This window comes from Mustela lutreola, chromosome X, assembly GCF_030435805.1.
Source record: "Mustela lutreola isolate mMusLut2 chromosome X, mMusLut2.pri, whole genome shotgun sequence".
In the NCBI taxonomy this organism is placed as follows: Eukaryota; Metazoa; Chordata; class Mammalia; order Carnivora; family Mustelidae; genus Mustela; species Mustela lutreola.
The window spans coordinates 86,880,617-86,952,705 of NC_081308.1; the positions used below are offsets into that span (position 1 = coordinate 86,880,617).

Genomic DNA, 72,089 nt, shown 5'->3' on the forward strand with positions numbered 1-72,089 from the left:
TTTGTTTGTCAGCCCTCTATAAGGCTAGAAAAGGAAGAGATACCTGTTCTGAATTTCTGCAGGTCAGTGAAGGAAGGGGTGTCTGGACAGGGACTTAGAGTGGTGGGGAGTATGGACTGTACAGCATGGGCAGAATCTGGAGCCCCACTATCCATCTCCCAGCAGCTTTAGGCTTTACCACGCTGAGCAAACAAAGAGAAAATGGCAGGGCCTGACAGAGGAATGGTTGGCTCACCTCTGTGAGAGGAATGTGGCTGAAGACACACTTGGAGGACCAGGCCAACTTAAGGGAACTCAGAAAAGGGGAGGTATGTAAATACTTCCCAGACATGCATTCCATCCCCAAGCCCTCAGTTTCCCTTGTCTGCTCTTCCTAGGTCTCCCAGGACAGGAAAAGGAGGGGAATCTCAACATGGAAAAACTCTGCAATGGAGATGAAGGAATGCCTGAGAAACAAGGGAAGATGGAATACAAAGAACAGCCAGAGGATGTGGGAAGGCCAGAATTAGCTTGTACTCTGGAAGACAAGGAAAAGTTAGAAAACAAGGGAAAGACAGAAAATGAGGAAATACTGAAGGACAAGGAAAGGCCAGGGAGTGTGGAAAAGCCAAAAGAGGGAAAGCCAGAGAACCTGGAAAAACCAAAAGAAGAAGGAAAACCCATGAGTGAGGGGAAGCCAGAGAGCAAGGGACAGCCAAAAGAAGGAGAAGCAGGGATCAAGGGAGAACCAAAAGAAATAAAATCAGAGAGTGAGGGAAAAAAATCAGAGCCAATGAAAAGAGGGAAAGTCAGAGAGCCAGGGAAAGCCCAAAGAAGACGTAAAGTCATCCAGGGAACCAAAGGCTGTGCGAAAGCACCAGCTGGGAATGATGTACCCAGGCAGGCCAAAAGAAAAACCAGCAAGGGGTTGGCTCAGTGTCTCAGGGAATATGAGGAGACCATACACAATATGCATCTGAACAATGAGGAGATGGTAAGAGAATTTGATGAGATTGGCAGGGTGGAGGATTAGGTGAAGGAAACCAGACAGAAATTGCAGGGGGGGGGGGTTATGAGGTCAAAAAAAGGTTTACAGGACCCTTTCCACCCTGGGGGCCAAGGGAACTCAGGGGTGAATGCAGAGCCCCACAGAGGGGCAATGAAGACATTCCTTTTGTGTAGTGCCCCTGGCAAGCATTTGCCAGGTCCTGTGCCTTAACCTTATGCTAATAATTTGCTTTAGCTGTCACTCTCATTATCAGCAGCCTTTTGAGCCAACTAGAACACTCTGTCAGTAGGGGTTTCCACCCATGTGCTTTGCAAAGTCGTTTTAATTCTTGAAAAATAAAATAGCTTATAATATCATCTACAGAATCAGTCCACCTTTATAGAAAACATAAGTTTATATAGTACATCTATGCACAGGAAAAACAGAAACTTTCGTTCACCAAAAGGTTAACAGTGGTTCTCTGAATTATAAGACTGTTGGTGACTTATTTTCTTTGTTTTGTTTCTACTCATATTTTTTCCCTAAAGAACACAGACTACTTTTCTCATAAAGAAATACTAAAATATAAAAAGAAAAATAATACACAAAAGAAATACAAAGATCTGTTCAGTGAGTTTATGAAGGCAATGGAGACACTTAAATTTCTTATCAGAACTTAAAACGATGTGTAAAGCTCACATTATCTCTAGGACTCATATTTAGGGGAATCAACCTGGCAGTTACTACAGACCCATTGCTGTAAAAAACAGTTTTGTCATTTGTGAAATGGGAATAATACTTGCCTCATAGGATTGCCGAGTAGAATAGATGAGGTGCAGAGTATGTGAACTGTGCTTGTCTAGTTTCTACCTTTTCTCCTACACTGGCAGGGACCAAGATCCCCCCATCAGACACTTGGAAGAGGGATAAGGTACAGCTTACCTATGCTCAGAAATAAGGCCAAAAGGTGGGTGCCAGCCTCCCCTGGGTACTGCCATGTCTGCTGGATACTGTGCCTCTTCCCATGAGTTCTGCACACTCTTAAGGCTCCCACTGCTGCTGATGGGCTGGTGTCTGCAAGGTGACAAATCCCAGTCAATTTCCCTGGAGTCCCCAGCAAGCCCCAAACCTGTCTCACACCATTTCACCTATAGAGGTGAGGATAAAGCCCTTTTCCTCTCTAGAGTTATGTTTACCCAAGTGGGTTAACAACTCAGTGATACTTTGGCCCTTAATGGATTTCAGACTTTTTAAGCAAAACAATCTTTTCTGTGTTTGTTGCTTTGTAAGTATGTTTTTGCATATAACTATCTCTCTACAGAATTCAGATGTGGGAGGCTGGAATAAAATCTTAGTGGCACACACTGGTTTTCCCATCTGTCAGTGACTTGTCTACTTGATTCCTCTTTCCTTAGAGGAAATTGTCTCTTTGGAAACTCTTGCCAGGTGCAGCCTTACAAGATGAACACACCTTCCCACACTTAAGGTTTTTAGAGCATGACTACTCAAATAGTGGCCAATGGATGTATCGACATCACCTGAGGGAGAGTTAGACATGCAGAATCTCAAGTCTTCATCCAAGACTTACTGAATCAGAATCTTCATTTAACAAGATCTGTAGCTGATTTCTGTATGTATTAAAGTTTGAAAAGCACTTTTTTAAAGGAGACCTTTCCTAACCTCCTCACTTCCACCTTCACATGAAATATGTACCCAGAATAATAGATACATGTACTACATAAGATATACATCATATTATCTCTATTAAACTGTGTTAACTGTGTAAACAGTTTACACAGTTTACACATAGTATTAAACTTTGGTTCCACATTCCATGCATTAATAGACCCTAAAACAATTTTAGTGAGTAAAGACCTGCAATTTATTAAGGCAGTAGGGTAGAACAAAACTGATTAGAGCCAAACAGTAAATAATCAGGTTATATCACATCACAGAAAGGTAAGGTGAGAATTGTTATGTGGAATTTGTGTTTCAGTTATGCATATGTATGTTCGTACATCCTGATTTGTGATGAAAAATGTATTTATGATTGTGGACTGACACTTATTTAAAAAACTGAGAAACACTGCAGTGGACTCTGCTTCTCAGAGCACAATGTTTCCTTTCTATCCTAATACCTCTAATGCCTAGCACAGTGTCTGACAAGTCACAGGTTTTGATAAATTTATAAATAAAAATAGTTGTTCCCATCCCAGGTAATTTCTTGTCTAGATAAATAAATGTATACTTCTCTAGCAGGGTTTACTTGCAATTCCAAATGGAACACCATGTACAAGTATATTACTACAAATTTAACCCTATCTCATTTTATTAATGCTTGCATGTTTTTAAAGTGTGCTAGTCTGCCACATGTCAGAATCACTGGGGGATTCTGTTGAAAATGTGAATTCCTGACCCCTACTTCAGATCTACTGCTTCCCATGTGATGGTGATTCATCCTGAAGGCCAATGTCCACTGACTTATATATTCATTATGAACTCAGTCATATTAAGTGTGAACCATCAATAGGTAAGCAGAAGAAAATAATTGCAACATCTATTTCTGGAGAGGGATGGGAGATGAAGGTCTTTCTAAAGTATAAAACAAAGGGAATAAGAATACATAAAGGCAAGGATTAATATATCTACTGAAGAGAACCTGAAAGAGTCTTCAGAGCAAATCATATTTATCAACAAAAGGCAAATGGAAGGCATTGCATAGTATTGTGTAGTTCCTTCTTTAGATGCTATGATATTTATAGCAGTTAAACAGTTCCATTGCTAAAGAAGGCTCATGGGACTTCAAATGTCAATGCTTGCAAATCCATAGTTCAGTGAGGAAAAAAAGATGCAGTATAGCAACAGCATTAAGGATATGTGTCACAACTCAAGCCATTTCATAACGAGGGGTCTGGAGTGGCCAGCTCCAATTGTCCGCCCTCTCTATAGTAATCCTGGCAATACGTACTTCTTCTTTTGGGCCAGGAAACACTGATGTGTACACAGAATACCTCAGAACCAGAGAGCACAAATGGAATCTCTGCCCAGGATTCTCTTACACTGCTGGTTATGTAGGCATATCCTTGCTATGTAGCCAGCTTCAACAGCAGAGCTCTTGGTGGGAAGGTTCACCAAGACCAGGTGCAAAGAATGAACCTTGTTCTTACCCATAAACAACAAGCTGGTACAAAACATCCATAACTCCTCAGATTTGTGGTTACAAAACAATACTCTTAGTATCTTTAATGCTTTTACCATAGGACAGTATTACACAGGGTCATTTCTTATTTCAGTAGAATAGGTCAAAAAAATTCCAGTCTTATTTGGATTAACCCTCTAATAAAAATATGCCTTTTAGTTTCCTCCTTAAAATGTAAATAAAGCTGATGGTGTACCTTTTTTCACTGCAGACATAATTCCCAGTGACTACTACTAATATGATACTAATATGACCCTCACCCAGTTGCTGGATTTGTCTCCATCTCATCTGGATTCATTTTCCTCCCTTTCTGTATCCTGGGAAGTCTGACATGTATGAACTATATCAAAGGACTCCCTTGTCCTTTGGGAACCAGCAGTGAATAATGTGGTCAGGAAAATTTCCACCCAGTTTGTTTTCTGCACTGTCACCAGATGCTGAGCTCTTCTCCAAAGGTTTCTGTAAGATGGCCCTCTTAACATAAGTTATGTGTTTCCAGCTTTTAGTAAATCTACTATCCCTTTGTCTCTCAGGTGTAGGCCTGGTAATCCTACATTTACTAGCCTTGGAGTACTGCATTGTTCCTTGCAGCTCTCAAATACTCTTCCTACACCATTGTATATTGTCCTTAAAAAAAAAAAAAAAAAAAAAAAAAAAAAAAAAAAAAAACCTGGGGCACCTCGGTGGCTCAGTGGGTTAAAGCCTCTGTCTTCAGCTCAGGCCATGATCCCAGAGTCTTGGGATCGAGCCCTGCATCGGGCTCTCTGCTCGGTGGGGAGCCTGCCCCACCCCACCGCCTGCTTCTCTACCTGCTTGTGATCTCTGTCAAATAAATAAAATCTTTAAAAATTTTAAAAAAACCTCTCAAATTTTCTAATGTGAATGTGCCCCCTGTTTTCTGCCATGCACTTGTCAGATATAATAGTAAGTACCAAAAGTTACTACTGGAATTGGGTTGATCATGTGACAAGGGAAAAATAACCTCCTTACAATGGGGGTAAGGAGAGTGGAAAACAAGTGTTAGGAGAGATTCACTGGTACATGGCATGTATCAGTATCACAGTCAAATTAACATCCCTGGTGACATGGAATGAAGTATAGGAATCCAAAGTTCTGGGAAATCAGATGTGACTTTTAAATACTGTCTTGAAAATAAGTATCCAAAAGGTTGTGGAGGTATCTGATGGTTCTAAAAAGTGTGCATAGGGAAAAGAGGAAATTGAAAGCTGTGAAAATACAACAGAAAATACATGTTGAACACTAGAAAACCTGCATGATATATAAAGCTGAGGACCAAGTCAGGGTACTCATAGTGTCACAGAGTCATGCCATTGCCTATTAAGTGTTCTACCTGCTATGGCTTTTACAATAAAATAAGGATTCAAGTAGGGAAGGAGTGGAACCCTGATATATCAGATAGGGACATTTGTGTAGGCATGCTCTAAAATATAAGAAATGCAGTAGTGAGAGGGTCACCAAGCATCTTTGAATGTTTCTGTGTGTCTGTGCTCTGGAGGCTGGAGACAATGGTGGAGAATGCGGCAGTGGAACCGACTACTTGATCTTAAAGTGAATAAAGGGATCCCAGAGTGGTGGAGGTCAGGTGACAGTGCTTAATCATATAAGACAAGGTGAAAGCCACTAATACAATAAATCACAGGAATAAAATAATTAGAGGATGTTTGAGCCACAGGGATCTTTGGTGATGGCTAATCAGAGAATTCCGAAAAGTGAAATAATTGGGCATGCTATAGGATGATGCTCAATGTATTTCAGGCAGAAAAATTCTAGATCTGCTGGAGAGTCTAATTTGATTTGCTGTGGTGGGGTTTCTCAACTTCTTACCCAACTGAGGGGAAGGCAGGACCCTACAGCCACGGGTGTATACTATAAATCTTCCATTCAACCTTTCCCAATGGGACCTGCAGATATTTTTTAGGGTGACTGTGCATTAGGGAAAAAGAAATATCAAGGCCTTCTGGGAGCTATTAGCTAAAGACTCTGAATTGGTGCTAACCTCTAAACAGAAACAGAGAGGCAACAAGATAGACAGCACTGAAAAGGCTATGAGAGACTAATGGAGCATGGTTGGGAAAAAAAGTCTACTGTATATGTAAGCAGAGTTCCAGAAGAGGAGGACAAAGAGAATGGAGAAGAAACTATGAAGAAATAATGGAAAACTGACTTCTTTCATGACTTCCTGAGGAGCCCCACTACTGACATGATACGCAGTGAAAGTGATGACAATTATATTTAAAAAACCAACAACCAGGGACACCTGGGTGGCTCAGTCAGTTAAACCGCTGCCTTCAGCTCAGGTCATGATCCCAGGATCCTGGGATTGAGTCCCGCATCAGGCTCCTTGCTCAGTGGGGAGCCTGCTTCTCTCTCTGCCTCCTTGTGTGCACTATCTCTCTTCTTCTGATAAATAGATAAACAAATAAATAAATAAAATCTTAAAAACAACAATAACCATTAAAGGCTTTTGGAAATGATCCTAAAGACAAACACACACAAAGAAACATCTGTTCAAGAAAATCTACAGAAATTCAGTAATAAGAGATATTTGAACCAAGACAGTTCTTTCCACACTTTCCAAGCTCAATGAGGTGGATACTTCATTCCACACTGCAACACCCAAAAACACAGTGCTCCCTCTCCCCAAGAGTCCAGCCAGAGGTCCTACTTCACAAGGTAGGCAGGACTTCAGCATTCCTCATCCTTATCCCAACTGCCTGTTTCTGAGACTAAATCCTGGATGAGTTCAGCCGGGAGTGGTGTCTTCCTTCTTCTGCCCAAATTCCACTGTGGAACAGAGAATTTACCTTGGGCATAGCATGCCTAAAATATGTGCGGCCCCAGCTGTCCTTAACTTCAATAAGGAAAGGGTTAAGTTATAGGCAGGGAAAGATGGAGGCCCATGGCTAGGCTCTGAGACTATTCCTGGCAGGCAGAAGTGTTAAGACAGAGTGAGGAAGTGATAAGGAAACAGACCACCTGACCTTGGATGGTCCAGAGTATTTTTCTTTGAGGGCTACAATGTATCATAGAAAATGACCACATCTCAAAGAATTAAGTCATTAAGGGTGTTATCAGTAGTCCATGCTCAAACCAAGACTGCACAAGAAACTCAAGGCTGTAAGTTTCCCAGTCAGTGTTCAATAAAAGATCAGCTTACAAGCCCTGAGGGGCAACCCTGTGGGGACCCCTCTCACTCCTGAGAGTTTTCTCTGTATCCTTGCTAAATAAAACTCTGTCACTTTACTCACTCTCCTTTGTCTACAAGATTCATTCTTCGACTCTTTGAGACAAGAACCTAGTTCTCCTGCTTCAGCCTCACCTTATGAGGTAGTGGCATTATGCCAAAAATGCAAGCTGAGAGGATCTCCAGCTGCTGTCCCCTTCCACGGAGGGCTCAGATGATACAACAGTTGTGATATTCAGAAAGAAGCTATCCATGTTCCAGAGCCCTTGTTCAGAGATTTTACCAGTGGGATAAACAAGCCATAAAATAGCTCCTTACCTATTCCCAAAGGAACTGACTTCACCTACAGTAGAGCATAAAGAATCTTAAGCCTAAGGGCACTCTCAAGAAAAGTGATGATTTTGGTGAAAATAAATTGGAAGAATACTTGTGGGTCTAACAAACATAGACCCTCAACCATGGGTTGCTTGGTTTGCAGGAAAGAACTGAAAAATAAGACAGTTTAGAGGAGTCCTCCTGGAGTAAGGCATCAAACAAGTATCAAACACTGACCTCACAAAGTGTCCATCTGAATAATCCGCAGTTTGATTGGATTAATATGTAGAGAAATTTATGCCCAGGGCACTATTGAAAACAAGAGAGCAATCAGCTAAGAATTAGTGGAATTTAACAGCCAGATGTGTTGGGGAAACAGTGAAGGAAAACTCTACAAATACCATTGTGATTCCAGTATGTTTGTGTTCATACCCAAATTTAAATATCAGAAACTTAGCACTATGTGTGTGGGCTGTAGATTTTATTAAAATAGTGGAGCCAGACACTAAACAAATAAACAAGTAGATAACAAATTATGGTGGGGGTATCCAGAGTTGCTACAATATATAAAATGTCCAGTTTTCAGCAAAAATTATGTGACTTGCAAACAAACAAAAATGTGTAACTAATGCACTGAGAAGGAAAGCAGGCAACAAAAACTGGGAGAGTGACCAGATATCAGATCCAACAGAAAAATATTTCAAGAATATACAGATGTAGATATATCTAAATATCTATCTATCTAGAAAAGACATACATATATATTTCCACAGAAGTAAAGGAAAGCATGATTAAAGATATATATGAAGGTGTAATGACAATGTCATATCCAAAAGAGAATATCAATAAAAATATAGAAATTATAAAAAGAACTAAATGGAATTCTGGAGGTGAAAAGTAGAACAACTGAAGTAAAAATTTTTCACCAGAAGGATTCAACAGTAAATTTGAACTGGAAGAAAATAATTGGAAATCTTGAAGATAGATCAGTAGAGATTGTGCAAACAACAACAGAGAGAAACAAGCATGAAGAAAATGACCAGATTCTCAGAGAAATGTGGCATACCATTGGGTATGCCAGCATTATGTGTAAAAGTAGTACCAAAAAAGAGGAAAGAGATAGATTACTGGGACTAAAACATATAAAATTGTACTATATGTATAGTATATTTGCTAATAACAACACAAAAGAGGTGGGTGGGAGTAAAGCTGTAAAGCGCTGAGGAAATAACTACAGATGGTAAAGTAATAAATATAACAATGTATTGCTGGCTTTGCAACATTAATAAATATAAAATAAAATGATAATGGCATAAAAGGGGAGTTAAAGGAATAGAGCTATATAGTAATAACATTTTTATACATCATTAGAATTAAACAGGTATGACTCTGAAGCTGATTATATGTTAAGATATATATGGTAAACAGGAGCAACCACTAAAAGCATGAGTAAAATGTATTGTAAAAAGTATTAAAGTATACTACATTTTAAAATAACCAGGTAATGCAAAATAAAGCAATGAAAAAGGCATGGAGAAAAGACATGATCATAGAAAATAAAAAGTAAAATGACAGAAGTAAATCCAGCTATATCAACAATGACACTAAAAATTAATACATTAAAAAATACAATCAAAAGGCACACATTGTCAAACCAGGTAAAAAACATGATTCAACTATATATCGTCTATAGGAGACATACTTTAGATTTAAAGATACAAATAGATTGAAAATAAAAAGACAGAAAAAATACATCATCCAAACAGCAACCACAAGAAAGCTGGAGTGCCCATGCTAATATTGGACAAAAGTGATGCTAATACAAAAATTGTAACTGGCGGTAACGAGAGACATTTTATAATGATAAAAGGGCCAACCCATCAGGAAGATGTAAAAATTTAGTAACATGCATGCACATAATGATCACCAAAATACATGAAATGAAACTGATATAAATGAATGAAAAATAGACAAATCAAAAATAATACTTTGAGTCTTCACTACTGCATTTTCAATAATAGAGAAGAAAACTAGATAGAAAATCATCAAGGAAATAGAAGACTTGAACCACACCGTGGGACAGCCATGCCTCACATATCTATAGGACACTCCACTCCAAAACAACAGAGTATACATTCTTTTCAAATGCACATGGAACATTCTCCAGGTAGGTGATATTCTATACCATAAAAAAAAATCCTCAATACATTTAAAAGATGAAAATAATGCAAAGTATGTTCTCCAACCATAATGGAGTGAAATTAGAAATTTATAGCAGGAAAAACGTAGGAAAATTCACAAATGTGTGAAAATAAAACACCACACTCCTAAATAATCAATGGCTTAAAGAAGAAATCAAAAGGGAAATCACAACATACCAAAATTGTGGGATCCAACTGAAGAAGAAAGATCTCAAATTAATAACTTGTCCTTCCACCAAAGGCACAGCAAAAAGAAGAGCAAATTAAACCTGAAGCAAGCAAAAAGAAGGAAATAATAAAAATTAGAGTGGAAATAATGAAATGGAAAATAGAAAAAATAAATAAATAAATCAGTGAAACCCAAAGCTGTTTTTTGCAATTTTCTAGTATATTTTGTGTTTTTTTATTTACAATCAATTTATTAACATATAGTGTATTACTAGTTTCAGAAGTAGAGTTTAGTGGTTTATTTGCATATAACAACCAGAGCTCATTACATCAAGTGCTCTTCTTAATGTCCATCACCCAGTTACCCCATGCCCCCACCCACTCCTCTCCAGCAATCCTGTTTGTTTCCTATACTTAAGTATCTCTTATGGTTTGTCTTCCTCTCTGATTTCATCTTAATTTGTTTTTCCCTCCCTTTCCCCATGTTCATCTGTTTTGTTTCTTAAATTCTAAAAATGAGTGAAATCATGTATTTGTCTTTCTCTGATTGACTTATTTTGCTTAGCATAATACCTTCTAGTTCTATCCACATCATTGCAAATGGTGAGATTTCATTCTTTTTGATGCCTGAGTAATATTCCATTGTGTGTGTGTGTGTATATATATATATACACACATATATATACACGTGTTTGTGTGTGTGTATCACATGTTTTTTAATTTAATTTTATTTTTTCAGTGTTCCAAGATTCATTATTTATGCACCACACCCTGACATTTTCTTTATCCATTCATCTGTCAATGGACATCTGGCCTCTTTCCATATTTTGGCTATTGTGGACATTGCTAATACAAACATTGGCATGCATGTGCCCCTCTGAATTGCTATGTTTGTATCCTTTGGATAAATATCTGGTAGTGCAATTGTTGGGTCATAGGGTAGCTCTATTTTTAACTATTTGAGGCAACTTCATACTGTTCTCCAGAGTGGCAATACCCACTAAGAGTGTAAGAGGTTTCTCCTTTCTCTGCATACTCACCAACATTTGCTGTTTCCTGACTTATTAATTTTAGCCATTCTGAATGGCAAGAGGTGGCATCTTATTGAAGTTTTGATTTGTATTTCCCTGATGCCAAATAATTTTGAGCATTTTTTCATGTATCTGTAGGTCATTTGTATGTCTTCTTTGGAGAAATGTGTATTCATGTCTTCCGCCCATTTCTTGGCTGAATTTTTTGTTTTTCAGGTATTGAGTTTGATGAGTCCTTTATAGGTTTTGGATACTAGCCCCTTATCTGATAAGAAATTTGAAAATATCTTCTCCCAACTAAAATGTCTTTTAGTTTTGTGACTGTTTCCTTTGCTGTGCTGAAGCTTTTTATCTTGATGAAGTCCCAATAGTTCATTTTTACTTTCATTTCCCTCGCCTCTGGAGACATGTCTGGCAAGTAGTGCTGCAGCTGAGGTCAAAGAGGTTGTTGCCTATGTTCTCCTCTAGAATTCTGATGGATTTCTGTTTCACGTTTAGGTCTTTCATCTATTTTGAGTTTATTTTTGTGTATGATGTAAAAAAGTGGTCCAGTTTCATTATTCTGCATGTAGCTGCCCAATTTTCCTAACACCATTTGTGGAAGAGACTGTCTTTTTTCCACTGGTTGTCCTTTCTGGCTTTGTCAAAGATTAGCTGGCCATAGATTTGAGGGTCCATTCAGGGTTCTCTATTCTGTTCCATTGATCTATGTGTCTGTTTTGTGCCAGTACCATCTGTCTTGATGATTACAGCTTTGTAATACAGCTTGGAGCTGGAATTATGATGCTTCGCACTTTGCCTTTCTTTTCAACATTTACTTGGCTATTTGGGGTCTTTTCTGGTTCCATCCAAATTTTGAGGTTGTTTGTTGCAGCTCTGTGAAAAATGATGGTATTTTGATAGGGACTGTATTGAATGTGTAGATTGCTCTAGGTGGCACAAAATTTTAACAATATTTATTCTGCCAATCCATTAGCATGGAATGTTTCCCCATTTCTTTGTGTCTTCCTTAATTTCTTTCAAAAGTGTTCTATAGTTTTCAGAGTACAGATCTCTTACCCTTTTGGTTAGGTTCATTCCTAGGTATCTTATGGTTTTTGGTGCAATTGTAAATGGGATTAATTCCTTGATGTCTCCTCTTCTCTCTCATTGTTAGTGTATAGAAATGCAACTGATTTCTGTGCATTGATTTTATATCCTGCTACTTTGCTGAATTCTTGTTCTAGCAATTTTTGGTGCAGTCCTTTGGGTTTTCAACATAGATTATCATGTCATGTGCGAAGAGTGAGAGTTTGACTTCTTCTTTGCCAATTTGGATGCCTTTTATTTCTTTTTGTTGTCTGATTGCTGAGGCTAAGGTTTCCAGTACTGTGTTGAACAACAGTGGTGAGAGTGGGCATCCTTGTCATTTTCCTGACCTTGGAAGGAAAATCTCTCAGTTTTTCCCTTGAGGATGATATTTGCCATGAATTTTTCATACATGACTTTTATCATATTGAGATATATCCCCTCTATCCCTACACTGCAGAGAGTTTTTACTAAAGCTGGTTCTTTGGAAAGGTCCATAATATTGACAAACTGTTAACCAAATTTACCAAAGCAAAAGGAGAGACTTGAATAACTAGAATCAGAAGTGAAAGAGGGAACATTACTATCAACTTTACAGAAATTAAAAAGAAAGAATATAAAGCAATACTAGAACAACTGTATGCCAACAAATTAGATAATTTAAATGAAATAGGAAAACTCCTAGAAGGACACAAACTTCTAAATCTAACTCAAGAAGAAAGAGAGACTTTCACAAGATGACACTCTAGGAAGATCCTAAACTTACCTTTTCCCAAGGACACATCAAATATACAGCTACATATAGATAGACCTTTTTCCTCTGAAGAATATCTGAAAGCTAGATGAATTTCTTCTCCACCAAAAGGCATGATACAAAGACCATATTGAAATAGGCAGGAGAGGCAGAGAGATGTAGTCTCACCAAAAACCCTATCCCCAGTATAGTGATACACAATAGGGAGAGATATTACCAGTCCTGTATATCTCCTGCATATCTCCCACATCAGGCACCCTAACCTATGGGATGTGCACCAGAGACAAACTCCCAAAGTGTTTGGTTTATCAAAACCAATGGGGCTGATGCCCACGGGACCCAATGGGCTATAGGAAACTAAGATTCTCTTTTTAAAGGGCTCACATGTTTTCTCATTCATCCTGAGACCCATCATAAAAGCAGCAGTTTGAAAAGCTCCTAAACTTGTGAAGAAGTTTATGTGAAGATTCATTTGCTTATCTAAAAACATCTGCTGAAGTGGCAGGGGACAGTTGAAGCACTTCGCAGAGATGGAGGCACTGGGAGATGCCATTTTTTGTGCTGTCCATCTACCCTGCTAGCACAGGTGGGTAAACTCAGGTGCAGAATCCTCCTGCCACCTTGATAAGACAGGTAGGGGTGAGCAGTTGAGGCAATATCTCACTGCTTTACTGAAGCTGGAGAGCATGTGTGATTACAACACTCCCCCCACTACCTGGCTTGTGCTAGGGAATGAAGGCAATCATGGCATTCTTGTACGCTCAGCTTAAAGTTGGCACGTGAACACAGAAAACACACTGTCCTGATGTATTCCTAAAGGCAAAGGCATGCACAGTCAAGACATTTTCCCACTGCCTTTTTGAAGCCCGCAAACATATCCCACCCCCTGTACACTGCAGCTGCCCTGTTAAAGTCAAAGAGTGAATGCAGTTCACACAGTGGATGCTTCTTGAATATCTTGTCCTGGTGGCCAATGGGACTGGTGTTCCTGAGCTCCATGGGAATGTAACAATCAGAAAGACAGTTCCTGGCTGGCCCCTATGCCTAGGGCACAGCACAGAGAGCAGACTGAAACACAACCCATATTTCCTATGAAAAAAAGCCTATTTACTTAGCCTGGATCTTAGCCTGAAGGACAGGCTTAAGGTTTGCCACACATCTAGGGACTAAGGAGGTGCTCCCAGGAAATGTAAGGAGAGAGACTCCATCTTTGAACACCCTCCTGGCTTAGTTACCACTTGATGAGACCTCCCAGAAAGAAGTCTATCTACATATCTGAAACCCTGATTTTTGCAACTCTTTCCCAAAGGAAATTTCCAGATTTCCTGGTGTGGAAGATGGGGGATTATGATTACAGCATGAAAGAACTGTATATGTTTCCATAATTTAAAAGCTGCTGCTTGCCTCTGGTTTCCAATCAGTCTGAACTAGGTGCTAAGTGAGATTCCTTCTTTTGGAGCACTGACAAGTCTTGGCACACTTCCAAAAGCAGGGACACTTCAAGACTAAACCAGGCAGTTTAAATAATCACAAAGATTTGAGAGAAAAACGAGAACTAGCGCAAAGTTGAACTAGAAGTTTCATCAGCTACACAAAGCTAAGAGGCTCCTTAAAGACTAAGAGGGGTAGATATTTTGCCCAATACATAGAAATAAACACAAACTCAGGAAAAAAAGAAATGGATAAATATATTCCAAATGAAAGAACAAGAAAAACTCTAAGGGAAAAAAACACCTTAATGTACTGAAATAAGTAATCTACCTGATAAAGAATTTAAAATAATTGTCATAAGGAAACACATGGGCTCAGGAGAAGAGTGGATAAACACAGTGAGAACTTTAATAAAGAGACAGAAAATATAAAGTAAGTACCAGAGTCATACAACTGAAGAATACAATACCTGAACTAAAAAAAAATACACTAGAAGTATACAATAACAGACTAGATGAAGCAGAAGAACCAATCAGTGATCCGGAAGACAAAGCAATAGAACTCATCTAGACAGAACATCAAAAAGAAGGATAAATTTTAAAAATGAAGGTAACTTAAGGGACCAATATGACAACATGGGTCAGAAGAACATTTACATTGTAGGGGTACCAAAAGGAGAAAAGAGAGAAAGAGACAGAGAATTTATTTTAATAAATTATGGCTGAAAACATCCTCACCTAGGAAAGGAAACAGACATCCAGGTCAAGAAAGCCCAGAGTGTTCCAAATAATATTAACCCAAAGATATCCATGACAAGACATATTAAAATTAAAATCTCAAAAGTTAAGGATAAAAAGAATCTTAAAAACAACAAGAGATATACAAATTATTATATACAAGGGAAGCCCCATAAGGCTGTCAGAAGATTTCTCTGCAGAAACTTTGTGAGTTAGTGTGTAGTGGCAAGACATATTCAAAGTGCTGAAAGGAATAATTTCCAAAAAAGAATACTCTACCTGGAAATGTTATCATTCATAATTGAAAGAGAGATAGAGAATTTTTTTTACACAGGCAAGAGCTAATGCAGTTCATCACTACTAAACTAGCCTTCTAAGAAATTAGAGGTATTTGGGTGGCTCTTTAGGTTGAACATCTGCCTTTGGCTCAAGTCATAATCCCAGGGTCCTGCTGTTGAGCCCCATATTGGGCTCCCTGCTCAGTGGGGAGCCTAATTCTCCCTTTCCCTCTGCTGCTCCCCCTACTTGTGCACACACACTCTTTCTCTCTCTCTGTCAAATAAATAAATAAAATCTTAAAAAAAAACAACAAGAAATGTTAAGGAATTTCCTTAAGCTGAAAAAAAAATGACACTAATTAATGACAAAAAAAACATGAAAGTAGGAAAGGAGTCAAGATGGCGGAGAAGTAGCAGGCTGAGACTACTTCAGCTAGCAGGAGATCAGCTAGATAGCTTATCTAAAGATTGCAAACACCTGCAAATCCATCGGCAGATCGAAGAGAAGAAGAACAGCAATTCTAGAAACAGAAAAACAACCACTTTCTGAAAGGTAGGACTGGCGGAGAGGTGAATCCAAAGCTATGGGAAGATAGACCCCGGGGGGAGGGGCCGGCTCCTGGCAAGCAGCGGAGCAACGGAGCACAAAATCAGGACATTTAAAAGTCTGTTCCGCTGAGGGACATCGCTCCAGAGGCTAAACCGGGGCGAAGCCCAGCGGGGTCAACGTGGCCTCAGGTCCCGCGGGGTCACAGAAGAATCGGGGGTGTCTGAGTGTCACAGAACTTGCGGGTACTGGAATGGCAAAACCAGCTACAGAGACAGAGCCGACATTAAGCTCCCAGCTCGGGGTTACCTTGAACCGGTCCAAGGCTTGGTGAGCTCGGAGCGCGGCTGGAGGCCAGGCAGACAGGAGTAACTGGGCGCTGTTCTCTGAGGGCGCACTGAGGAGTGGGGTCCCGGGCTCTAGCCTCCTCCGGGCCAGAGACCAGGAGGCCGCCATTTGTATTCCCGTCCTCCGGAACTCCACGGGAAAGCGCTCAGGGAATAAAAGCTCCTGAAAGCAAACCCGAGCTGATTACTCAGCCCCTGGTAAGGGGCGGTGCAATTCTGCCTGGGGCAAAGACACTTGAGAATCACTACACCAGGCCCCTCCCCCAGAAGATCAACAAGAAACCCAGCCAAGACACAGTTCACCTACCAAGGAGTGCGGTTTCAATACCAAGGAGAGCAGCAGAATTCCAGAGGAGGAGAAAGCAAAGCACGGAACTCATGGCTTTCTCCCTGTGATTTTTTTGCCTTGCAGTTAATTTAATTTTTTTTTCATTTTCATTTTTTTCTCTTCTTCTAAAATTTTTCTTAACTTTTACCCTTTTCTTTTTTAACGTTTTTTAACTAGTTTATCTAATATATATATTTTTTCTTTTTACATTTTTCTTTATTCATTTTCTTTTTCTTAAATTCTTTCCTTTTCTTTTCTTTTTTTTTTCTTTCTTTCTTTTTGAACCTCTTTTTATCCCCTTTCTCCCCCCTCATGATTTGGGGTCTCTTCTGATTTGGATAAAGCATATTTTCCTGGCGTCTTTGCAAGCCTTTTAGTATTTTACTTGCTCCTTCATATACTCTTATCTGGACAAAATGACAAGACGGAAAAATTCACCACACAAAAAAAAAAAGAACAAGAGGCAGTACTGAAGGCTAGGGACCTAATCAATACAGACATTGGTAATATGTTAGATCTAGAGTTCAGAATGACGATTCTCAAGGTTCTAGCCAGGCTCGAAAAAGGCATGGAAGATATTAGAGAAAGCCTCTCGGGAGATATAAAAGCCCTTTCTGGAGAAATAAAAGAACTAAAATCTAACCAAGTTGAAATTAAAAAAGCTATTAATGAAGTGCAATCAAAAATGGAGGCTCTCACTGCTAGGATAAATGAGGCAGAAGAAAGAATTAGTGATATAGAAGACCAAATGACATAGAATAAAGAAGCTGAGCAAAAGAGGGACAAACAGCTACGGGACAACGAGGGGAGAATTCGAGACATAAGTGACACCATAAGACGAAACAACAGTAGAATAATTGGGATTCCAGAAGAAGAAGAAAGAGAGAGGGGAGCAGAAGGTATACTGGAGAGCATTATTGGAAAGAATTTCCCCAATATGGCAAAGGGAATGAGCATCAAAATTCAGGAGGTTCAGAGAATGCCCCTCAAAATCAATAAGAATAGGTCCACACCCCATCACCTAATAGTAAAATTTACAAGTCTCAGTGACAAAGAGAAAATCCTAAAAGCAGCCGGGAAAAGAAGTCTGTAACATACAATGGTAAAAATATTAGATTGGCAGCTGACTTATCCACAGAGACCTGGCAGGCCAGAAAGAGCTGGCATGATATTTTCAGAGCACTCAATGAGAAAAACATGCAACCAAGAATACTATATCCAGCTAGGCTATCATTGAAAATAGAAGGAGAGATTAAAAGCTTCCAGGACAAACAAAAACTGAAAGAATTTGCAAACACCAAACCAGCTCTACAGGAAATATTGAAAGGGGTCCTCTTAGCAAAGAGAGAGCTTACAAGTGGTAGATCAGAAAGAGACAGAGACAATATACAGTAACAGTCACCTTACAGGCAATACAATGGCATTAGATTCCTATCTCTCAATAGTTACCCTGAATGTTAATGGGCTAAATGCACCAATCAAAAGACACAGGGTATCAGAATGGATAAAAAAACAAAACCCATTTATATGTTGCCTCCAAGAAACTCATTTTAAGCCCGAAGACACCTCCAGATTTAAAGTGAGGGGGTGGAAAAGAATTTACCATGCTAATGGACATCAGAAGAAAGCAGGAGTGGCAATCCTTATATAAGATCAATTAGATTTTAAGCCAAAGACTATAATAAGAGATGAGGAAGGGCACTATATCATACTCAAAGAATCTGTCCAACAAGAAGATCTAACAATTTTAAATATCTATGCCCCCAACGTGGGAGCAGCCAACTATATAAACCAATTCATAACAAAATCAAAGAAACACATCAACAATAATACAATAATATTAGGGGATTTTAACACTCCCCTCACTGAAATGGACAGATCATCCAAGCAAAAGATCAGCAAGGAAATAAAGGCCTTAAAGGACACACTGGACCAGATGGACATCACAGATACATTCAGAACATTTCATCCCAAAGCAACAGAATACACATTCTTCTCTAGTGCACATGGAACATTCTCCAAAATAGATCACATCCTTGGTCCTAAATCAGGACTCAAACAGTATCAAAAGATTGGGATCATCCCCTGCATATTTTCAGACCACAATGCTCTGAACCTGGAACTCAACCACAAGAGGAAGTTTGTTAAGAACCCAAATACATGGAGACTGAACAGCATCCTTCTAAAGAATGAATGGGTCAACCGGGAAATTAAAGAAAAATTGAAAAAAATCATGGATACAAATGATAATGAAAATACAACAGCTCAAAATCTGTGGGACACAACAAAGGCAGTCCTGAGAGGAAAATATATAGTGGTACAAGCCTTTCTCAAGAAACAAGAAAGGTCAGGTACACAACCTAACCCTATACCTAAAGGAGCTGGAGAAAGAACAAGAAAGAAACCCTAAGCCCAGCAGGAGAAGAGAAATCATAAAGATCAGAGCAGAAATCAATGAAATAGAAACCAAAAAAACAATAGAGGAAATCAATGAAACTAGGAGCTGATTCTTTGAAAGAATTAATAAAATTGATAAACCCCTGGCCAGACTTATCAAAAAGAAAAGAGAAAGGACCAAAATAAATAAAATCATGAATGAAAGAGGAGAGATCACAACTAACACCAAAGAAACACAAAGTATTATAAGAACATACTATGAGAAACTCTACGCCAACAAATTTGACAATCTGGAAGAAATGGATGCATTCCTAGAAACATATAAACCACCACAACTGAACCAGGAAGAAATAGAAAGCCTGAACAGACCCATAACCAGTAAGGAGATTGAAACAGTCATTAAAAATCTCCAAACAAACAAAAGCCCAGGACCAGACAGCTTCCCGGGGGAATTCTACCAAACATTTAAAGAATAACTAATTCCTATTCTCCTGAAACTGTTCCAAAAAATAGAAATGGAAGGAAAATTTCCAAACTCATTTTATGACGCCAGTATCACCTTGATCCCAAAACCAAACAAGGATACCATCAAAAAAGAGAGCTATAGACCAATATCCTTGATGAGCACAGATGTGAAAATTCTCACCAATATACTAGCCCATAGGATTCAACAGTACATTAAAAGGATTATTCACCACGACCAAGTGGGATTTATTCCAGGGCTGCAAGGTTGGTTCAACATCCACAAATCAGGCAATGTGATACAACACATCAATAAAAGAAAGAACAAGAACCATAGGATACTATCAATAGATGCTGAAAAAGCATTTGACAAAGTACAGCATCCCTTCCTGATCAAAACTCTTCAAAGTGTAGGGATAGAGGGCACATACCTCAATATTATCAAAGCCATCTATGAAAAACCCACTGAAAATATCATTCTCAATGGAGAAAATCTAAAAGCTTTTATGCTAAGGTCAGAAACATGGCAGGGATGTCCATTATCACCACTGCTATTCAACATGGTACTAGAAGTCCTAGCCTCAGCAGACAACAAAAGGAAATAAAAGCCATCCAAATTGGCAAAGAAGACGTCAAATTATCAATCTTCACAGATGATATGATGCTATATGTGGAAAACCCAAAAGACTCCACTCCAAAACTGCTAGAACTTGTACAGGAATTCAGTAAAGTGTCAGGATATAAAATCAATGCACAGAAATCAGTTGCATTTCTCTACACCAACAACAAGACAGAAGAAAGAGAAATTAAGGAGTCAATCCCATTTACAATTGCACCCAAAACCATAAGATACCTAGGAATAAACCTAACCAAAGAGACACAGAATCTATACTCAAAAAACTATAAAGTACTCATGAAAGAAATTGAGGAAGACCCAAAGAAATGGAAAAATGTTCCATGCTCCTGGATTGGAAGAATAAATATTGTGAAAATGTCTATGCTACCTAAGGCAATGTACACATTTAATGCAATTCCTATCAAAGTGCCATCCATCTTTTTCAAAGAAATGGAACAAACAATTCTAAAATTTATATGGAATCAAAAAAGACCTCGAATAGCCAAAGGGATATTGAAAAAGAAAGCCAAAGTGGTGGCATCACAATTCCGGACTTCAAGATCTATTACAAAGCTGTCTTCATCAAGACAGCATGGTATTGGCACAAAAACAGACACATAGATCAATGGAAGAGAATAGAGAGTCCAGAAATAGATCCTCAACTCTATGGTCAACTAATCTTCGACAAAGCAGGAAAGAATGTCCAATGGAAAAAAGACAGCCTCTTCAATAAATGGTGTTGGGAAAATTGGACAGTCACATGCAGAAAAATGAAAATGGACCATTTCCTTACACCACCCACGAAAATAGACTCAAAATGGATGAAGGACCTCAATATGAGAAAGTAATCCATCAAAATCCTTTAGGAGAACACAGGCAGCAACCTCTTTGATCTCAGCTGCAACAACATCTTCCTAGGAACAACGCCAAAGGCAGGGGAAGCAAGGGCAAAAATGAACTATTGGGATTTCATCAAGATCAAAAGCTTTTGCACAGCAAAGGAAACAGTTAACAAAATCAAAAGACAACTGATAGAATGGGAGAAGATATTTGCAAACAACATATCAGATAAAGGACTAGTGTCCAAAATCTATAAAGAACTTAGCAAACTCAACACCCAAAGAACAAATAATCCAATCAAGAAATGGGCAGAGGACATGAACAGACATTTCTGCAAAGAAGACATCCAGATGGCCAACAGACACATGAAAAAGTGCTCCATATCACTCGGCATCAGGGAAATAGAAATCAAAACCACAATGCGATATCACCTCACACCAGTCAGAATGGCTAAAATCAACAAGTCAGGAAATGACAGATGCTGGTGAGGATGCGGAGAAAGGGGAACCCTCCTCCACTCTTGGTGGGAATGCAAGCTGGTACAGCCACTCTGGAAAACAGCATGGAGGTTGCTCAAAATGTTGAAAATAGAACTGCCCTATGACCCAGCAATTGCACTATTGGGTATTTACCCTAAAGATACAAACGTAGTGATCCAAAGGGGCATGTGCACCCGAATGTTTATAGCAGCAATGTCCACAATAGCCAAACTATGGAAAGAACCTAGATGTCCATCAACAGATGAATGGATCAAGAAGAAGTGGTATATATACACAATGGAATACTATGCAGCCATCAAAAGAAATGAAATCTTGCCATTTGCGACAACATGAATGGAACTAGAGTGTATCAAGCTTAGCGAATAAGTCAATCAGAGAAAGACAAACATCATATGATCTCCCTGATATGAGGAAGTGTTTATGCAACATGTGGGCTTAAGTGGGTAGGAGAAGAATCAATGAAAGAATATGGGATTGGGAGGGAGACAAACCATAAGTGACTCTTAATCTCACAAAACAAACTGAGGGTTGCTGGGGGGAGGGGTGTTGGGAGAAGGGGGTTGGGGTATGGACATTGGGGAGGGTATGTGCTTTGGTGAATGCGTGAAGTGTGTAAACCTGGTGATTCACAGACCTGTACCCCTGGGGATAAAAATATATGTTTATAAAAAATAAAAAAAAATTATAAAAAAAACCATGAAAGTAAAAATCTTACTGAAAATGTAAATATATAATAAATATATATCAGTCACTCTAGAAAGCTACTGTAAAGGCTGGAAGACAGAAATAGTAAAATTTACTAAATCTACAATAATTACTTAAAGGATAATAAAAATATCTGTAAAATGTGACATCAAAAACAAAACATGGGGGGGCAAAAATGTAGTATTTTGGAATGTGTTCAAATTTAAGTTTCTATCAAATAGAACGTTATTTACATAGGATGATAATATCTGAAACTTATAGTAAATTCTGAGCAAAAGCTTAAATACACAAAAGAAAATGTGAAAAAATTCAAACATAACACTAATGAAAGTCATCAAACCCCAAGACAAGAGAGCGAGACAAGAATAAAGGTACAGGGATGAACTACAAAAATAGCCAGAAAACAATTAACAAAATGGCAATCAGTAAAACCTTGCAATAATCATTTGAATGTAAATGGATTAAATTCTCTAATTAAAAGACTTAGAGTGGCTGGATGGATTAAGAAAAAACACAAAACATACCCATGTGCTGCCTAAAGAGACTCACTTCAGAAGTAAGGACACACACAGATTGAAAGTGAAGGGATAAAAAAAGATATTCCATGCAAATGGAAACCAAAAGAAAGTGGGTGTACCTATACTTATATCAGACAAAATAGACTTTAAAACAGAAACTGTAAGAAGCTGGAGGAGGGAAGATGGTAGAAGAGTAGGGGACCCTCATTTCATCTGGTCCTTTGAATTGAGCTAGATATCTATCAAGTCATTCTGAACCCCTATGATTTCAATCTGAGATCTAAGAAAGGAATTTCTATAATTCTACAAATAGAAAAGTGACTAATTTTCACATGGTAGGAGGTGAGGAGAAGTGAATCTGAGGGAATGTATTAGAAGATAAACCCCATGGGGGTAGGGATCTGCTGTTAACTGGCTACCAGAAAGTGATATAACACTGTAGCACAAAATCAAAACTTTCAAAAGTCTGCTTCAGTGAGGGATTTCCCTGCCTGAAAGGTGCTCAGGATGTGAAGAGGGGCAGAATCCCAAGTGGTACAGTGTGGTCTCAGGATCCCTGGTGTCAGAGACACAACAGGGGTGCCTTAGTGTGTCAGAGTTCCCAAGCATTGGAGTGGGGACACCAGCTATAATCAGCAAGGCTGGGAGTGGGATCTCAGCTTGGTGTTGCCATAAACTGTGAACTATGACATGATCAGGTAACCACTTTCCAAGCTGGGGCCCAGCAAACAGCATCACTGTGGCAAGTCCTTCCTCTTTCCTTCAGAAGGAGTGGTGTGGGTATACACACAATCAGGGAACCACTCACTGAGCAAGATCTAACAATTATAAATATTTATGCTCCTAACTTGGGAGCAGTCAAATATATAAACCAATTAAAAACAGAACTAGGGGCGCCTGGGTGGCTCAGTGGGTTAAGCCTCTGCCTTCGGCTCAGGTCATGGTCTCGGGGTCCTGGGATGGAGCCCTGCATTGGGCTGTCTGCACAGCAGGGAACCTGTTTCCCTCTCTCTCTCTCTGCTTGCCTCTCTGCCTACTTGTGATCTCTCTCTCAAATAAATAGAGAGAATCTTAAAAAGAAAACAGAACTAAAGAAACACATTGATGATAATACAATAATAGTAGGGGACTTTAATATCCAACTCAAAGCAATGGACAGACCATCTGAGCAGATTAACAAGGAAATAAATGCTTAATAAGGAAATAATGACACATTGAACCAAATAAACTTCATAGATATATACAGAGCATTCCATCTTAAAGCAACAGAATACACATTTTTCTCAAGTGCACATGGAACATTCTCCAAAATAGGGGCTCCTGGGTGGCTCAGTGGTTTAAGCCTCTGCCTTCAGCTCAGGTCATGATCTCAGGGTCCTGGGATCGAGCCCCACATTGGGCTCTCTGCTCAGTGGGAGCCTGCTTCCCCCTCTCTCTTTGCCTGCCTCTCTGCCTACTTGTGATCTCTCTCTATCAAATAAATAAATAAAAATCTTTAAAAAAAAAGGAACATTCTCCAAAATAGATCACAGTGTGGGTCACATCAGGTATCAACCAGTACAAAAGATTGGGAATATTCCCTGTATATTTTTAAGCCATAATACTTTGAAACTTGAGCTCAATAAGAAGAGGAAATTTGGAAGGAACTTCAACACTTGGAGGTTAAAGAGCATCCTATTAAAGAACAAATGGGTCAACCAGGAAATTAAAGAAGAATTTAAAAAATTCAGGAAACTAATAAGAATGAAAACACAACTGTTCAAAATCTTTGGAATGCAGCAAAGTTTGTCCGATGAGGCCTTTTTTAAGAAACAAGAAAAATATCAAATACACATCTGAACCATACACCTAAAGGAGCTGGAGAGAAACCAGTAAATAATGCCTAAAACAAGCAGGAGACAAGAAATAATGAAGATCAGTGCAGAAATCAATGAAATAGACACGAAAAGAACAGTAGAACAGATCAATGAATCTAACAGCTGTTTTTTTTTTAATTTTTAGTATTTTTTAAAATAATAACAGAACAGCAGGGATGCTCATAAACAGTTATCTAAATGTTAATCTTCCTGAGGGATATATTCTGAGGTGTCTCCACTTCACAAATTCTCTATAAGATTCTGATCCCATACATTCCCATGGAATTTCTGTATTAGTTTTCTCTGTTTTTCTTTTTTTTTTAAATTTGTTTTCTTTATTTCTTTTCAGTGTTCTAAAAATCATTGTTTATGCTCCATGCAATACATGCCCTCCATAATACCCACCACCAGGCTCACCCAACCTCCCACTCCCATCCCTCCAAAACCCTCAGATTGTTTTTCAGAGTCCATAGTCTCTCATGGTCCATCTCCCCCTCCAATTTCCCCCAAATCCCTGCTCCTCTCCATCTCCCCATGTCCTCCATGTTATTTCTTATGCTCCACAAGTAAGTGAAACCATATGATAATTGATTCTCTCTGCTTGACTTATTTCACTCAGCATAATCTCTTCCAGTGCTGTCCATGTTGATACAAAAGTTGGGTATTCATCCTTTCTGATGGAGGCATAATATTCCATTATATATATGGAACATATCTTCTTTATCCATTTCATTTTGGTTCTTTCCACAGTTTGGTGACTGTGGCCATTTCTGCTATGAACATTGGGGTACAGATGGCCCTTCTTTTCACTATGTCTGTATCTTTGAGGTAAATACCCAGCAGGGTCATAGAATAGCTCTATTTTTAATTTCTTGAGGAATCTCCACACTGTTTTCCAAAGTGGTTGCACCAACTTGCATTCCCACCAACAGTTTAATAGGGTTCCCCTTTCTCCATATCCTCTCTAACACATGTTGTTTACTGTCTTAATTTTGGCCATTCTAACTGGTGTAAAGTGGTATCTCAATGTGGTTTTGATTTGAATCTCCCTGATGGCTAGTGATGATGAACATTTTTTCATGTGTCTGAGAGCCATTTGTATATCTTCATTGGAGAAATATCTGTTCATGTCTTCTGTCCATTTTTGACATGATTATCTGTTTTGTGTGTGTTGAGTTTGAGGAGTTCTTTATAGATCCTGGGTATCAGCCATTTGTCTGTATTGTCATTTGCAAATGTCTCTCCCATTCCGTGGGTTGCCTCATTGTTTAGTTGACTGTTTCCTTTGCTGTGCAGAAGCTTTTGATCTTAATGAAGTCCTAAAAATTCATTTTCACTTTAGTTTCCTTTGCCTTTGGAGACATATCTTGAAAGAAGTTGCTGTGGCCAATGAAGTCCTAGCAACAGCAATCAGACAACAAAGAGAAATAAAAGGTATTAAAAATGGCAATGAAGAAGTCAAACTCTCTCTCTTTATAGATGACATCATACTTTATATGGAAAACCCAAAATATTCCACCCTCAAACTACTAGAACTCATTCAGCAATTCAGTAATGTGGCAGGATACAAAATCATTGTACAGAAATCAGTTGCTTTCTTATACACTAACAATGAAAATACAGAAAGGGAAATTAGAGAATCAATTCCATTTACTATAGCACCAAGAACCACAAGATACCTGGGAATAAACCTAACCAAAGAGGTAAACGATCTGTATTTGAGGAACTACAGAACACTCATGAAAGAGATTGAAGAAGACACAAAAAGATGGAAGACCATTCCATGCTTATGGATCAAAAGAATAAACATTGTTAAAATATCTATACTGCCTAGAGCAATCTATACTTTCAATGCCTTTCCAATCAAAATTCCACTGGCATTTTTCAAAGAGCTGGAGCAAATAATCCTAAAATTTGTATGGAATCAAAAAAGACCTCGAATTGCTAAGGAAATGTTGAAAAAGAAAAACAGAACTGGGGGCATCATGTTGCCTGATTTTAATCTTTACTACAAAGCTGTGATCACCAAGACAGCATGGTACTGGCATAAAAACAGACACATTGATCAGTGGAACATAGTAGAGAGCAGAGATATAGACCCTCAACTCTATGGTCAAATAATCTTCAACAAAACAGGAAAAAAATATCCAGTAAAAAAAAGATAGTCTCTTCAATAAATGGTGCTGGGAAAATTGGACAGCTATGTTTAGAAGAATCAAACTCAACCATTCTCTCACACCATACACAAAGATAAACTCAAAATGGATAAAAGACCTCAACGTGAGGCAGGAATCCATCAGAATCCTAGAAGGTCTGGTTTTTTGAAAGAATCACTAAGACCTACAAACCCCAAGCAGACTTGTCAAAAAGAAGAGAGAAAGGACACAAATAAAATCATGAATGAAAGAGGAGAGACCACAACCAATGCCAAGAAATACAAACAATTATAAGAGCATATTATGAGCAACTATATGTCAACAAATTAGGCAATCTGGAAGAAATGGATGCATTCCTAGAGAGGTATAAACTACCAAAACTGAAACAGGAAGAAATAGAAAACTTGAACAGACCCATAACAAGCAAGGAAATTGAAGCAGTAATTAAAACTCTCCCAACAAACAAGAGTCCTGGGTCAGATGGCTTCCCAGGGGAATTCTACCAAACATTTAAAGAACTAGAGTGGTGCAGCCACTATGGAAAACAGAACTGAAGTTTCTCAGCAGATTAGAAACTACCATGTGATCCAGAAACCCCATTATTGGGTATCTGTCCAAAGAAAACAAAAACACTAATTCAAAAAGATACATTTACCCCTATGTTTATTTCAGCATTATTTACAATAACCAAGATATGGAAACAAAGTGTCCATCAATGAACGAATGGATAAAGAAGGTGTGATACACACCATACACACACACACACACACACACACACACATACACACACACACAGGAATGCTAGTCAACCATAAAAAGTAAACTATTGTCATTTGTGACAGCATGGATGAAACGTGAAGGTGTTACGCTAATGAAGTAAATCAACAGAAAGACAATTACCACATGGATTTACAGATATGTGGTGTCTAAAAAGCAAAACAAACAGAACCCAGACTCATACATACAGGGAATAGACTAGTATTTGACTGATAGGAGCAGGATTGGGGGGAATGGGTGGAAGGGATCAATAAGCAATGTTTCCAGTTATAAAATAAACAAGCCATGGGGAGTATCGTTAATAATATTGTATTAACCTTGCATGGTAACAGTAAGTAGATTTAATGTAGTGATCATTTTGCCATATATGCAAGTGTCAAGTTAGTATGTTATTCACTTGAAACTAATATAACATTGTATGTCATTTATATGTCCACAAAAAAGAAGAAATAAATTATACAACTAGAGTTTTAACAGGGAAGAGATTGCATTAGTCATAAAAAATACCCACAAATAAAAACCCAGGGGCAGATGGCTTCACTGCTGAATTCTACCAAACATTCACAAAAGGATTTTTGCCAAATATTCACAGTAAGAGAAGTCAGAGATTAGTAAATTCTGTGTGATTTAGCCCATTTCTTTTTGTATTTTGTAGCAAAGTTAATTCCTTGGTTGAATATGATTTTGGTGATATTGTGTGCGGCACTATTCAGGTGACTAAGACATGCTTATGCTGACAGAAGTGTTATGGACAGTAATGGCAATTCCTTATCTGATATACATGTCTATTACTATAAGGAAAAATATTTTTACTCCTCTGGGAAAGAAGGGCTCCAGGAATCAATTTACCACTTGGCAGCTAGTTGGTTGCACCAGGAAATGTTGCCAAATATATGGGTCAGCATTGTCCCCTGCTGTGGGAGTTTTGGACATCCAGTAATAGGTAGTAGCCAGGTCAGCCTTTGTAATAGGAAGGCAATGTTTTGGATCCCAGTCATAGTATCTAACTTGGTTACCATGACACTTAACGTATGGACCCATGGAGTTTCAGATGGAGAGGAATATCTTCAGGAACTGTACTTAGTGGATTATGCCTAGGATCCTCATACACATCTGGTTTAGATGATTTAGATGATGAGATTTTGACTTTTGAACTAATGCTATAATGAGACGGAGTTCTTGTGAACCTCTTATGAACCTTGGAGGAAGGTGAATATGTTAACCTTGGGAGGTGAATATGTTTTGCATTTGGGAAGGAAATGAATCTTCAGAAATCAGAAGGTGGACTGTGGAGCAGAATTTTAAGATTGTCTACCACATTGCCAACTGGCATTACATACATACCTTCTTCCAGTTATTTAATCAAATATTAATCCACATGTTTCTGTGAAGCCATCTGTAGATAGAATTAGGGTCTTAAATCAGTTGACTTTAACATGAGAAAATTATCTAGGTGGCCCTGACCTAATCACACCATCCTCCCTGCTTTCTTTTAGAGAGGGAGAGAGGGAAGGGGAGGGAGAGAGAAAATCTTAATCAGGCTTCATGCCCAGTGCAGATAGACTTAATCTCACAATCCTGAGATCATGACCTGAGCCAAAATTAAGGGTCAGATGATTCCACCCAGGCTCCCCACATTATCCCTTTAAATAGTTGTCTAGAGTCAGGTACAGAGAAGTCAGAGATTAGAAGCATGAGAAAGAGTCAATGCTATTGCTGGCTTGAAAATGGAGTGAGCCTTGTGGTAAAGAATGCAAGATATTATAAGCTGAAAAGAGCTCAGCTGATAGCCAGTAAAAATATGCAGTATCACAGTCCTACAGCTGCAAGGAACTGAATTCTGAAAACACCTTGATGTCAGCCTTGTGAGACCCTGAGCAGAAAGCATAATTATGCAGTGCAAGACCTCTGGTCTACAGATGCAGATGTGTGAACTAGTAAATGAATATTTTGTTAACCTCAGTGTGTGGTAATTTGTTGTGCAATAGTAAATTATTATATCATGGGACACAAAATCTGCACTGTTAATAATTTTCCAATTTAATTCTTTCCAAAACCATTGATCAATCTTTTCATCATTGCATATGGGTAAGAATAGATCCATACCTACATCTATGAAGAGTTATATACAAAGACCCATATGAACCACATAGCATTCTACTTACTGGCAGCATGTTTCTTGCCCAGTGTTTTTCCAAGTCATTCCTTAGACATCTGTTTACATCTATTGTCAACATACCAAGAAGATACATTGACAAACTGGATGATTGTTTTATCTTTCTTATTCTAACTGGTTATGAGGCCATACATAATGGTGGAGAGATAGAGGCAATGAAATAGCAGGAATAAGTATCATGTAATTTACTTGTGCCACTTTGATATACCCAAGTCCAGTTTTTTAATCCATTTGCCAGTGCTCACACAAAACTTTACTATTTAACAGAGTAAATAGAAACAAGCTCATAATGGGTATCTCATTCACACAGAAAATTAAATACCTCATGGCCAGGTGTTAAGTCTCTACCAGGGTCTCATAGCAAACCCAAGTGAGCACCTTCTCAAATGGATACTAACTGCTGAAAGAAGAGGGCTTGGTTTGTTCAAAAACCCTAGGAGTATGTTTTTTAATTCTATTATTGGGGATTTTTAAGGCTACATAGACTCTGTATAGCAAGGATATAATAAAACTGGGTCTTCAGGGTCATGAGACTGAAGTGTCAGAGAAACTAGCACTATAGCCCAGATCTGTTGTAGTACTTTTCCTTTCTCTGGATATCACTTAAAATTGGAAACCATATGGAGTCCAAGCACAAAGCAAGTATGATATACGTTGTCTCTAAAATCTAAGGTCCTGATTCCCACAGGCTAACTGGAGAAAGATCACCTGCAGGCAAATCAACTGTTATCCCTCCATGGCAGCTTCTTATCCTGGCTTCCCACCCTGGCAAGCATAGTGATCCTTTATGACACTGTGCTCCTGTGACATACAGTCTTCCACTGGATCTTTTTACAGCACAGATACCACAGTTGTTTAGTTTCACTACAGAGCCTGTCTTCCTGGGGTTGAGAAGTTCAACTCCAGCCGGGGAGTTCTCCTTGGTGCTGGTAAAACCTGTTAGACAATTAAAATTATTTTTCCAAAGTTAATTATGTAGATAAGGGCTAAACTTTGGGAACAACCTAAGGTTCTCAAATTAATCCTCATTATTTATGCTTTTATTAAATACCTACTATTTGTCGGGTACTGTGTTGGGCACTAGATATACAAATATAAAATGGGCTGGATATGTTTTGAAATGCAAAGAATCCAATAAAGTGTTTCTCAGTTTTTTAAAACCACAGCCCACAGTAAGAAATATTTTATTTTGCATCACAACTTATGTTACACACACACACGCACACACATCTGAAATACAAATGTCATATAATAATCACCATACCTGCAATGTGATATTTTCTATTTGCCTTTATTTTATCTTATTTCCTTAACAATTCGCAAGTCTTGATCCATTGAATTAATTTCAAGACCTACTAATTCATGGGAGAGTGTGTATCTTATATGGTATATATATTTATATTTTCAGGTACATATTTGATGGGAAGGTGGGAGTGAAGAGCCTGAAAAGAGTCTCCATCTAAGCCACTTGTTCTCAAACTTAAATGTGCACAGGAATCATCTGGGAATCTTGTTACTGATGAGCTGCTCCCTGCACCACATGTTCACTAATAAAGATCTAAAAATCAGATATGTTTAAGTGTTGACTGAACTGCTAAAGTGGGGCCTGACAAGTTTCCTGGAAGAGAACTCCACCTAGGAGAGAGTTTGCAGATATTAACCAATAAGAATAGCACAACTTAAAAAAAAAAAGATTTTATTTATTTATTTATTTGAGGGAGAAAGAGCATAAGTTGGGGGAGAGGCAGAGGGACAAACAGACTCCCCACTGAGCCCTGAACTCAGCATGGGGTTCTATTCCAGAACCCTGAGATCATGACCTGAGCCAAAGTCAGACACTTAACCAAGTGAGTCACCCAGACACAGATATTTTTTCCTCCTCTAGCCTATAGTATCTGAATATGATGAGGATATTCATGTATGCAAAAATGCACAAACTGAAAAAAATACACATAAATTATCATTTTGCAAGTAATACTAGTGGGATACTCACAGGTAACTGAATAACAAAACTCAAGTGAGAAAAGAGCTTTGTTCACACTTCTGTAAGGGTCAAGGATGGGTGGGCATTGGCTCTAGAGAAATTGATAGGGCTTTGGCACCTTAAGGCCTCCAGATCATTAGATAGTATCTTTAATAAGTACAGAACCCAGGAGCAAGGGCACAGTGCCCAGCACTATGGACATATCCAGGAGACAATGACATTCATTTTCTAGCTGCCTAGACTTGTTACTGGGCACAGATGAGACCTCCTTCAGTCCTGCTCCAAGTGTCTGAATTCCATCCATATACCTGCTGCTGCATGGGAAATAATGTGGGAGCCATACCACCCCCCCCCCACCAAGTATCTAGTAGAGGCTGGGTTACAACAGAGCTCACATAACTCAGTACCTCATTTGATCCACTTGGCAGGTCCATAAAGCAAGTAATATCCCCATTTTACAGATAACAACATTGACCCTTACAGCAGTAGATGTGTTATAACTGTCAGGTTGATTCCTGTAGCTATTAGTCCTAGAAAATGTGAGTTTTACCTATTTTTTCATGTTCTGATGAGGAATTTTGTCTTCACTGCCCTCTTAAACTCACAAAATGGTTAAATCACTTACCATGTATTCTTTTCAGCTTTTAGTTATTTTTAAATTATGACAGACATAATTCATATATTTAGGAAAAAGAGATGAGTGACCAAATAAAAAGAATCACACCATGGTGGAAGCCGTAGGATGGTACAGGACTCAGAAGGAGCAGCAATGCTTATGGACATGGTTACAACTAGGGGAAGATATGTGGTTGGGCACGCCTGCAGAACAATGCCATGGAAGTACCTAACCATGAGGTGATTGAACTCATTTCTGAGTATGGGTGAGACCTATTCTGGCTATCATGCGGGAAAAACCATTGCCTACTTTTCAGTGTAACACACTTTCAGAGTTTTCTCTGTGCACAAATGCATTATGCAAGTACTATATTTTTACAAAAATGGGCTGATACTGCATATGTGGTTCTGAAATTATTTTATCTTTATTATTTTTGCAATGTACCATGAATATCTTTTCCATGCACATGGATGAAAATTCTCTACTGAATGGCAGAGAGCATTATAGCTGGATCGAAAGGCTGCTGGTAACAAGAGTGACACCTAAAACAAAATATCAGCTTAAGGTTAAAGCACATAGCCTGGCAAATGCCTACGAGGGAAAGCAGCATCAGCAATATTCTCATCAGAGAAAACAAAATTGAAGGCCAAAGGCATTAAAGATATGGGATATCATGTAAGCCTCTTTGGCCCCTACCTCCACCCCTCACTCCCCTGACACCTCGTTGCCCCCTTGGGGCAAATGGATCCTGTACATCTCTTTGCATCCAGTGAAAACCACCCATTTTCTGTTTTTTTCTTAGCTCTTCCTGAGCCCTTGACATATCTCCACATTCTCTCATCATCTCCTCACTGCCCAAGTGCCTTTCCTGTAAGTCCTCCTGATAGTCCTTGGGGGAATCATCTGTCCCCCTGTCCGTTTTTCTTTTTGCTTTCCTGGGCACATAATCTTCAGCTGGGCGCTTTTCGGCAGCCCGTGGTTCACTCTCAGGCTTTGCCAGGGATTCTGGCTTGCCCTCACCATGTGGTTTTCCCTCATTATTGGACATATCCTGCTTTTCTTGCTTTCCCTCATCTTCTGGTTGTCCCCCATTATCTGATTGTCCCTTATTCTGGAGCTTCCCCTCATGACCTGGCTTCCCCTCCATTTCCAGCATTTCTTCCTCATCTGATTTTCCTTCATCTTCAGGCTCTACTTCATCTTCAGGTTTTCCCTCAATTTCCAGCTTTCCTTCATTTTCATTGTAGAGTTTTTCCATGTTGAATTTTCCCTTCTTTTCCTTGTCCTGGGGCAGGGGTAGGGGGAGGGGTGGGATGGGAAGGGGAAGAAAAAACAAAGACAAGGCAGACTGAGGACTTGGAGGTGGAAGGCAGATGCTGATATTACTGGCATTCTTCTCCTTGGCTGGATTCCCTGGCTTCCCAAACCCTCCAAGTGTGTCTTCAGCCCACCCTTTACCCCGTAATTCATCCCACATGTGAGAGCCAACCATTTCCCTGGCAGGCCCTATCACCTTCTATACCATCCTTCAGCGTGGTGGGGTGGGCGCAATATATGTGGTATGGAGGATAGGCAGTGGGGTCCTCAAATTCTGCCCAAACTGTGCCCTCCACACCCTCCCCCCATTCCTGTCCAATGGCCTCCCCCTTTCACTAACCTGCAGATTCTGGACAGGTTCCTCCTCCTTTTCTAGCCTTGCAGAGTGCTGGGGACAGACACACAGACCTGCAGACAGACAGGAGACAGGAGGGGGCCTGTGCACTCAGCCTACTTGTTTCTTTCCGGAATCTGAATCCTGTTCAAGCAACATTTCCCTCTCCTATCTCCCCCACATCCCAGCTGCCATTAATTTTCAGGCCTCAGACTCCAGACCAGGATGCTTTCCAAATGGTTTGGATCTCTGTGTCCTCCTCCGCTGCAGGCATGCCGCCCACCCTCTCCCCTTTTCCGCAGAGGTCAGTATTTCCTGTTAGGTACAGAGTGTGAGAGCGGGTTATTTCTAGAATATGTCTACATTTCACTGTCGCACTGCGGGGGCACCTCCCCGCATTTCAGGTCCAAAAATGGATGGAGGGCGCGGAGAAGGGGCGTCGAGGAGGCGGCGGTGGGGTGCTCCCTCCCCACCTGCCCACGTCCACGCTGCATCCCCCTCCTCATCGACCTCCCGGAACCCCATCCCACTCCGCGCTGCTCCCGGATCCTACTCCCATCCACCTCCACCTCTGACCGGGGCTGCCGGCAGCGCCCACCTTCACACTGACCTGCGGGGCCCGGGGCAGGCCTGCGCCTCCTCGGGCTCGCCGAAGCCCGCTCACCCCTCGCCCGCCGCCCGGGCAGCTCAGGGAGCTGGTTCCGCGCGGGCGACGGGAGCGGAGGGCGCAGGGACGCGACCGCAGGGCCGGTGAACGGGCGGGCGCGGGGGCTGCTGCCCACGTCGGCGCCCAGCCAGTCACGTGAGCGCCGCGTCACCCGAGCTCGGTCCCCCACCCCGCCCCCCTTACCCCCATCCCCAAGGGACCAAGCAACCACACGCGGTGGAGGGCCGAGTGGCAAATGGGGAATCAAGGAGAGAGCAGGAGCCAGGAGGCTTCCGGACCGCAGGTGCTTTACCTGGCGCATCTCAGGCCCTCGCACTGCATCCCTCTGCGATGTACGTCATTGCCAGGTGTGACCGCTGTTCACAGGGACGGTACCCGACTTTGCCAGGAGCGCTCAACAACCGAGTCCCACAGGCTGCTTTCAAGTCCGGCTCTGCCTGACTCCTGAGCCCAGGCAGTAGTACCGCCAGGAAGCGGCACTGCCACCTTGAACAGCTGTGTTCCTGGACCTCTTCTCTGTACCCATGTTCTCTCTCCCTGAATGATTTCTGTTCATTTCCCCCTAAGCACAGATGATTCTCAAAGCTCCATCTCCAGACTGTTCCCTCCCCATAGCCCCAGACCCTCTTTGCCAACTGTCTATTGGATACCACTGCTTGAATGTCCCTGAGGGACCTCAAAATCCTTACACCCCAACCTTTTTTCTGCTACTTCCTTCTCACCTTCTCTGTTCACTTCTCTTCACACTTGAAACTTGCGCTCCAGTATTGGACCGGTTCTCATGTAGAATGTCAGACAGCTAAAAAAGAAAGCATTAAAGTATTTTCTAAAACGTGTCATAGATGAACCAATTTATCATAACTCTTTGTCTACAACACAGTCTTAGCATCTACCTTTTGTTCCTCTTTTCTTTCCTTTCCTCCCCTTTATTCCCCTTCCCTTCCCTTTCCTCTTTCATACTGTGAAATCACCACCCAACTCAAAAACTAGAAAATTGCCAAAACTATAGTTGTTACAGTGTAACAGCATATATTTGGTTTTGACACTGTGACTATAGTGTGTCTTGATTTGGATCATGTTTATCCTGATTGGAAATAACTGAACTTCTTGAATACATAGATTAGCGTATCCCCTTTTGAATAATTTTTAGCTTTTATTTGTTCAGAAATTCCTTCTTCTTGTTTCTATCTCTTTTCTCCTTCTGAGATTCCTGTCATGCATATTTTAAATATGTTTTATTGTTTCTCCTGGTTCTTTTAGGTTTTGTTAATTTTTCCTCACTCTTTTTACTTTTTGCTCCTCAAACTGGATAATCTCAATTCATCTATCTTCAGAGTAACTGATTCTTACTTCTACATGCTCAAATATGCTGTCAAACCCCTCTAGTGAGCTTTTTACTTCAGTTATTTTCACTCCAGAATTTCTATTTTGTTCCTTTTTATAATTTCTATCTCTATACTCTCTCTGCTGATAGTTTGTATTTGCTAAGGCATTTTCCCCCTCATTTCCTTAGTGCTTTGTCTATGGCTTCCTGTAGCTCTTTGAACATATTTAAGAAAGTTGATCTAAAATTTTTTTCTAGTTTGTCTAATACATGAACTTTTTTATACTCAGTCTAATAATTTTTTCCTTTCCTAGAAATAGACCATACTTTCTTGTTTCTTCATATGCCTTACAATCTGTGTTGGAATTTGGACATTTTGTATATTAGAAAATGCCAATTCTGTAAATTAGATCCTCTCACTTTCCAGGTTTTGTTGTTGTTCTTTGTTGTTAGTTGTTTCTTTGTTTGTTGACTTTTAAAAGTACTTTTTTGTGGGCGCCTGGGTGGCTCAGTTGGTTGGACGACTGCCTTCGGCTCAGGTCATGATCCTGGAGTCCCTGGATCGAGTCCCACATCGGGCTGCCAGCTCCATGAGGAGTCTGCTTCTCCCTCTGACCTCCTTGCTCATGTTCTCTCTCACTGTCTCTGTCTCAAATAAATAAATAAAATCTTTTTAAAAAAAAGTACTTTTTGTAAATTCTGTTTTCTTTGTCATGTGAGGTCACTGAAATCTCAGTAATTAACTCAGTAATCAACTGGTATTTGCCAGTTTGGATTAGTTCAGTAATCAACTGTTATTTGGACAGAGTTACTTTAAATGTCTAGAGCCAACAGAAGAAAAATGCTTTCCCAGTCTTTGCAGATGAGCTCCAAGTTGAGATATTTTTAATGCTTTACTTTCTGCTTTTTCAGACCTTAAGACCAGCCCAGGGTGAACATGTAAGGCCTTCTCTGGCCTTTGCTGAGCATGTGTCCAATCTTGGTATGGACATATAGTATTTGGTTTCTTTTATATGAAGTTTTTAAAAGTGCTTGTTTCTCCATGTGCGTCTTTTCCGCAGCTTCTCATACTTATACTTGTCAGTCTGTCTATTTTTTTTTTTTTATCCTGAATGTTGTTCCTTGCCCCAGGCTGCTTTGGTCAATACCTATGACTTTAAATGCTTTTGGCAAAAGTTACCCAGGAATCTGCCCCAGTCCCAGTCCGAGGAATGCTCTGTCTCATGTGACAAATGGAAGTTTTTGTGCTGGTCCTTGAGAGAACTGACAGGTAGACTAAGACTCACAACCACAATTCTATAAGAATAGAATCTGAATTCTTCCCTCAGGCACTAGCAGTCTAAATCAGGATATTAAGCTGCCATGTACAGACTGTTGAAAATCTGGGGCATGATGGATGGTAGGTAAACAATTTAAAATTTCTGACCACAGAGGAGTAGTAGAAATTTCACTAAATTTCCCCTGATTGTTACAATTTTTATTTTACTAGATTCCAGAGTTCTACAGAAGTTGATTCTGATACTTTTTCCTAGGTTATTAGTTGCTTTTAGGAGAGGGATCAAGTCTCAGAATTCCATTGCCATTTTCAGTAAATTTACTTTTCTTTCTATTTTATTTGTTAGTGTTGGTAGTTTGTGTCTTTATTGGAATTTGTCCCTGTCACCTATCTTGTCTTACTTACTGTCACACAGCTGTTCATGGTATTACTGTATAATCCTCTGTAAATCTTTGAAGTTAAGAGTCATGTCCCCTCTTTCATTCCTAATTTTAATAATTTGAATCCTTATCCTTTTTTTTTTCTTGGTAGGTCTAGTTATAGCATTGTCAGGTTTTTTCCCCTTATATTTTCAAAGAACCAACTTTTGGTTTTAGTGATATTCTCTATTGTTTTACTGTTCTCTATTTCATTTATTTCCACTCTAATCTTTACTATTTCCTTCCTTATTATTTTTTGTTTGTTTGTTTTAAGCAATTTTTTCTAGTGCTTTAAGGTGAGAATTTAAATTATTGATTTGAGATTTTCATCTTCTTAATATAAGGATTTATATCTATAATAGTCCCTCAAAGCACTGCTTAACTATATCCCCAAAGTTACGGTTTGTTGTGTTTTCATTTTTATTCATCTCAAAGTAGTTTCTAATTTCTTTCATCATTTCTTCTGACTAAATGAAAATATACTGTTTAATTTATACATGTTTGTAGATTTTTCAGATTTCCTTATGCTTTCAATTACTAACTTAATTCCATTATTGTCAGAGAATATTATTTGTATGATTTCAATCTTTATAAATTTATATGGTATTTTATTATCGTCTACTATATGGTCTCTCCAAAAGAAAGTTGGATAGAATATGTATTTTGAAGCTGTTTGGAGTATTTTATAGATTTCTAGCTGGTTTGATTATATTCAACTGTCTTCTTTTCTTTTTTTAAAAAAAAGATTTTATTTATTTACTTCTCAAGAGAGAGCAAGCGAGCATGAGTAGGGGGTGGAGAGGGAGGGGCAGAGGGAGAAGCAGACTCCCGTCTGAGCAGGAAGCCCAATGCAGGACAATCCCAGGACCCTGGGATAATGACCTGAGCTGAAGGCAGATGCTTAACTGACTGAGCCACCCAAGTGCCCAACTGTCTTATTTTCTTATTGATATTCTTCCTACTTGTTCCATCAAGTTTTTAAAGTGTCATTTTGAAATCTCTAGTTACTATAATCAAATTGTTTCTTCCCTTTTTTTTTTTCTGGCAGTTTTTGCTTCATGTATTTTGACATTTATGTATGTTTACATATGTTTTAATATATTCTTGATGGGTTGACCTTGTCATTATGAAATACCTTTCTTGTTCTCTGATAACATTTTTGTTCTCTGATAACATTTTTGTCCTAAAGTCTATTTTGCCCGATATTAAAATACCCTTCTCATGGCATATATTTTTCCATCTTTTCACTTTCATTCTGTTTATTTCTTTGAATCTAAAAGTCTTTCTCTTGTAAATAGTATGGAGTTGGATTAATTTGTATTTAATGTAATCATGGGTAAGGTAGGATTTACATCTGCCATTTTATTATTTGTTTTCTATATGCTTATTGTCTTTTTTGCTCCTTTATTTATCCACTATTGCATTCTTTTTAAAAGACATTTTTAGTATGCCATTTTAATTCTCTTGTTTTTAAAGATTTAAAAAATTATTTTCTTAGTGGTTGCCCTAGGGATTAAAATTAACATCTTAAGACAATCTAATTTTGCCAATTCTAACTTAACTTCAATACTATTAAAAAGTTTGTTGTAATATATCTTCATTCCCTCCTTCCTCTTTTGTGCTATTATTGTCGTAGAAACTACACATTTAGCTATTGTATACCCATAAACACTGTTTTATAATTATTGTTTTTATGTCGTTTTCCTTTAAATCAAATAAGAGTCACAAACGTACCTTTATACTCTCTGTATTAATTTTTTATTGTTGCTGTAACAAAGTACAAAGTTCATGGCTTAAACAACAAACGTTTATTCTCTTACAATTCTGGAAGTTATAATTTTTTTAAAAGATTTTTATTTATTTGACAGAGAGAGAGAGAGATCACAGGTAGGCAGAGCAGCAGGCAGGGGAGGGGGGAAGCAGGCTCCCCACTGAGAGCCCAACGCAGGGCTCGATCCCAGGATCCTGAGATTATGACCTGAGCCAAAGGCTGTGGCTTAACCCACTGAGCCACCCAGGTGCCCCTGGAAGTTATAAATTTGAAATAATCTTATGGGGTTTAACCAAGGTCTTAACAGGGTAATTCTGCCTGTGGAAACTTTAGGGGAGCATCCATTTCTTTGCATTCTCCAACTTCTAGAACTGCATTTCTTGATTTATGTCCATTTTCTCCATCTCCAAAACCACCAGCATAGCATATTCAAATGTCTCTGCTTCCATCATCACATTGCTTTCTTCCTCTTCAATGTCAAATTTCCTTCTGTTTTTCTTTGATAAGAACATGTGTGATTGCACTTGGGCCCCACCCAGAAAATCCAGTATAATCTCTCCATCTTGAGATCTTTAGCTTAATCAAAACTGCAAAGTCTATTTTTGCCATATAAGGCAATATTTATAGGTTTCAAGGTTTGGATATGAGTATTGGTGGGGAGGCCATTATTTAGCCAACAACTTTGTCTTTTATATTCACCTATTTTAGTTACCTGGCCAGTGGTCTTTATTTCTTAATGTGGATTCAAGTTACCATCTAGTGCCCTTTGATTTGAGCCTTAAGGACTCTGTTTAATATTTCTTATAGAACAGCAAAAATGTTTAAAAATTCTCTCAATATTTGTTATCTGAAAATGTCTTAATTAATACTTAATTTTTAAGGGAGAATTTGTTGGTTAAGAAATCTTGGTTAATATTGATTTTCTTCTGCATTCTGAAGATGAATTTCCACTGTCTTCTGATTTCCATGATTTCTGATTAGAAGACCACTTGTAGATTAGTGTTTTTCATCAAATTTGAGAAGTTTTGGTTATTGTATTTTCAAATGTATTTCCTCGTTGCTTACTTTTCCTCATCTCTTTCTGTGATTCCTGTTATGTCTATGTTGGTGTACTTGATAGTGTCCCAAGGTTCTGTGTATCAATATACTCTCATTAATTTTTATTTCATTTTTCAGACTTGAAATCTTTATTTACCTATTTTTAAGTTTAATGATTCCTCCTTCAGCCAGCTCAAGTGAATTTCTCATTCCCATTATTTTCTGTTCAATGAGAAAAATACTATATTTTCAATAAATACTATATTATCAATAAACTGGATATCCACATGCAAAAGAAAGAAGTTGGGAACCTACCTTACACCACTTACAAAAAGTTAACTCAAATGTATCAAGGATTTCAACCTAAGAACTAAAACTGAAAATTCTGGAAGAAAAAGGTGGAAAAAACTTCATGTCATTGGATATGGCAATGATTTCTTGAATATGATACTCAAAGCATAGGCAACAAAAAGAAAATAAGTAAATCAGTGCTACGGACTGAACGTTTATGTCCCACCAAAATTCACATATTGAAGCATGCTAGAAAAAGCCATTGTTGCCCCGAGAGGATTGTTAAACTCGACTGTGGTAAGGGCTCAGAAAAGAAAGAAGAGTGCTGGAAATAAAGTTTTCATCTTCTTTGAGAGTAATACATTATCATGTATAGAATGTTGGTAGTGATATGAATGGTAAACACCATTCTGTGAGGTCACAGAATGTGGAACATATTATTGGACAATGGAGAAAAAGCTACCCTTGCTATTAGGTGGCAGATAACTTGGCTGAACTGTATTCATATTTGAGTGTTTTGTAGAAGGTAGTACTTGCAAGCAACAAAAATGCATTTTTAGCTGAGGATATTTCTAGAAAAAGTGTGGGAGGATCATCTTGGTTCCTCCTGACTGCTTATCATACAATGTAAAAAGGAAGAAGTGATTGAAGAAGAAATTTTTAAGCTAAAAGGAACCAGAGCTTAAGGATTTGGAAAATCCTTGGCCCACCAAAATTGTAAAAATTTAAGAAAGGAAGTTCTAAGAGTATGGTGGAATAATAATTTGATAAGGAGATTAGTATGGCTGTGAACCACAATCTTAATCAGCCACTCCAGCAGAAACACTGCCAATCTGAGCTGAAGATGACAAAGATGTTGTAGAATGAAGGAAGCTTTTCAATTTCTTTGATTCTTCAGAACAGGATAATAAACCTATTCTGCTGTGAACTTGCACTATTCAAGAAAAGTAAAGAATGGCCATGAATATAATTCAGAGATTATCAAGATCACCATCTTCAGTGTTGATAGGTCAGATTGTCTCTAACCAAAGCCATGGGTAGTCCAGAACCAGTGAACACAGCTCCCACCTTCAGACTACTGGGGATTTGTTCCTCACCTATCAGAGCTAATATGTGGGTGAGGACCCTAAAGACAGCTGATATGTAAGAAGGGTTACCACAGAGCTATAGCAGAGACAGCAACTCTAAGAGCTACAGGAATGATGTTGACACTTCAGAGGGCCTGAAGGGCAGAACACTGAACCAAAGATTATTCTCATGCCTTAAGATCTAATGGGATTTGTCTTGCTAGGTTTTTTACTTGCTTGGGACCCATCACCCCTTTCTTCTTTCCTGTTTCTACCTTTTGAATGGAAATGTCTACCTTATACCTGCCCCACTATTATATTTTGGAAGTACATAACTTATTTGGTTTCATAGGACCTTTGACTTTAGAGTTTCTGTGAAATGATTTAAAGCTTCTAAGGCTGTTGGGATAGAATTAATGTATTATGCATGTGAAAAGGACAAGAATACTGGGGGCCAAGTTTGGACTACTATGGTCTGAATGTTTGTGTCCTCCTGAAATTTATATTTTTGAAGCCCTAATCCCCAATGTGATGGTATTTGGAGATGAGATCTTTGGGATATAATTAGATTTAAAAGAGGCCATAAGGGTGAAACCTTTAAATGGGACCACTGTCCTTATAAAAAGAGGAAGAGACTAGAGTTCTCTCTCTTTCCAATATGAAAGGATCAGCAAGAAGGTGGGCATCTGCAAACCAGGAAGAGGGACCTCACCGGACACTGAATTTTCCAGAACCCTTGATCTTAGACATCTCAGCCTCCTGAATGGCAGGAATAAAATGTTTGTTGTTTAATGCACCACATCTAATGCATTTTGTTGCAGTAACCCAAATTAATACAATTGGAATTCATCAAAATACCATTTTGTGCATCAAAGAATACTATCAAGAGAGCTAAAAGGCAACCTACAGGATTGGGGAAAATATTTACAAATCATATGTCTATTTAAGGAGACTATATAAAGGTCTCCTACAACTCAGCAACAAAAAGAACCCAACTAAAAAATGGGCCAAGAACTTGAATAGACATTTCTTCATAGAAGATATGCTAATGGCTAAAGCATATTAAAAAATGCTCAGCATCGCTATTAGAGAAATGTTAATCCAAACAACTGTGAGATATGACTTCACACCTATTAAGATGGCTATTATAAAAAAAAAAAACTCAGAAAACAATGTGTTAGTGAGGACATGGGGAAAATTGGAACACTTGTACTCTGCTGGTGGGAATGTAAACTGGTGAAGCTGCACCAACATGCTGTTTACTCAAAACAAAACAAAACAAAACAAAACATATCATTATCATATGTTCCAGCAATTCACTTCTGGATATATACCCAAAATAATTGAGAGCAGAGGTTTAAATAGATATTTGCACTCCCATGCTCATAGCAACATTAGTCACAATAGTCATAAGGAAAAAGCAACCCAAGTGTTGCTTGGGAAATAAATGGACAAATAATATGCAATATATACATTCAATAAAATATGGTTCAGCCTTAAGAAGGAATAAAATTCTGTTACACACTATAATACAGGTGAACCTTGAAAGTATTATGTTAAGTTAAATAAGCCAGACACAAAAAGACAAATTCTGCATTATTCCACTTACGTAAGAGTCCTACAAGAGTCAAATTTATACAGACATAAAGTAGAATAATGGTTACCAGGGCAGTGGGAGATGGAGAATGAGAAGTTTTTGTTTAATGGGTATAGAGTTTCAGTTTGAAATGATGAAAAAATTGCTGGAAATGAATAGCAGTGATTATTCCACAACAATGTGAATGTACTTAATGCTACTAAATTGTACACTTAACAATGATTAAAATATAGATATGGCATTATGTATATTTTTCTACAATAAAAATTAAAAACATGAACCATTTCAAAGTGAACAATTTAGTAGTATTTAGTGCATTCACAGTGTTGTGTAGCCACCACTTCTAATTAGTTCCAAAACATTTCTATCACCCCAAAGTAAAATCTTCTTACTCACTAAGTAGTTTCCCTCCTTTACTGTATCTACCCAGTCTCTGGTCACCAATTTGTGTTATATACTGTCTTGGTCTTCTGATTCTGCTGTACGAAACTCCACAGATTGGGTGACTTAACAGAAATTAATTTCTCATAGTTTTGGAGGTTAAAATTCCAAGATCAAGTTGTCAGCAGGTTTGGTTTCTCTTGAGGCCTCTTTTCTTGGTTTGCAGATGGCTACCTTCTTGCTACATCTTCATATGGCCCTTTTCTTTTGAGCAAACCCTCTTGGTGTCTCTTCCTTTTCTCAGGAGAATACTTATTTGATTGGGGGCCCACACTTAAGACTTTATTTAACCTTATATAACTCCTTAAAGACCCTATCTCCACATACAGTCACATTGGGGGTTAAAGACTCAACCTATGAATTTGGAGGGGACACAATTCAGTACCTAACAATCCACCCTCTGGCCCCCCAATACTCATCCTTCTCATATACAAAATATAAAATACATTTATCCCATTCCAACAGCCCCCCAAATCTTAACCTATTCCAGCATCAACTCCAAAGTCTCATCTATCTAAATTAAGTCTCGGTGAGAATAGAAATATGATTCATCCTGAGGCAAAAATCCTCTTTAGCTGTGAGCCTGTGAAACTAAAGAATTTAAGTGCTTCCAGATATGATGGTGGATAGACATGAAATATATATTCTCCTTTCAAAAGGGAGAAATCCATGATCATGAAGCTTTTACCATGCTTTCATCTAAGAGTTAAGGTTTTAGCTCCTAGGTTTAAGTTTTTCACTCATTTTGAGATAATATTTGTATATGGTGAAGTTAAGGGTCCAGCCTTATTCTTTTGTATAGGAATATGTAGTGTTCCCACCACCACTTGTTGAAAAGTATATCCTTTCCCCATTGAATGTTCTTGGCACCCTTGTTGACAATCTTTTTTTTTTTTTTAAAGATTTTATTTATTCATTTGACAGAGAGATCACAAGTAGGCAGAGAGGCAGGCAGAGAGAGAGGGGGAAGCAGGCTCCCCGCCGAGCAGAGAGCCCCATGCAGGGCTCGATCCCAGGACCCTGAGACCATGACCCGAGCCCAAGGCAGAGGCTCAACCCACTGAGCCACCCAGGTGCCCCTGTTGACAATCTTTTGACTATGCATGTGTGGGTTTATTTTTGAAATGTGTATTTGATCTCATTGTCCTCTATGTCTGTCATTATGTCAATACTACACTATTTTGCTTATTGTAGCTTTGATAACAGTTGCACTGCAATGAATGGACTCTTCTGAAGAGCTTCCGGTGGGAGCATTGCCCTTCCCACACAGTAATTTCTGACTTCTGGTCTCCAGACCTGTGAGAGAATAAATTTGTATTATGGTAGTTTTGTTTGTTCGTTTGCAGCAGCTACAGGAAACCGATACAAATGAATATTTATGCTTATTTTCAACTTTCCACCTTTCCCCTGAAACAAGCAGATAAACACTCCCTAGTAATGGGATCAATTAAAAATGGCTAGGATGGACTCTCATAACCAAGGTTTTAAATTGGCAAGAGGAAATTTTTATTCATTTTGATAAGGGAAAAATCTATGTTCTACGATGGCCAACTGAGTCAGCAAAAGAGTCCTAGCTCCTGCCCCCGGGCTCTTCCAGGTTCTTCTTTCTGCCCTGCTTCCTGTGCGTGCCAGAAGTACCAAGTATTGGAAAAGAGAAGCATATAAATTATCCTCTTCGTCTGTGCTCGGGGCTCAGACCTTTGGAGATCATTCTCCTCTGAGCCCGCAGGTGTTAAATAAACCTGTGATCCTCCAAAGTTTCCGAGTGCCACTTGGTTCTTCCATCAGGACCCAGACCAGGTTCTGTAACAATTTTATTGTTTATATCCTACATTGGAATGAGAGAAAAGCATTACATAGTCTTCAGTTGAAGAAATCATCTTAAGACATGTGAACCCTCCTCTTTAACTTTTATTTACAGTAGTGCTATATTTTGCATAAGGTTTAATATTTTTTACATAGTAAATATCAATTTTTCCCTTTATGGTTTCATCTTTTATTTTTCTAATGCTCAGATAGGCCTTCTCCTCTATTCTCTTTTCCTTGAATATAGACTAACTTATATTCTATTTTAGTATATTTTTTTTGGTTTGCCCTTAATATAGTTGAGATACAAACGTATGCACAGGAAATTCTCAAACTCTAGTGTGCAACAGAATCACCCGGGAGTTTGTTAACATTGCAGTTACCTAGGCACCATTACTAAAGAGTAGCCTTGGGTAACAGGCCAGGATTCTGTATTTTAAACAAGCTCCACATGTGATCCTGAAGCATTTGATACACTAGCAAACTTGAAGGAACACTCACATATATTATTTTTTAAAGATTTTATTTATTTATCTGAGAGAGAGAGAGAGATGCACATAGAGGGAGGAGCAGAAGGAGAAACAGTCCCTGCTGAGCAGGGATCCTGATGCAGAACTTGATGCAGGGCTCCATTCCAGCACCCTGAGATCATGACCTGAGCCGAACGAAGGCAGAGGCTTAACCAACAGACACCCATGTACCCTCACATATACTATTTTAAAAGGATCTCATGTATTGATTTTGGGGTATAATTCTTCCTCTTTGATATGTATTTCACGAGATCTATATGCTAGATAAGTTAAATGAATTGCTAAGGGTCACATAGTCAATCAGGGGTAGTGCAGAGAAAATAAACCAGAGATACTTAGGTCACAAATTATACTCAGTTGTTCTAAATTCTACATGTACATCAGAATCACTGTGAGTTTTTACAATGTAATGATCCCTTGGTCTCATTTCCAATGAGTCTGATTCAACTGATTGGGAGTGGATCCCGAGTTCCACTTCAAAATCTCAGGTAATTCAAACCTGCTGCCAAAGTTGAGAAAGACAGTTATCTCTTTAAAAAATGGAATACTATGCAGCCATCAAAAGAAATGAAATCTTGCCATTTGCGACAACATGGATGGAACTAGAGCGTATCATGCTTAGTGAAATAAGTCAAGCAGAGAAAGACAACTATCATATGATCTCCCTGATATGAGGAAGTGGTGATGCAACATGGGGGCTTAAGTGGGTAGGAGAAGAATAAATGAAACAAGATGGGATTGGGAGGGAGACAAACCATAAGTGACTCTTGATCTCACAAAACAAACTGAGGTTTGCTGGGGGGAGGGGGTTTGGGAGAAGGGGGTGGGATTATGGACATTGAGGAGGGTATGTGCTTTGGTGAGTGCTGTGAAGTGTGTAAACCTGGTGATTCACAGACCTGTACCCCTGGGGATAAAAATATATGTTTATAAAAAATAAAAAATTAAAAATTAAAAAAAAAAGGGCACAGTCTAGTGGAAAAATAAAGCCTGACATATATGGGTTAATTAAGGTTGAAAGTATTTCTCAGAACAATGTATTATTTAAAATATAACCCATGAGAAATTACCCTAGTTACCAAGCATGCTTAGATATAGCCTTAAGAAAAACATGTACTGGCAACAGGCCTCTGGGGGAGAGGATGATATACTTCCTTAAAGCCGAGCAGCTGGGGATGCCTGGCTGACTCAGGGAGGAATGCTGCTTGCTTCACTTCTTTTGTTATCTCCCCTACTCTAGAGATCACCTGTGGCTAATCTGAAGATCCCTTTGAATGTGCTTGCTCAGCTATGAATTTTATATTGCTTGACCAGACATATCCTGCTTTTTTCCTTGCATGTCTATAAGACTTATAATCAATGCATAACTCCTATTCATTCTTGTTTATCTACAAAGCATATGATTATGTATAGCCTTCTTTGGCTCCTTTGTTGATTACTGTCTAATTCCTAATAAATACGGGACTGAGGAGTTGTTCAGAGTGACAGCCTTTTCTACTGTCAACCCCTGCTTCCTCTCTCTTGCGGCTGACTCGTTTGTGCCTCATTCCTCTCCCGTGCGCCGTCAGGAAGCGGCAAAGGCACTTAAAAAGAACTTTCATATATACATGAGGAGGGGAGTGCCCAAACCTGAACTAAAGCTGGGGGTCTTCACTTTATCTAAGTCCAGAGATGTCTGATGAACTTGCAGGATTTAGTGGGTGTGGAGTTAAACCTAGTTGTCTGAATTTTTAGCCAGTTCTTCAGGTGATTATGATGCAGTTGGTCTTTACAGCACATGTTGATAAAGACTGACTTATGTAACATTACAGTAGGTCCATGTGTTGAAATTGTTGTATAATGCTTTCTCTGTTGTGTTCCTTTTTCAATTGCAAGCTACAATCTGTAGGGAAAAAAAATTACTTGCCCATAAATGATCAGAGGCAAACCTGAGCCCGGATTGCAGGACTCTTGACTCAGCTATCCTTAACTGTTGTACCCTGCAACTTACCAGTCTCTATGCTATAAACCAAGGGTACCAGGACAAATTGGGCAATATATTTACCATGAAAGGCACAGTCTACTTAGGGACCACTGATTACTGGGTGATAGAAAATACTCTAAAACAAGGGTCCACCTACTAGGTCTCCAGTCTCAGCCAGTTTCCCAATGCTCTGTGATTTTAGGTTTATTGAGCACAGCAAAAATCAAAGCAAAGAGGAAAACTCCTTTGGATGGATGTAGGTTAGTATGAGTAGACTACTGGAGATTTTAGGGTTAGGATGTTATGGACATAAAGCCACCCCACACCTATGTATGTGCAGAATGAAACCTGTAGCAGTGTCTGCACAGAAAATGGAGAGTCAAGGAAATCAGCCATTTTCATCAGAGGATGGAAAGGTTGGTCCAATTTTGAACACATTATAATGAGTGTCACTCAGATTTATCTAGGGGAAGGGATAAGGAAGAAAGTCTGAGAAAAACCATAAAGGCTATTTGGGTTCCTAAGCAGCACTAGGGAAGTACCCACCTGGATTAAGTATAACTGCAAAGAAGGAAAGGGCATTCTCCACATTTCTGAAAGGGCAAAATGGGAATTCAGACCACTGAATGTTCAAAAGAAATCAGTAGGTCTTTATCACTTTTGAGACTCCAGCACATCAGCAGTGGTGGGGACCAGTGGCATAGGTATAGAAAGGTGTTACCTAGGGGTGTCTGGGTAGCTCAGTCAATTAGGCATCTGACTTCAGCTCAGGTCATGATCTGGAGGTCCTGGGATGGAGCCCTGTATTTGGCTCTCCACTCAGCGAGGAGTCTGCTTGTCCCTCTGCCTCCCACACTTGTGCACATGCTTTCTCAAATAAAAGAATAAAATCTTTTTTTTTTAAAGGTGTCACCCACTTGGCATTCAATTAGACTTGATGGTAGACTTACTTCATGGGCCCTTCTCTAAATATGAAGAGCACCTGAAGGGTACATCTGTTATCTTCATTTATAGATTAATAGGCTGACTGTAAAGAAATGTATCTGTAACAATGATGAGGTTTGTGCTTCTAAATAAGAGATCTTATTTTAAGAGGTAATATAATATTTATGTGTCTTTAAATTATGTCTCAAGTATTTATTTTCTCCATTCCCTTTATAAGCCAACTGGCAAGTTTTTGTCCTCTTACTTCTTTTCTGACACATATAATACATATGTACTCATTTTGGAAAAATGAGAAAAAAACAGGTAATCTAGAAAACTTGAAGAAAATAAGAAAAAAAACATTCTGATACATATATATATAATATGCATGCTTTTAAATGAGATAGTATATTTATAGACTGCTTTTTAAACTGCTTTATTACCTTCACAGTATGTAATAAACATCTTTCCATGCAAGTTGATGAAACTCCCCTGCTGACAGAAAAACTTCCAAAGTCAAAATGAAATTTTCAATCAGAAAAATGACAGAATACCACATGTTCACAGCAAAAGGTACATCAAGAAAATGCAACTTTGGGAAGCAGGGGGTTTATTATTATTAACCTCAGCATTCAAGGCATAAGGCAAAACTCATCATGATGGTCATGGTGAGGGGGATCACCTATAAGAATACGCAAACTGTACCTCAACTGAAGCTCCCTAATTTTCCTCCTTAGCTCTCTCATCTCCTCCATGAACCGTTCCATATCATCTGCATCTCCATCTATCATGTCAAGGTTATTAACAAGCCTATTGGGCATATCCTCTCTAACATCATGGGCAGGTGGGGCCCAGCCCGCTCTAATATTTCCTCCAGGCTCCTGGTCTTCACCACCTCCCAAAGGGTGGGCTTCGTTTTCATTCTGCACCAGAGCCTGCTCGTCTCCTTTGGTTTCCTGGGGGATATTTTCCATTTTGAGATTTTTTTCCTGCTTATGCTTCCTAGGAGATAAAAAGCAAGAAGAAGGGTGGAATGCTTTGTAACAACAGGATTCAGAGCTCTATCAGAAAAGGTTTTCCCATTTGAGCGACTTCTTGCGCCCTCTAGGGGACGCCCCACACCCAGCCTTCCTCCAAAGTCCACCATTTTCCCCGCAAATTTTTTTCTTAGGCCACTCCTCGAACCTCCTGCACTTAACTCGGGCAGGAAGGGCAGTTAGTCCTCCAGATTCCGTCTTAACCCCTTATAACCCTACACCAGAGGTTCCCAAGCAGCCCCCTACCTGCAGGGATCGGAAGCAGTCTTCCTCTCTTAGCTTTGAAATCTGCTGCACCAAACGACCTAAAGACCTGCAGACAGAAATGCGACAATAACCAGGACTGATCATTTGATTAAAAGACCAGTATCAGGGGCAAGCACCAGGTTCGTTGTTGATTCAGGCCTCCGTTAATCAAATTTTGCCACCTTCTCTTTCTCCTCCCTCCTGTATCACGGCTTCATTTCCTGCCCTTTGATGTACTAACCCCGCTCTCCAGAAATAGGCATTGTAATCAAAGATGATTATATCCAAACCAGTTTTACCTCTTCTTTAGCCTCTTAACCCCGTCTCATCCTTCCCGTCACCTAATTACCATTTCTCGAATGCAAATGGTCAAGTTGCTGGGCGGGGGAGTCAAAACACCTTGCTGGATGGTGACGTGGTTTATTTATAAAAAAAATTCACTGCGGTTGAGACCCACTAGACTTTCTGGAATTCACCCTCCTTTTACTGCACCATTTTATGCACCAAAATGGACGAAGGGCGAAGAGGTAGTGTGGGCATTGCAAACCTGGACCCGCTGAAGTCTCAGCGCTTTGTCTTGCTTACCCCCAGGTCTGCAAGCCGCGCCTACGCTCACACTGACCTGCAGCGGTCAGAAAGAGTTTCTTGCTCCCCGCTGTATCTCAGTCAAAAAGCTTCCGCTCCATGCGTCCTCCGCAGAAGAAAGTGTTTCCCGCACCTAATCTCTGTTCTTGTCCTCTGCAGCAACCATCATCTCCGCCCCGCTCCCCTCCCGCCCCCGTCACCCCTGCCACAGTTTGCCGCAGCCCACCATTTCCGGCTCCAAAATGGACGGACGGTGGAGAAAAGATTCCAGAACCGAGGCCTAGACCCGCGGCGGAGTCCGCCATCTCCAGGGTCAACGGTTGCGACCCTCTCCCGTCGTCCTGGAAGAATCAGGCTGTCTCCTCGCTGTCCCCTTCTCGGACCCTTCCCTTCCAGATGACGGATCGCCCAGAACATCTCCACTCCTAGGACATCCTAACTGATACCCATTCCCAACCCTTGGCCCCTCTGGATCTCCTCCCACCAAGCCCTCCATTTTTTGAACCATATAAATGGGTACTGGGTAAGGGGTAGAGAGAATCCAGTCTTGAACCCGCTCTGGTTTTAACCCTCTGCCATCCAGTCAGCGCCCACTAACCTGCCGCGGATCGGGGTCAGCTTCTACGACTTCCTCCTTCTTCCCTGGGCTACAGGTTCGCCTGCCTTCAAAGCAATAGCGAGACAGCGCACAGCCACAAACGACTACCAGACTGCAACTAGGAGGAGACACGGATCCACGCGTCAGCTCTAGGTCTCGTAAGGGCCACGTCACTGTGAGCTCAGATACCCAATTACGGTTCCCACCTGCATTGCGGCAAGAGGGTGGGGGCGGAAGCGTGGGCGGAGCCATCTTTTTCTTCATCCCTGCCTTCTCGCCACTACAACCCATCTCTATTTTTTCCCTGTTTAGCAATCTTTAAGACCAAATGGATGAAATATTTTGTAGTGTATATTTGCCTTTCCCCTGATTTCTGCTGGAGCCTTTAAATAATTACTTCGTTATCTTCTAAACCATTAAATGCCCACTTCTCTCCCTTCCACTCCCCAGCAAGTAAAACCCAGAATTACCCGTTAACAGCGAGGCAAGGAATTCTGGAAAACACATAGAAACTGACATTAAAAAAAAAAAAAACAAACAAAAAAACAACTTTTACTTTATTTCCCTTTCAGGGTGGTTTTTGGTTTTTTGTGGGTTTTTTTTTTTGTTTGTTTGTTTGTTTTGTTTTTGTTTGTTTTTTGGGAAAGGGTGATTATTTTTGTTTTGTTTTCCATTAGCATGCATTCCATTTTTGGTTGTTATAATTAAACAATACAATTATTTTCAGTTAAAAAATAGGATTTCGAGTTGTAAAATCTTGACAACCTCCAGATTCTCCTGCGGGTGGAATAGACCCTTCAACAGCGCCTCCTATTAAGGACTTTAAATTATAAACTTAAGCTGATGGTTCCCCTTTTAAAGGGTCTCTTGAGGTCTTTCCGTGAGGTGAAATGGTGAGTATATATACACATATATACAATATATCAGCTTTATTCCTGCTTCAAGAAATATACTACTCACATTTTACTCTCAATCAGTCCAAATATTTTCCTTTAAAATAAAGACAATACACACACATCCATTCCAATATTTATATGTACTTGGGCTATTTGTAATTTTCTCTATGACAAACAATGTTGACTGAACTTCTTTGTACATAGTTTTAAAAATACTAATATGTATTAAATTAAATTCCCAGGACTGTCACTGAAATGACTATGGATGCTTTTAATTGTCATGGAAATCAGCCTTGAAAAATATTGTCTCAATTTGGCATCTATAATATATGAGCATTCCTTTTTTTCTCTTGAGTATACCAACACTATTATCTGGTTTATTGTATTTTTACAATTTTGTTTGATTTTTGTTTCCTTTTTTCTTTTTTAAATAATTTTGTATTATGTTATGGCATTCATTTATTTTATTTGACTTGTGGTGAGCATAGCATAACATAAAGAGAAGTTGGATCATTATATTCCACATCTGAAATTAAAGTAACATTGTGTGTCAAGTATACTCAAGTAAAAAAAAAAAATTACCATTAGGTAATGTTTTCTAAACCTGCTACATCCTAACAGATACTGAGATTATGATTCCTAGACTTTTCCCTGAAGATTCTTTTTCAATAAATTGGAGCCAGCTCTGGGACCCTGTATTTAAGTTCCATACACAATTCTTTTTTTAAAAGATTTATTTATTCATCTCAGAGTGAGATAGAGAGATGGCAAACATGCAGGGGTTGTGGGAGGGGCAGAGGGATAGGGAGAAAGAATCCCATGCAGATTGTCCACTGAGTGTGGAGCCTGAAGTGGGGGTCAATTCTATGACCCCGAGACCACCTGAGCTGAAATCAGATGCTCAACTGACTGAGCCCCCCAGGTGCCCCACAGTTCTTAAAATCAGGTAGGTTTGGGAATCATGTCATAAGCAAAAAGAACCAAAACTAAATTTAAAAAACCTTCCATTATTATGTAAGTGTTTTTTTAAAGAACATTATAATGAAATAATTTCAAAGCCCCACAAGGCCTTCACTGTATTCCCTACTTGTTAACATTTTACTACATTTGCTTTATTATTTTCTCTCCACGTAGGACACATTATTTTTTTTTTCTGAATCATTTGGTCAGTTGAAGACTAAACGATCATTTAAAATTCTTTAGTTCGATTAATTGCATATAAAATTTTCTTAAAAATTAGTTTTTGTTTGACTTTGGAAGTTTATTATTAAAATTTGAAATATATATAAACTTGTAACATTAAGATAAATATTTTAGTATATGATCTTACTAAATGTTCTCTATTCACTATTATATTCATATAATTAATTTATGCTTCTATTTTAATGTAATAGTATACTGTTTTTTCAGGTTAGTAACAAAGCACTCTACCTGTTTTTGATGTTTCAAGAGTGTTCAAATCATCTTAATTTATTCACAAACCTCCAGTTTATTCATATTGGCATTATTTCAATATATTTACAGTTTTTGGCCTTGTTTCAATAATGTATACTACAGATTGCCCTCAAAAATGTTATCTGTTTGGGCACCTGGGTGGCTCAGTGGGTTAAAGCCTCTGCCTTCAGCTCAGGTCATGATCCCAGAGTCCTGGGATCGAGCCCCATATTGGGCTCTCAGCTCCGCAGGGAGCCTGCTTCTCCCTCTCTCTGCCTAACTGTGATCTCTGCCTTTCAAATAAATAAAATCTTAAAAAATATATATTATCTGTTCACTCCTTCACCAACACAGGTTGTAATCAATCATATTAATTTAGGAAATACTGAATCATGCAAAACAAGTTTGAGAAAATAAAGCATTCATCCAAGCTTTTACACTATATATAGTTTGAAAACATATATAAATACATGTTTATATACATACAGACACATACAGACATTTTAATGTATTTTAAATGTATGTATATGCATGTAAATACATATATATGCGTACATATATAAGCACATAACTTGCTTTTGTTACAAATGATGTTTTTGAGATTCATCTATGTCGAATAGGTAGATGTAGGTTTTTTAACAGCAGTACAGTATTCCATTGTATGTCTTGTTCCTTTTTTGTTTTCCTATTGATGCACATTTAGATTTTTTCCCTTTTTTTCTGTTACGAGCACTTCCTTTGCACTTTCCTTTGCACTTTGCACTTCCTTTGCACTTCCTTCACTTGAACACCAAAATTTTATATTTATTCTGTTTATCATTTTCAGGTTTTAAAATTTTTTTTGTTAATCCTGATCTACCAGGATTTTCCAAACCTACCCTTTCTTGGGCGGTGTCTTATATGATATCTGGTTACAAAGGTTTGTCTTCTGGAGGTTTTAATTTAGTAAATCTGGAATAGGACATGACAGTTTGTATTTTATGAAGTACCCCAGATAATTTATAAGATCAGGCAAGTTTGGGAACCTTTTAATGAGTTTTAAAAATTATTTCTTTAATTTGCTGTTTTATTTTATTTCATTCTTAGCATAGTTCAACATCTATTCTTAAATATCTTTATTTTCCTTAATGACTGTGCTTTTTTAAAAATATAGTAATATGGTTATATGTAATGTAGAAAGTGAATGAGTTTGCCATATATTTTTCAGAAAGTTTATTTTGTATGCATATATGTATAGGAATACTTTCTTAGCTCAAGCAAGGATGAAGTAATACTTAAAATTGTTCTTTAACATTTGTTCCAAAGGCACAATAGAGCTTTCTTTCTGTGTACCATTAAAAATAAAGTACAATCTGAGTATAAAAAAATTGTTCTTTAATATTTAGGATATTATTTAGCTTCTGGCAAGAGTAACACTTAAAAAGATTTTAGGTTGATGGGAAAAGTTTCAAACTGAATATATTTCTCCAACTTTTATGTAAAAGCAAACAATTTTGCTAAATCCTGAAATTGGCACACACTCCCTCATTGATCTGTAATTTCCATTTCTTCCGTTTTGTCTGTTCTTTCTAAAAACATATATATATTTTTTAAAAGATTTTATTTATTTATTTGACAGACAGAGATCACAGGCAGGCAGAGAGGCAGGCAGAGAGAGAGGAAGGGAAGCAGGCTCCCCGCTGAGCAAAGAGCCTGATGTGGGGCTCGATCCCAGAACTCTGGAATCATGACATGAGCCGAAGGCAGAGGCTTTAACCCACTGCGCCACCCAGGCGCCCCTAAAAACACATTTTTAAAATTTAATAATTGTTTTCCAAAAATAAAGCAATCCAGTTTGATGTATATTATTGGAAATAATTTTCTATGCATATACATACGTAAAGAAAAACTTTATTCAATCTGGGAAGAATTACATCATAAATGTGAGTTTCTTCTTTAAGGCTGGTACAGAGTTATGCTTAACAGAAAGATGAAAGTTTGAAGAAGAATGAAGTTTTAGAGTCACTACATTTTTCCCATTTACTCTGAAAAAGAACCTTTTGTTCACCACTCAGCTAAGTTTTTTTAAAAAATGAATACAAATTTTTTCTAATGCTAAAAGTCGCAAAAATTTCATGGTCATAAGATTATTTCTTCTATTGTTATTTAAAATGTTTTGAAATATTTGAAATACTGTAATATAGCAGGAGTCACACAGTAATTGGTGGGAAAGTTATTGTTTTAAAAATTCTATCCGCTGATATAACACATCCCTTTTTAGGCTTAGTAAGCTTTGTTAAACAAAGCTTTGTACTGAAATGTTACTAAATCTCAGTTTTTCTTGATAATATTAGTAAGAATGGTTTAAGATAAATCTCCCTTCTATAGTAGAAATAAAGATGATTCAAATGGCTTTTCTAATCTTAGACACATTAGGAAAGCTGTTTTCTTTATTAAAATGTTATTAAAAATAACACATCATATATATATATTTGCACATATTGTAATTGAACCATATATACTCTTCTGGGACTTAAGTTTTTTCAACTTAACAGTATATTTGGAAATAATTCCATGTAATTAAAATTAGTAAAACATTTATTAGTTTCCTATTGCTATTAACAAATTACCACAAACTTAGAGGCATATACAACAAAATTTACTATCTTACAGTTTCTAGAGGTCAGAAATCAGGCACAGCATGGCTAGGTTCTCTTCTCAGACAATCTCAAGGCTAAAATCAAGGTGTTGGCTTGCTGTGTCCTCATCTAGTGGCAAACCTAGAGGAAAAAATCTGCTTTCAAGCACATTGTTGATACTGACAGAATTCAGTTCCTTGGGAATTTAAGACTGAGATCCCAGTTTTCTTACTAATATATACCCAGGAACAGATTTTAGCAAATAGAGATTCTTCTCATATTTAATCACATGGTCCCCTAATTCCCAGAAGGAAAAAAACTACACTTATTTTAAATCCCTTGCATACTTAGAATTTATCTAACTGCTACTTCTGCAACCAGCTGGAGATAATTGTCTACCTTTGAATGGCAGGTGTGAGTAAATCAAATCCACCCAGATAATATCAACATTTTAAGGTCAACTCATTTGGGACTTCAATTCCATGTACAAAATTGAATCACAGAAGTACCTTGATTAGCATTTGATTGAATAACCAGGGGCATGTAATCTTCTTTGTGGTGGGGTTTGGGAGCAGTTTTGAATTCCCTCTGTCGCACTATCTAAATCATACTTCTTTTTAAATTGAGGTAAAAGTTACCTAACATAAAATTCAACATTTTGACCATTTGAAAATGCATTGACTCAGTGGCAGTTCGTAGATTTACAGTGTTTTCTAATCATCACCTCTATCTAGTTTCAGAAAATTTTCACAACCCAAGAGAAAACTCCATGTATATTAAATAATCAATCCCCAATTCTCCCTCCCCACAACCTCTGGCAATCACTAATCTGCATTCTGTCTTTACAGATTTTCATATTCTTGATATTTCATATAAATGAAGTCATGTGATTCATGACCTATTATCTGTGGTTTCTTTTGCTTAACATATGCTTTCAAGATTCACCCATGTTATAGCACATATTTGCACTTTATTCCTCCTTACATTGTATAGATATGCCACATTTTCCTTATCCATGTAGCAGCTGATGGACATTTGGATCATTTCTATCTGCTGGCTATTGGGAATAGTGCTGCTAAGAAAATCTGTTTACGTATTCTTGTTGAATACCTATTTTCAAAAATTTTTTTCTGGCATATATCTAGGACTGGTATTGCTGGGTTATATGGTAATTCACGTTGGAATTCTTGTCAAGAAAGATTTATAGTTACTATTTTGTTCATTTCTTTCTTAGATTTGTTTATTTCAGATACAATATTTGTCATGTCTTTCTATCCATTAGTTTTTGGTTTAGTGTACCCTTCTTTTCATTTTGTTTTCTTTTTTTTCCTTTTTTTGGTCTTAGTTTTAGTTTTCTTATTTTTTAATTTAAATTCAAGTTAGCTAACATATAGTGTAAGATTGGTTTCAGGAGTAGAATTTATTAATTCACCACTTACATATAACACCCAGTGCTCATCTCAACAAGTGCCCTCCTTAATGCCCATCATCCATTTAGCACATCCCCCCACCCACCCCCACTCCAGCAACCCTCAGTTTGTTCTCAATACTTAAGAGTCTCTTATGGTTTGCCTCCCTCTTATTTTAATTTTCCTTCCTTCCCCTATGTTCATATGATTTGAGTGAAATCATATGCTATTGTCTTTCTCTGCCTGACATTTCACATACCACCAAATGCTCTAGTTCCATCCACCTTGTTGCAAAGAGCAAGATTTCATTCTTTTTAATGGCTGAGTAATATTTCCGTGTGTGTGTGTGTGTGTATAACACTTCTTTGTTACCCATTCATTGGTTGATGGACATTTGGGCTCTTTCCATAATTAAGCTATTGTTGATCATGCTGTTATAAACATTGGGGTACATGTACCCCTCCAAATCAGTATTTTTGTATCCTTTGGATAAATATACATAGTGCAATTGCTGTGTCCTAAGGTAGTTCTATTTTTAAATTTTTGAGGAATCTCCATACTGTTTTCCAAAGTAGCTGCACCAGTTTACATTCCCACCAGCAGTTAATTTTAGCCATTTTAACAGATATGAGGTAGTATCTCATTGTGGTTTTGATTTGTATTTCCTCAATGATGAATGATGGTGGGCATCTTTACATGTGCCTGTTAGCCATCTGGATATCTTCTTTGGAAAAGTGTCTATTCATGTCTTTTGCTCATTTATTAACTGGATTATTTGGGGTTTTTTGGGTGTTGAGTTTGAGAAGTTCTTTATAGATTTTGGATACTAGCACTTTATCAGGTATGTCATTTATAAATATCTTCTCCCTTTCCATCAGTTGCCTTTTAGTTCTGTTGATTCTTTCCTTCACTGTGCAGAAGATTTTTATCTTGATGAATTCTCAATAGTTCATTTTTGTTTTCATTTCTCTTGCTCCTGGAGACTTATCAAGTAAGAAGTTGCTGTAGCCGAGGTCAAAGAGGTTACTGCCTGTTTTCTTCTCTAGGATTTTGATTATTTCCTGTCTCATGAATAGGTCTTTCATCCATTTTGAAGTTATTTTTGTGTATGGTGTAAGAAAGTGTTCTGGTTTCACTCTTCTGCATATTGCTGTCCAGTTTCTCCACAACCATTTGTTGAAGAGACTGTCATTTTTTCCATTGGATATTCTTTCCTGCTCTGTGAAAGATTAGTTGACTATAGAGTTGGGTGTCCATTTCTGGGTGTTCTATTCTGTTCCATTGATCTATGTGTCTGTTTTTGTGTCAGTACCATACTGTCATGATGAGTACAGCTTTCTAATGCAGCTTGAAGTCTGGGATTATGAAGCCTTCCATTTGCTTTTCTTTTTCAACATGGATTGCATTGAATGTGTAGATTGTTTTGGGTAGTATAGACATTTTAACAATTTTTTTCCCAATCCATGAGCATAGAATGTTTTTCCATTTCTTTGTGTCTTCTTCTATTTCTTTCATAAGTTTTCTATAGTTTTCAGCTACAAATCTTTTACCTCTTTGATTGGGTTTATTCCTGGGTTTCTTATGAGTTTTAGTGAAGTTGTAAATGAGATCAATTCCTTGATTTATTTTTGCTGCTTCATTATTGGTGTATAGAAATGCAACATATTTCTGTACATTGATTTTATATCCTGCCATTTTGATGAATTCATGAATCAGTTCTAGCAATTTTTTTTTTGGTGGAGTCTTTCAGGTTTTCTACATAGAGTATCATATCTTCTGTGAAGAGTGAAATTTGACTTTTTCTTTCCCCTTTTGGATGTCTTTTTATGTCTTTTTGTTGTCTGATTGCTGAGGCTAGGACTTCCAGGACTATGTCAAACAACAGTGGTGAGAGTGGATATCCCTGTCATATTCCTGACCTTAGGGGAAAAGCTCTCAGTTTTGCCTCATTGAGGATGATATTAGCTGTAGGTTTTTCATATATGGCCTTTATGATGTTAAGGTATGTTCTTTCTATCCCTACTTGAGGGTTTTTTTTTTTTTTAATCAAGAAAGGATGCCATACTTTTTCAAATGCTTTTTCTGCATCTATTGAGATGATCATATTGTTCTTATCCTTTCTTTCATTAATGTGGTGTATCATGTTGATTGTTTTGCAGATATTGAACCACCCCTGAAGCCCAGGAATAAATACCACTTGATCATGGCGAATTGTCCTTTTAATGTACCATTGGGTTTGATTAGCTAAGTATCTTGTGAATTTTTGCATCCATGTTTATTAGGGATATTGCTCTTTAACTCTCCTCTTCGTGGAGTCTTTGCCTGGTTTTGGGATGAAAGTGATGCTGGCCTCATGGAATGAGTTTGGAAGTTTTCCTTCCTTTTCTTTTTTTTGAAACAGTTTTGGAATTATTATTATTATTATTATTATTACTGTTGGTATATCTCCCCTGGGAGCCATCTGGCCCTGGAATCTTGTTTGTTGGAAGATTTTTGATGACTGACTGAATTTCTTTGCATTTTATGGGTCTGTTTAAATTTTTTCTTTCTTCCTGTTTCAGTTTTGTTAGTTTATATGCTTCTGGAAATTTATCCATTTCTTCTGGATTGCCTAATTTGTTGGCATGTAACTGCTCATCACTTTCTCTTACAATAATTTATATTTCTGCAGTGTTGGTTGTAATTTATCCTCTTTCATTCATGATTTTATTTATTTCATTTTTTTTCTCCTTTTTTTGGGTATGTCTGGCTACAGGGTTATCAATCTTATTAATTCTTTCAAAGAACCAGCTCCTAGTTTCATTGATCTGTTCTTGTGGTTTTTTTTTTTTAATTTCTATATAATTTCTTCTCTGATCTTAATTAAGTCCCATGCTGTAGGTTTTAGGTATCAGTTGCCATTCTTTCCCCAGCTGCTTTAGGTGTAAGGTTAGGTTGTGTATTTGAGACCTTTCTTGCTTCTTGAGGAAGGCCTGTATGAGCCACCCAGGCATCCCTGGACTGTTGTGTTTTCATTTTTGTTTGCCTGTGTATTTTTAAATTTTTAAATTTTCTTATTTAATTACCTGCTTTTCTACACAGAAGTTCATATTATCTGTGGATATAGTTTTACTTCTTCCTTTCCAATTCAATTCCAAGGATACCTTTCTTTTTCTTGCCTAGTCACCCTGGAAACCTTTGATGCAATGTTGCTCAGCAGTACTAAGAAAAAAAAATCTTTGTAATTTTTGTAATCTTGTAAGGAACACATCTAATATTTCACCATTAGTGTGTTTTAGTTCTGGGCTTTTCAGGAAAAAAACTGAGAAAGTTTTTCCCTTCCATTCCTAGTTTGTTGAATATTTTTTTTATATCATGAGTAATCTTGGATTTTGTCAAATATTTTTGTCCTGTGTCTAGGGAAATAGTCATGTGATTTTTATTTATTATTCTATTTTTCTAATGTATTACATTAATTAATCTTGGGGTGTTAAGCCAGCCTTGCATTCTTGAGATAAATCTCACTTGGTAAGGGTGTATAACTCTTTTTTAGTTTGCTAGATTCTGTTTGTATTTTGTTCATAATTTTTTTTTAAAGATTTTATTTATTTGACAGAGAGAGATCACAAGTAGGCAGAGAGGCAGGCAGAGAGAGAGAGAGAGGAGGAAGCAGGCTCCCTGCTAAGCAGAGAGCCCGATGCGGGACTCGATCCCAGGACCCTGAGATCATGACCTGAGCCAAAGGCAGCGGCTTAACCCACTGAGCCACCCAGGCGCCCCTGTTCATAAATTTTATATTCATATTCATAAGAATTATTGATCTTTAGTTTTCTTGTGATATCATTGTCTGGTTTTGATATCAGGCCAATACTCCCCTTTTTAAATGACTTGGGAACTGTTCTTTTTTCATGTTTTTTGTAAGAGTTTGTGAAGTACTGACTAACCTTTAAATATTTGGTATGATTCAGTTCTGAAGTTATTTGGACCTGGGGTTTTGTTTGTGGGTAGTATTTCTTTTTCACTAATTCAATTTCTTCACTTATTACATATGTCTATTTAGGTTGTCTCTCTTCTGGAATAATTTCTATAGTTCATGTCTCTCTAGTAATTTGTTCATTCCATGTAAATTATCTAATTTATTAGCATATAACTGTTCACAGTATTCTTTTATAATCCTTTTTATTTTTATTAAAATCATAGTAATGTTCCAACTTCTGTATCTAATTCTAGTAGTTTGAATTTTATCTCTTCCTTCTTGATCAATCTATCTAAAAGTTTGCCAATGAATCTTGGAACACTGAAAAAAAATAAAATTAAATTAAAAATAAATTTCTAGTAGATTAAAAAAATAAAAGTTTGCCAACTTTGTTAATCTTTTCAAATAACCAGCTTTTGGTTCCATTCATCTTCTTTATAATTTTCTTTGTATTTGATTTCATTAATTTCCACTCCAGTCTTTATTATTTCCTTCTTTTTTGGCTGCATTATGTTCAGTTTGCTCTTTTCTCTAGTATCCTAAGGGGAAAGTTTAAATCACTGGTTTTAAATCTTTCTTCTTTATTAATATTAGCATTTACAACAATAAATTTCCATCTAAGCACTGCTTTATCTGCATCTCATAACTTTTGGTATGTTGTGTCATCATCTTCATTTATCTCAAAGTATTCTGATTTCCCTTTTTATTTTTTCTTTGATTCATTGGGTACTCAAATGTGTTGTTTGATTTCCACATATTTATGAGCTTCCCAAATTTATTTTTCTGTTATTGGTTTCTAATTTCTTCCTTTCTGACCAAAGAACTACACTCAATTATTTCTATATTTTGGAATTTTTTGAGGTTTGTTTCATGGTCTAACATAAAGTCTATCCTGGGGAATGTTCCCAACATTCACTCGAGAAGAATGTACATTCTGTTGTTGAATGGCGTGTTCTTTAAATGTCTATTAAGGCTAATTGGCTCAACACTAATTAGTATTGTTCAAGTCTTCTTTTTCTATGTTGATTTCTGCCTAGTTGTTTTTCTTTATTTATTCAGAAGATATCACTGGTTAATCATTACCAGACAATTTTATTTATACAGGAGTCATAATCAGTATGAAAATTAAGCAAAGACATTTATCCTCTTATGTGTGAGGATATGCAAAATAAATCAAGGGTGAGTTATACCAAAGTAGGTACGTAATCTTACTTCCACTTCTCTGGTGGATGTGCAAGTTCATACTTCTCCCTCACATTAGAGACAACCATATCCAAATGGAGCCAGTGAACCTCTTCTGACCACAGGTGACTGAGGCAAAATCCATAGCAGGCCTGTGCTTTACTTTGTGACTTTCCACTGTCTTCTGAAAGATGCCCGGATGTCTCTCCATGCCTGATAATACTGGCCCAAGTGGATGGTTCACTGCTGTTTTCAAAATAATAAAAGACTTCAACAATTGCTCCATTGCCTCAGGGGAACGTTCTGCTCCAGTACCCAGGTGAATACTGGTACTCAAATTCAGTGTGTGATTCAAGTTTGGGTCAAAGTAAGCAGCTGCCATTATTTTGCTAGGTGCTTTGTATCTGTCATGCTAGTTCCAAAAGCCACAGTAACTCTGTGAAGTCAAAGGTCGATTTAAAGAAAATGCTCCTAGTTTCTCTATTCTCTTTCCGTAGTAGCCTGAGAACTCGAACCTTGCTGGGCACCTGGAAGTGAAGGTAGCCGACTTCGAGGTGGCACCACGAATTGATCTCCGTGCTCCTTCCCAAGCCTCACACCATAGGTGAACAGAGGTCCCGCCTCTGTTTGGACGATGGCAGCCAAGGCAGCTGCCAACATGCACCGTCCTGGGTGGTAATGCGTTCACGCAGTCCCTGCATGACTGGCGACTGTCTGTGATTTATGACCTTGCCACTGCCTGGTTGTTTCTTTTTTTGAGGGGGTTGTTCTATTATTGAAAACTGGATATTAAAATCTCCAATACTATTGTATGCTTATTTCTCCCTTCAGTTCTGTCAGTGTTCACTTCCTATACCTTTACTCTGGAATCTAATTGTATATATTTGCAACTGTTATATCTTCTAAATGAATTGATTGCTTTGTACATATATGTTTTGAAATAGATAATGTCCTTTTTTATCTTGAACAGTTTTTCTGTTTATGTGGAATGTGTCTTTATATTAATATAGCCAATTTGGCTCTCTTTCAGTTACTGTTTGCATGTGATACATTTTCTATCCTTTCATTTTCATCCTAATTGTGTCTTTGAATCTAGAGTGAGCTTGTTGTATACAGCATATAGTTGGATCATAATTATCCATTCTGTCAATGTCTGTCTCTTAATAGGTGGGTTTAATGTGGTTATATTGCATGTAACTAATTATAAAGACTAAAATATTTCTATTTTTTATTTTTTATGTCTCATGGGCTTTTTTTGGTTCTTGTATTCTTTCATTACTCCTTTCTTTTGCATTAAGTGACTATTTTCTAGTGAAGTATTAACTAGTCTCTATTTTTTTTAATCTCTCTATATAGTTGTTGCTGTAGGGCTTACCATATACATTATATCTTATCAGATGCATATTTGTATTAGTTAAATTCCAGTGATATATAGAAACATTACTCCTATATAGCTCTATTCCCTTTCTCCTCCCCTTTTTGTCATATTATTATTGTACATACTACATCTATTAATATTACATAATATTATTATAATTATTATTTATTATCATTAATACTTCACCATCTGTAGTCATTTCTTTAGCCCAGTACATCTTTGTTTCCACCCAACTCTTTTGAAATATTATTGGTAACATATCACAAGTATATTACATTTTTATATGTTATAAGTCCAGTCATATATACATATTATTTAATACAATTGCTTTTCAGTCTAAGAGAAAGGAGAAAAATATGAATTTATATTGTCTTTTATAATTACATAATTATCTTTACCATTATTCTTTAAGTTTTCATTTAAATTTCAGTTAGTTAATATACAGTGTAATATTAGTTTCAGGTATATGATACAGTGATTTAATGTTTCCATACAATACCTTATCCTTATCACAAATGCACTCCTTATTGCCCATCACCTATTTAACCCATTCCCTCACACACCTTCCCTATGGTAGCTATAGTCTAGAGTCTTTTTCTTGGTTTGCCTCTCTGTCTTATATTTTTCCCTGTGCTCATTTATTTTGTTTCTTAAAATTCCACATATGAGTGAAATGGTTTGTCTTTCTTTGACTGATTTATTTTGCTTAGCATATTAGTCTCTATTTTTTGTTTGCATTTGAATTACCATTTGGTGTCACTTGCTTTGATCCTGAAGAAATTCTTCCAGTATTTCTTATAAGAATGGCCTGCTAAAAATAAATTTCCCCAGTTTTCTTTATCTGGAAATGTTTTTATGTTGCCTTCACTTTTGAGAGATAGCTTTACTCCATATAGGATTATGTGGTTGTGATATTAACTTGCATATTTAATAAAACCAGTATAGATATTTAGGAAGTTTAGATAAATTAAATTCTTCATGAGAAAACAAAACCAACTCTTCCAGAAAACAAAATATGAACTTTTATTAAATTCAATATTATAATCAGAATGAAGAAATGTATCTGTATATAAGCTAAAATTATCAAACTAGTCTTATTTGCTTAAGAATTCATGTAAATATGGATTATTACTAAAAATGATCCTAAGATCTAGTTTCTTTGAGAAAGGTGGTTTTCTATTTGTCTGTCTTCCTGAAAGGCCAGCACATTTTTAAAGTAGCAGATTTTAAAAATCTACTTAAATTTTTTATTTTTTATTTTTATTTTTTTTAAAGATTTTATTTATTTATTTGACAGACAGAGATCACAAGTAGGCAGAGAGGCAGGCAGAGAGAGAGGGAAGCAGGCTCCCTGCTTAGAAGAGAGCCTGATTGGGGGCTCAATCCCAGGGTCTTTTTTTTTTAATTTTTTATTTCTTTTCAGCGTAACAGTATTCATTGTTTTTGCACCACACCCAGTGCTCCATGCAATCTGTGCTCTCTATAATACCCACCACCTGGTTCCCCCAACCTCCCACCCCAGCCCCTTCAAAACCCTCAGATTGTTTTTCAGAGTCCATAGGGGATTGATCCCAGGACCCTGGGATCATGACCTGAGCTGAAGGCAGATGCTTTAACCCACTGAGCCACCCAGGCACTCCAAAACCTGCTTAAATTTTTTAAAGTAGCAGTTTTTTTTCCCCTCTGGGAATTGTTGTATTTAAGCATTTTTTAGAATCAATAATTTAAGAAGACTAGGATTTGAACTAATTTTAAGAAAATTATCAAATTTATTAAACTTTCCAAACATAAAAAACATATGCTCTCACATACTTAGGAGGAAAGACTTTATTTACAGACACACCAAGAGCTTGCAGATTCAGCTCCACAACCTAAGGTCAAATGCAAATTCAGACACAATGACATATTCCAACAAACTTCACAGGAAAAAAAATATTATTGCAAAAAGGTGATTGAGAATGGATACTTCGTAGCTTTAATCATTAGCATAGGAGGGTTCTGCAATATTCAAAGAGTCTTTTCATTCTCTCCTATTCACTCAGTAATGGCATTCATTAAACAAAAGAAACGCAATGTTCCTTTTACATTTTGAAGGTTTCACAGGCTTTCAGTCTTGAACCTTGTTATCAAAGCCAGGGCACCAGTCTCTAAACTGGAGAAAAAATTTATCAGTTTCTCCTCTGGAGCAGGCACTTACAACATCCAATCTCCCTAGCTGGGGAAACCCAGTGAAGGCAGCTGGCTGGAATCCCAATTGAGAGGCCTGGGCAGAGCATCCTGCCCTCAGGTAAGACTTCTATTTGACCATCTCCATGTATTTATAGGGCAAATGATGGGGTCTGAAGTTAAATATTTGTTTGCCTACATGCAGTTTGGAGTGAGCTACATTCCTATGTTATCATGTCTTAATGTATTCAAGGAGCCTGGCTATGTGTGCATGCCTCCCTTCCCGGATTCCATTCCGGTGGCGGGGCAGGGGGTGTGCAGCCCAGCCTGGAGCAGGAGGGGGTGTAAGGTGAGATTTATAACTCTTGGCCTCCAGACCAAAAGAGCCAGTTCTTACCTGGAGGTCTGCTAATGTCAACTAGTTAGGCTCCTGAAGTCACTTATGCAACACAAATCTCACAAACAATATTCTTTAGCTTGTCTGTGTATGTGCATGTTGGGGTGGTCAGGTATGCAGGACAAATCAAAGGAACCTCCACCCATACAATACAGATGTAGAGAATCTTATTCTAAAATTCATACGGAAAGGGTGCCTCGGTGGCTCAGTCGTTAAGCATCTGTCTTAGGCTCAGGTCCTGATCCCAGGATCCTGGAATGGAGCTCCGCATCAGGCTTCCACCTTGGCAGGAAGCCTGGTTCTCCGTCTCCCACTCCCCCTACTGCTGTTGCCTCTCTTGCTCTGTCTCTTTCTGTCAAATGAATAAATAAAATCTAAAAATAAAAAAATAAAATTTATATGGAAATACAAAACACTAGAATAGTTAAAACATAATTGATAAGGAATAAGAAAGTAAAAAGAATCATTTCATGTGATGTTAATCTTACTATATAGTTACAGCAATTAAGATAATGTGGCATTAGAAGAGGTATAGACACATATATCAGTAGAACAGAACATAGAACTAAAAATTAACTTAATATGTCACAGACTTAAATGTAAAGTGTAAAATTATAATAATTTCAGAAAATATCACTGGGGAAAATAGATCTAGGCCTAGGCAAAGTTCTCTGATTTGACAATCAAAAGCACAATCCATTTTAAAAAATCAATAAATTAGACCTCATCTAAATCAAAAACTTTTCTTTGTGGGAGATGCTATGAAGGAATGAAAATACAAGCTACAGACAGGAGAAAAATTTGAAAGCCATGTATCCAACAAAAAAGTACTATCTAGAAAATAAAAATAACTCATAGAGCTCAACAATCAACAACCAAGGAATTGTTGGTTGTTGGAACAAGAAGAAAAGGAATCCAAGGAATTGGAATCCAAGAAGAAAAAGCGCAAAAGACAGCAAAAATTTCACCAAAGGGGATATATAGATGGCAAATAAGCACAGTAAAATATTAACATCATTAGTCATCATTAATCATTAAAAATACAAATTAAGACTTCAGTGATAATATTACTACACACATATTAGAACAACTAAAATAAAAAAATGGTAATACCAAATACTGGAAAGGATATGGAGCTAAGCTAGATTGCTTATACATTTCTGGAGGGAATGTAAAATAGGTTTAGCCACTTTATAAGATAGTATGGCACTTTTTAAAAAACTAAATATGGATTTAACATACAAGCCAGAAATATCACTTGTGGGTTTTTAGACCAGAGAATTAAAAGTTTAATTTTACACAGAAACATATGCACAATAGTTCACAGTAAACTTACGCGTAAGTCAATGACTGGGAAAACCCAATGAATGAATACTTGAACGTATGAAACAAAATGGTATATCCATATCATGGATCACTACTCAAAATTAAAAAGTAAACTCTTTTATAAAAGATATTTATTTATTTACTTGACACAGAAAGACATAGTGAGAAAGGGAACATAAGCAGGGGGAATGGGAGAGGGAGAAGCAGGCTTCCTGCCAAGCAGGGAGCCCAATGTGGGGCCCAATCCCAGGACCCTGAGATCATGACCTGAGCCAAGGCAGATGCTTTAATGACTGAGCCACCCTGCTGCCCAAAAAGTAATACATTCTTGACACCTGCAAAAACTTTCATAGATCTCCAGGGAATTATGGTTTTTTTTAAAAAAAAGCCAATTCTAAAACTTATGTATTTTATGATTCCATTTATATAAGATTTTTGAAATGACAAAAATTTAGAAATGAAGACAGTTTAGTAGTTTCCAGTGGTTTGGTATGGAGAATCATTCTAGAAGGAAGATAGGTGTAATTGCAAAATGGTAACACTAGGGAGATCATTGTGATGTTGGACTTGTTTAGAATTTTGTCTGTTGTGGTGGAAACATGGGCCTACATGTGATAAAACTGCATAGAAGTAAGTACACACACACACACACACACACTGAAGTAAAACTGAAACAACCTAAATGAGATCAGTGGGTATTATCAATGTCAGTATCCTAGTTCTGATAGTATACTATAATTTTGTAATATATTATCACTGGGAAAAATCGGATAAAGTGTACCTTGGATTTCTAAGCATTATTTCTTACAGCTGCATGTGAATCTACAATCATCTCAGAATAAAATGTTAAAAATATCTTAATTTTTTTTTACAAAAGGAAGACATGTATCTAATTCTTCCTGAATCTATGCTGCACTCATCCAGGGGAAGAAATATCTAGTATATTGCTTATTGAAATTGCATAGATCTGAATCATAGTTTTGATGTGGCAAAGTGGGTTTCCTGTATTTAGCTATCTTACTATAGACCTACCAGTATTAGATTTAGAATTTAGAAGAAAAATACCATACATAGTCATTTATACGTTTACTGAAACTGAAAAATTAAATCATAGTTTTTTCTTATAAAGAGTAAATCCTGATCAGACTAATTTTCCAATTGAGTAACATACTGAATATTTTCCATAAATTGAATGAACTATGTTTGTGGCACCAAAATTTAGAAAAAGGATTTTAAAGGACATATAAAATATGCAATATACCAGAAATTATATCCTTTGCAAATTAAAAATATGAGGGGGATGTTTTCAAGATTTGTTTAGGGGATATGAGAAAAAAATTTTAAAAATTTACCTTAAAATTCTGCTCTTGAAAAGTATCTACTGTTCTGTTCTGCACTAAGAACCTGGGGGGTTTCTCCTCAGTACAAGTGGGACTCCAATCTAACTTCTCAATTGTTTTCTGTTCAGGATTCTCTGCACAATATTTGACATTGGCTGGAAAAATGTCCTGCCCATTAAGGGAGGAATAACAGGTTTTCTCATTATCTCTGTGTTTTTCTAGGATTTTTTTCCTGAACACCCTAAGCACTTCAACTGTCCATCACCCTTAAAAAAGTTAATGATGTTCATGACGAATTAAAAATTTAAATCTTAAACCACTTATAGTAAATAATATTGACAGGGCTTATTCCTTTTGACAGAAGTACAATCTAAAGCACAGTGTGGCTTAAGGTGACTTCTTGGAAATCACAAAATAGCTTTAAGAAATAGAGACTGGGAAGAACCCCAGATCTCCAGACCCTCAGTTCTGATAACTTACAATCAATGCTAATTATTAAGTGTTATCTGAAAGAACACCAACACCCCCCCCCCCAACAGCCTTAGGAGGTCACATCTGTTGCTATTTTCATTTTAAGGATGAATAATGAAATCTTGGAAGAGTTAATATATCTGTCCAATGTCATGAAGCTGTTAGGTACTAAAACCATAAGACCAGGGATCCGATCTTAAGATATCTCATGCCATTATCCCCTATATTGAAAGATGACATTGTTCTGCAAAAATTAAAACAATCATGGCCCATCTACTTCTTTACTTGCCATTAGGATAAAAGAATTATTTTTAAAAAAACAGCAGAAAAAGCAAAAAACTAAAGCAAAGGAAAAACAAGCAAACACAAAACTATTATTCCATGCTCAGTGTCATGAAGAAGAGTAAGACTTGTCCTATAAGGTGACCTGAAATATGAATTAAGTAAGGAGGTGGTTATAGGGATATCTGAAGGCAGGTTGTTACAGGAAAGCACATAGAAAGACATGGAAGCATGCCTAGTGATTTAGTGTTAGAGGAAGGAAAAAGAGGCTAATGTGGCTGGAGAAAATGTTACTTATTCATTCAACAAATATTCAACTATCCATTGATCTAGGAACTACTATAGGCACTTAGGACATATTAATGAACAATAAACAAAGATTTATGTTCTCCTGGAATTTATATTGTTCCACCACAGGAGATGGGTGATTTAAAAAACGAACATATGAATAAAATATATTGTATTCCAAAAGGTGGTAAATAATGTGGAAAAGAAAAAGAAACAAAAAGGAAGAAGTGGAATTAGGAGTGTGGGGTGAGAGAAGCTTAAAAAATATTAACTATTCTCGTCATTGATAGGACTTTTATTGGATGGAAATTTTCTCTTTTGTGCTGCTTTTGTCAGGTGTCAATGTAAATGCTATAATGGCTTCACTGCGCAAGGGTCAGAACACATTTTCCCCATATTTGGTGGAAACTTGACTTGTTTAATATATCGGAATACCGGGGACGCTAATACCTGACAGCTTTTTGTCATCAAGTGTTAATTTTTAAATTAACACCCACTGCCGTATTGCCAATAAATCTGGACTTTGGTTCTCTAGGTTTGAGACCTGGCCTGGTAGAAACTCTGACCAGGTGCAGACACATTGAGTCTTGCTTTCCACCCACGCAGATTCTAACAGGCGGACTGAGCACATAATCATAACCCTTTCACTTTTGTGGAGGGGAACTGAACTCCATTTCTCTGGGCGGGTCAGAAGTCTGGTCCCGCCTTCCAGTACAAAATTGACTGAATCACGGGATCACGTGGCCTAAATTCTGCCAATGGAAGTCCTCTCCCAGCCAGTTTGACTTTGGAAAGGAACCATTAAGACGCCGAGCGTTGCAAACCTGTTTCTTGTTTTTAGAAAGTTCCTGGGAGAAAGTAAAGGACTCCTGTTGCTGAAGTCCTGGATTGCACCCAAGTTTTTTCCAGCTCTTCTTCCAATTAGGTAAATTTCAGCAGTATCCTTTCTATAAATTACACCTATAGTGGCCTAATTTATCCAGGGTCAATGTTTAGGGATTAATAAAAAAAAGGAGGGGCAAAGACAATCCAGTTGGATTACTCAGAGGTCTACTTTCCCCTCCACCCTCTTGTGCATACCCCATCATAAGGTATGATTCATTTTAGCTGTATGGCTAAACATACCATGTTCTCTCTTTTAAAACCTCCTAAAAGCCTTTCTCTTTTTTTTTTCTCTTCTTCAAAAAAGTTATAATTCTCCTTTGCATCTTAATTTTGCTTGCAGTTAGTTTTGGTATCCCAGACTTTAAATTGCAAATAGTGAATTATATATATTTCTGTCTATTGCATTTCATTTCTTTTATACTTAAAAATTCTTTTCTCATCTAAAGAACAAATAAATATTCATTTACATCTTGGAGATGACTGCAGTTTCATTTCTTATAATGGACTCCCTAAAGCAGTTTGAATTCATTTTTTTAAATTCATTTTTAGTGGATGATGGGATATGAGCATTTGTCCATCTTTTTAATTATCCTCCTAACCATATTTCAATTGATTAGACTGTTGTTGAACACTGTTGTTTACAGAATAACTT

At 37.8% G+C, this 72,089-nt stretch overlaps 3 protein-coding genes and 1 pseudogene across 6 annotated transcripts in view; 1 reads left to right on the forward strand and 3 right to left on the reverse strand.

Moving 5' to 3' along the window:
* The window catches only part of LOC131821921 (transcription elongation factor A protein-like 2), a 2,102-nt gene extending 675 nt beyond the window's left edge, over positions 1–1,427 (forward strand). Inside the window, exon 2 of the mRNA XM_059158282.1 lies at positions 378–1,427. Coding sequence (XP_059014265.1) covers positions 413–1,012 — 600 coding nt within the window. The 5' untranslated portion in view covers positions 378–412 and the 3' untranslated portion in view covers positions 1,013–1,427. The remainder of the gene's footprint in view (positions 1–377) is intronic.
* A 31,152-nt stretch (positions 1,428–32,579) lies between these two features.
* Positions 32,580–34,958, reverse strand: LOC131822073 (transcription elongation factor A protein-like 3). 2 transcript variants are annotated; one of them, XM_059158475.1, is made up of 3 exons: positions 34,790–34,958; positions 33,837–33,904; positions 32,580–33,464 (listed from the first exon to the last, which is right to left on the reverse strand). In XM_059158475.1, exon 3 carries the CDS (start codon positions 33,435–33,437, stop codon positions 32,835–32,837), a length of 603 nt encoding a protein of 200 aa, XP_059014458.1. In that variant the 5' UTR covers positions 33,438–33,464; positions 33,837–33,904; positions 34,790–34,958; the 3' UTR covers positions 32,580–32,834. The 2 variants fall into 2 exon arrangements, with proteins under 2 accessions (XP_059014458.1, XP_059014457.1); XM_059158474.1 differs by lacking the exon at positions 34,790–34,958 and adding an exon at positions 34,441–34,620.
* A 10,245-nt stretch (positions 34,959–45,203) lies between these two features.
* On the reverse strand, positions 45,204–51,614 carry BEX5 (brain expressed X-linked 5). 3 transcript variants are annotated; one of them, XR_009349992.1, is made up of 4 exons: positions 51,411–51,614; positions 50,228–50,294; positions 49,388–49,946; positions 45,204–45,549 (listed from the first exon to the last, which is right to left on the reverse strand). XR_009349992.1 is itself a non-coding variant. In XM_059158163.1 (3 exons), the coding sequence occupies exon 3, from the start codon at positions 49,916–49,918 to the stop codon at positions 49,577–49,579; it is 342 nt and encodes a 113-aa protein (XP_059014146.1). In that variant the 5' UTR covers positions 49,919–49,946; positions 50,228–50,294; positions 51,411–51,614; the 3' UTR covers positions 49,365–49,576. The 3 variants fall into 3 exon arrangements, 2 of the variants coding, with proteins under 2 accessions (XP_059014146.1, XP_059014147.1); XM_059158163.1 differs by lacking the exon at positions 45,204–45,549 and having other exon boundaries at positions 49,365–49,946; XM_059158164.1 differs by lacking the exons at positions 45,204–45,549; positions 51,411–51,614 and adding an exon at positions 50,850–50,988 and having other exon boundaries at positions 49,365–49,946.
* An 11,316-nt stretch (positions 51,615–62,930) lies between these two features.
* On the reverse strand, positions 62,931–63,310 carry LOC131821173 (focal adhesion kinase 1-like; annotated as a pseudogene).
* Between the last annotated feature and the right edge of the window lie 8,779 nt (positions 63,311–72,089).

What these genes read in the sequence shown, in the direction of transcription:
- LOC131822073 (XM_059158475.1), bottom strand. Translation starts at nt 33,437, where the DNA reads ATGGAAAAACTCTACAATGAAAATGAAGGAAAGCTGGAAATTGAGGGA.
- BEX5 (XM_059158163.1), bottom strand. Translation starts at nt 49,918, where the DNA reads ATGGAAAATATCCCCCAGGAAACCAAAGGAGACGAGCAGGCTCTGGTG.